This window comes from Aquila chrysaetos, chromosome 3 (genome assembly GCF_900496995.4).
Source record: "Aquila chrysaetos chrysaetos chromosome 3, bAquChr1.4, whole genome shotgun sequence".
Lineage (NCBI taxonomy): Eukaryota > Metazoa > Chordata > Aves > Accipitriformes > Accipitridae > Aquila > Aquila chrysaetos.
The window spans coordinates 44,599,496-44,671,584 of NC_044006.1; the positions used below are offsets into that span (position 1 = coordinate 44,599,496).

At 39.3% G+C, this 72,089-nt stretch overlaps 1 protein-coding gene across 2 annotated transcripts; it reads left to right on the forward strand.

Annotated features, from left to right (window-relative positions):
- Positions 1-7,722: 7,722 nt before the first annotated feature.
- MACC1 (MET transcriptional regulator MACC1) lies at positions 7,723-44,593 on the forward strand. 2 transcript variants are annotated; one of them, XM_030010431.1, is made up of 5 exons: positions 7,723-7,843; positions 28,239-28,353; positions 30,695-32,733; positions 35,052-35,240; positions 40,864-44,593. In XM_030010431.1, exons 1-5 carry the CDS (start codon positions 7,841-7,843, stop codon positions 41,077-41,079), a joined length of 2,562 nt encoding a protein of 853 aa, XP_029866291.1. In that variant the 5' UTR covers positions 7,723-7,840; the 3' UTR covers positions 41,080-44,593. The 2 variants fall into 2 exon arrangements, with proteins under 2 accessions (XP_029866291.1, XP_029866290.1); XM_030010430.1 differs by lacking the exon at positions 7,723-7,843 and adding an exon at positions 9,701-9,749.
- Positions 44,594-72,089: the final 27,496 nt, after the last annotated feature.

Sequence of the window (72,089 nt, forward strand, 5' to 3'; positions counted from 1 at the left end):
TGCATCTGAATTACATCAACAACAACAAGATTAACTGATGTTTTGCTGACTCACAAACCTAATTGAACACCTGAGTGATTACATAGCTGAATAGTTTATCAGTGCTGTGGGTTTTTTTCTTTGCATTGTTATAAGATTTTTCCCTTGCTTGATGTACCTGGCGGTGAGAAACAGAGTGCCTTTTTACAGGTAATGAGAACACAGGTCTGAGAGCTCAGATCCACAGTTTTGTATCTCAGATCTGTGACAAAGGCATCGTAGAACTTAACTGACTAGTGTTGCTATAAAAATAATTATGATCAAATTATCTAAGGAAAATAGATGAAAAATGCAACAAACCCCTGTACATTTTTAATCTGCAGAAATGATATGTAAGTAATTGATGGATAAAACCTGATCAGTCCAGGTCTCTTATACAATTGTATGATAGTTTTACAGATAGTTTTTCATGCTACAGACATTATTCAAACCCTGAGTCCTATTTCTAGTTGTACGCAACATTTGAAAGGAAATCTTTACACTTCTTTATCTGATATACCACACAGTAAATATGACTAATGAATACGTAAGGTATTAGACACGAAATACCAGGTATGATAGGTCAAAAATATAGTAGACCTAGACTATTGCTTCAGTTATCGCAGAAATATGCAGTCATCTGGCTTTTTGTAATAGACCACATTTCAAGGAAACGTCCCAGGGAGCAACAACATGCTGTGATTAAAGATGCCAGGTAATTGCAACAGGGGACTAGAAGTCAGCATTTAACTCCACACAGAGCTTCGCTGCTGACTTGCTATTTAGTTATTTTTCAGACCACAGTTCAGCAAATCAGTTACATTTGGGTTTATCATTAAATACAGGCTAATGCATTATTAAACTTAAAATAGGAGAAATGTTTTCTACTTCACTGAGGAACTGTTCTCAATTGGAGGAAAAAAAACCAAACCAACCCTCACTTTACAATGAAGAAAGCACTGAATTTGTGGCCCTAGGTTTTCAGGGCGTATTAGCTCCTGTATTAGTGGAGATACAATCTGTGTTAAAGGGAAGAATAGTTGGTTTATAAGTAAAAAGTTATAATTATGCTGCAATTGATAGTTATTTAGCAAATAATTATTCAAGTTGGCAAGAAGGTATAACACAAAAATTTTAATGTGTTTGAGCCTTTCCAAAATTTCGTTTTTATCAATCTGAAATAAAAGGAAGAAACCACAGCTAGTAAATACTTACTTTCAGCTTTAAATGGCATGAAGAACATGAAATCCCTATTATTTATGCCAGTGTTCAACCCCTATCTAACATGGAGACAATCAGTTTTAAGTTCGTAATGGTGCTAGAATATATTTTTCAGGTCTCACCCTGGCAGCTCAAATCTGATTTTCAGAAGCACCTTCTTTCCATATAGGCACCTAAACAAAGGCTTGACTTTCAAAAGCATCTGGTATCTCCTGGCTCCCAGTGAGGCACCCATGGCCAGATTTTCAAGTTCTTAATATACTCATTGCTGAAAAACTGGTCCATGTTGACAACCTATATGGTCAAAGCTAGCCACCTACTACTTAATTCAGCAGAGCTGCTTGGGATCTACAACGAGATCAGATTCTGAAAAAAAAAGTATTCCTATGAGCAAGAGGAGTTTTTGGAGCTCAATTTTCTCATGAATTTGTGTTTTTAACTGGTAAAAAAGGAAATCTTCTCTGGATTTTGTGCTTTGATAGCAGTACCTCTTTCATTTGTTGTTTTTTGTGTGATTCCCTGAGGTCTAATAATATAGTAACCTTTCCTCCACAGAGATCCTCAGCTTTCTTTTTTACATGGATGAGCCTTTTCATGAAACTTGCAGCATTCTACTAAATCTGAGATTTCTGTCCTTGCATTAAGCTGAACTGGCTAATGGATTCACAAAGCAGTGGTAAGGAGGATCAGCTGGAGTCTTAGACAGACACAGCATGATTGTATAGACCTTGTTTCCTGAGGAAATCAGGCTAAAAACAACAACAAAATCTTATTTGCTTCATCTCTAATCAGTTATTTTCTACCCAAGTGTGACTGAGTACAGTCTGCTAATCATTTCAAGAAACACAATATAAGAAAATCTTCTGAGATGGAACAGTATTTTTCTCGCCTTGCTGCTCATTACTCTTTAACACATGAACTTTTTGGCCTGGACCCCGTTCTTTTGCCTTGTTTCTCCTGCCTGCAGAATTTTTTTTACTGTCACATGGAACATTTTCCTTGGTGTCATGCAATGTAAGCGAAGCAATCCATCTTAACCAGTCCGCGGGGTTTAATGAGGAACTAGGACAAAAATAGGGTTTTCCTAACTTGAAAGATGTTATTTTTTTGCCCAATCTAATGCTACAGGAGTAAGTGATATGTGGCCCTGTCGTCTACTGCTGCTTCTGCCTCGGATCTGGAGGCCTCACTGCAAGCACTTCTCCAGGATGGGTCTCTACAAAACACTGCTCGGGCCATGGGGGTCTTTGCCTGTGTCCTATTGACCGAGGTGGTAGGCTTGCCAGGGTAGGCTCAAGCCAAATTTATTTTCCTTCTTTCGAGGTCACCTGGTGCCTTTTCTCTGTGGGAATGGGGTAAGTGAACCTTCCCTGCAGAGCGCAGCAGATTCGGCTGTGGGAGAGAGAGGTTTGCTAGCAACAGAATGAAAACAGTGTAAACACAAAAAGAAATTGTTTGTTTAATGAACACACTTTGCATAAAGTAATCTAGCAACTAACCAAGCTAAACAGCTTTAGTTACAGAGAGGAAACAAATGTTTTCATGGTATAAAAGACATCTTGTGAGTCCTTCCCTAGGGCACAAGTTCCAACCCACTTGCTACTTCAAGAAAGAAAGAGATCTTTCTCTACCACTTTCAGAGCCCTTCCTCTAATTCCAATTTTTGGTAACCATATGCTCACCATTCAGGAAAGTTCCTGCCCTGATATTCTTCAGCCCAATTTGCCATACCTGTTCATATTAATGTTTCGATTTATTGATCCTCTTTAAAGTCTTCTCTTAATTAGAAATAAATCTCTCTTTTAAATATAATTTAATGTTCAATCAGCATGAGGGCATGGTATACTTATTCCTTCACTAAGATAAATACCAGAGAAAACCAATCATTTTCCTTGAGTTGTTGATCTATGCAAATCAGAACAACTGTGTTTTCACTAGGACTTTCTGGGTGGTATTTTTTTCTCTTTTTCTTTTTTTTTTAAACAAATTTCAGTTCTTGGTCCAGCTCACCATGGAGAACTGATTCCAGGTTTTGGTTTTTTTTTTTTTTTTCAGAACGCAAGCAGATACAGTAAATACAGATATAACTTCTGCTGCTCAATATAACATCTTTCTTACTAACTTCCATGCTGCATAGTGTTGTTTCAGTTTGGTCTGTTGCCTTCAGCAGTTTCAGTAGATATTTCTGCTGCAGACTTTGGCTGTAGTTTCCCATGCTGTGGTAGTGTTGCCACAAGTTCTATGTGTTCATTAAAATGCGATGCCACAGTTTTTGTTTTAAACCAAGTCTTCACCTTGACTAAAGTCTAAGAGATAGCCCGCTGAGGATACAACATGCTTTGAGAGTTGTTTTTCTGATGTTTAACATTGCCCAGAGCTTTATCTTGCCCTTCAGAAACCAGGTAGAAGCTTTCTGTTGCTTTGGTTCACTTTTTATCAGGAAAGGTGGTTTTGCTTGCCTGGGTGGAGTACTCACTAGTGTTTGTAAAGCCTGCTTTGCATTAGAAACTTTCACCAGTGTAAGTGGTGTCCCTTAGAAGTGTGCTATTTGGCGACGTTTGATACTGGCAACAGCCCTAATGTGGACACAGAACTGGCAGAAGTGCTTTTGCTGGTACACATTATACTCAGGGTTCTGGAATCAGTAAAGCAGCCAAAACTGCTTTTGCCAGCATAACTATACTATTAAACATTTTCTAGCATAGACCTGGCAGAAACCCAATTTTCATCTCCACACCTCTCTTGGTTATTAAGCGTTATTTCATTGGGAGGTATACTTAAGCTGCTACCCCATGTATAAACATTTTGGGCCACAATATTCTCTGCCATGGAAGTTTTTCTTAAGTGGGGGGGGGGCGAATATATTTGACCATGTGTGAGTGGCTTTTTTATATCCAGAATGGCCTGACATTGTACCTTTGTTTCCTCTCACACATGCATGCATAAATTGTGGTGTAGTGGCCACAGCTAATTTTCGGTGGAAATAATTGTACAGGTAACTGTCACGTAGCCTAGGGCTTATGGTGCCTCTCTTTTAATGGTTTGATGGGCAGGGGGTTCATATTTGTTTTCTCATGAGCTTTAGGAACAACTGAAACAAACGGGATGAGAACAATATCTAATGTACACTGAAGCCTTGGTGTTTATCATTCTTCTGATGAGAACTGCAACAAAACTGAGATCAGGTCCAAAAAGATATGCTACTTTCTGCCCCAGCCATTCAATCTGTTGCAGGCAAATAAAATATGTTTACAGACAGAACCAAAGTGAGCCCTTTGGCCCTGCAATAATTGCTAGGTTTAGCTGACAAAATATGTAGTTACTTAAACAAACAAACAAAAAGGAAAAAATCAGTGAAGTGGAAAGCACATTCTGTAATCAAATGAAAAGTGAAGACATGGCTGCCACTTCCCATACAAGTTATGTTATGTCCAGCCAGAATGTCAAGCTCCCAAGCTTTCCAGGATCCTGCCACCACTACCAGTAAGGCTGCAAAAGCCAAAGGATGTGGCTTGGCAGCATTCACTCACTTCCAAAATGAGGTAAGTATCTCATGATGTTGCTTGTGCCCTGGAGTTGGCAGCCCTGGTTGCTGCAGACCAGCTCTTCTGCTACCACTACTCTAGTTGCTGCATTCACGTGGACTGCCCCATCATGTCCAGCGTTCATCCAAGGATTCCTACATACATGTGTTCCCAGCTTCCAAACTTTACATCTCAAAATTAACCTCGTAGCTCCTGCTTCTGTCCTAAAATATTCTTCTCCAAATTCCATTGATTTCAGTGGCAGAAATGTATCTGAGAAGTGGATTGAGCTTAGCAAACAAAAAATGTGAAAAATATATTGCCAAATGAGCCTGCGAGCATCTGCTATTGCTTTTGTCTGCATGTACACCATGTGGGTTTCCCCTGTACGCAAACAGTGCAGTTAATTAAACACATGAAATTGCTTATAACTGTCCACATACTACTTAGCATTCCTAAGGCCTAACAGTCTAAATTTGTTTTCTAGAAGACTTTGCTTTGAAAATGAGTCAACCTGCAGAAAACCACAGCGTCCCATCAAATGATGTGCAAAGAAAAGTTGTTGCAGAGTATGGGTTTCAGTGGAGTCTGGAAACGGAAGCTGACTGGTCAGATCTGGTTTTGGAGAGGTAGCAGAGTATGCAGTGCTGTCTTTTAAAGACCCATTTTAGATGCCTTCAAGGTTAACTCTGTTATGCAACAAGACAGAAGTGGCAGACTTTAATAAAAATGTGGGAACTAATAATTGATCACCCTTGTACAGAGAACCCAGATAGACTATGTCAATACTCAAGCCCTTTTCTGAGGCCCAGAGGTGAACTGAAATCCTGTAGATGCTTTATGTGGTTCAGCAGGGTCCCACCTGCAGGGTCCCACAAAGCTACGGGTACAAATATCCTCCATGGTGATTTTCTAGCTGAGAAAGAGTTGAGAAGCACATTAGATTGAGTTTTGATTCATCCCTACAAAAACAGATGTTAAACACCATCAGCCTAAACTTCAAGTCTTTCTGTTTAAGGTAAAAAACCACTAATATTTTTAAAATTATCTTTGAATCATAAGAGTGGTTTGTCAAAAACATCTGGCTCTGAAAAAACTTCTACTGGGAACCAACTTTTCTGCTATGAGCTAATGGTCTATTCAGAGAAATAAAGTAAGGGAAAAGTCTTATCTAAATGGAAATTTTAAGGAGTAGTCTGAGATGACAGAAAAGGGGTTGAAATTTAGAGTTTAAGAAACCAAGATCTTAATTTATTATTAAATTATATTAGTATAACAGTGAGTCTCGACTGGTTCGGGGTGTCATTGTCATTATTATTAGAGACACATAATAGACAGTACCTACCTCAAAAACCCCAGGAAATGAAATATATAACAAAAATTAAATATTTGCTTTCTTAATAGCTCTGAGTAAGCCACTTTCTAGAAATGTTTCCCTTCTCCTCCTGGTGTCTGACAGGGCTTTATCTGTCCCACATTTTCTATTTCCAGATCTTGAATTTCTAAACTACACCTTTAGAGAGGCAGTCGGCATAGAAATTACTTAATTTTTCTCTAACAGGTAGTTTCAGTACAAAGTGAATAATCCTGCTGTGTTATTCTAACCTCTTGCTTCTGATAGCAGGACAGAGCTCTCTTCAACAACATATCTAGTTGGTTAAAGCATTTGGAGATGGGGCATCTCTTTTTTCATCTTTGTCACAGTCAATGCCTCACTTTATTACACAAAATAGAAGAGATTCCCACCCCAAAATCCTATATGGTCAGGTTGGAAAGGCTGTTTTCTGGATCATGGGGAGGCAGGAATTGTTCAGTTCTCTGAAGGAACTGAATGGTGCTGCGATGGATTGACCACTTAGTTGAAATGGCATTGGCACTATTTCAACTTCATTTTTTTCCAGATTAAACTATTTGCTGAGTTTCACCCCACTTTGCTACCAGTCCTGGTCAAACAAAACCACTTATTTTGTCAGGTAGCTTATTTGGTGGAAACTGTGCACCAATATTGACACTATCTCCTCCATAAGCAACCTGGATTCTGTCTTTCTCCATTTTTTTATCCTATTTGATTTATACTTCAGCTTTTTGGAGGCAGGCTTAGAAAGCCTGTGAAGCCTATTTTCATCAAAGGGGAGTTTCAGCTGTGAGTCCTAAGTGCCACAAAAACACAGGTAGCAAATAACAACAGGACAGGCAAATCATCTCTTCTCCAACTCCCTGTGATGTTCCTGGCACAAAGACCATTTATCTTATCTCTCTGTGGCTATAATCTTTGTCCCTCTAATCTTTACCAACTTTATCCTACAAAATGCTGAAATCACTGAGAAAAACACCTGCAATGTAAAACCTGGGAAAACTTGCTATTTTCTCAAGCTCATGGGGCCAAAAAGGAACTCTTCCCCCCTGCTCCCTGCAAATGTCTCTGCTTTCCCTCCTCTGTAAATGTCTTCTTGGGCTGCTGCCACCCCTCCTTCACTTGCTTCCTCATACCCAGTTGTCTGATTCTCTCACATGCACAGAGATGCCCAAACCGGTTATACAGGTTCACGGGGCTTTTGACTGTATTCATTGCCTGTAAATCTAATTATTTCTAACCTTGACCTGTATCAGAAGGCCATCCTTTGTCCCCCTCCCAGCAATTCAATATATCTGCAACATGGCGTGTGAAAGTAGAAAACCCTAACTCTCTTCCAGCAGCACACAAGGAGCACACCCTTCTTTCCTTTCTCCTCTGCATGCCTGTCTCTCCTCCCTAAGGCAAAACTCCCACACCACCCCTCCTGGTTTCAGGTGTAATCATAAACCAGCTGAAGGCAATTATGGGTAATGTAGTTCCATCAGTCCCTCCTGTCTGCTTGAACAAGTGGTGCCAGGTACCTGCTAGACTGCACATTCCAGCAGGCATTGCTCAGCACCCCTAAGAGAGAGGTGCACCAGGTGTGCTCCGAGCACCTACCTGAACCCTGAGCACACTGGATTTTTTCAAAGCCAGAGCAAGAATAAGTGCTCCTTCAACAGTGCTGATGTCTTGAGCAACGACATAATTTGGATCTAGGAGAAAGCTCTTGGTCTCCAGAATGGTGAGTTTTCTTTTTTTCTTTCAAGTTTCTTTTGCTGTTTTTGTTTAAAATACTTTGGGAGGTCTGAAATATCAGAGTAGTTTTTTACCTAGTATTAATGCTGCAGTCTGATACTCTCTTTTTGGCCACAGCTAGTGCGAGGTGCTTCTGGAGAAGGTGGAGAACCCATGTACATTTTGAATTGCATGATATTGTACCCTAGGGTGGTTTCAGATGTGTAGAGAAAGGGACAGTGCTTGCTAAGTGCTGGTGATTGCCTTTCCTGAGAGCATAAACAATGGTGAACCTCTTACAATTTTAAATCAACCAATATTAGGCTGGCCTTCTCTTTTTTCTTTTGTGAAATGATGTAGTTGTGTGTGTGCATGAGTGGCTTTTTTTTTTTTTGGTTGGTTGGTTGGTTGGTTTGGTTTTATTGAAGCACTATATGAATTGAAATACTCCTCTCCATGCACACAGCAGTTGTACTGGCCCCTGGCTTTGTGAGTTGGCGATCAGGAGCATGCAATAGGATGCTGAACACCGCATAACAATCTTCCCTGCTAAGGTGGCGGCTATTAGAAATCAGAAAAAACAGAGTTTAAAGAGCATATATACTTCTGAAGCTTAAAAAAATTCACTTTCTATTAAAAGAATCCTTGAAAGGTAGTATCTCCCGGCTAAATGGAGGCTAGACCTCCATGGAGGCAAGACCTATCATGCTGACAAACCTTGAACCAACTCCCTTTATGGCTAAAAAATGATAAGCAGAGCTGGCTGGTCTGTTTGAAAATAGAAACATTTAAATGAAAAACAAGAAAGAAACAGTTCTTGTTCTCTTCCTACCTGTTATTACTACTCAGCTAATAACACTTCTTTGATATAGATTTTTTAATTTAAGGAGACAGCTCAAAATCTTAACAGCTTGGGAATAATTTTTGACTGGCTTTGCTAAGAAATGGCAATAGGCAACCTCCTGAGTAAGTGAGAGAGGGAGGAAAGAAGGGAGAGGATCATTTTTACTGGGTAAATCTTGGGAGGCACAAATTGCCACACTGGCAACACTTTCCCTAGCCCAAACCCATGCATTTGACAGTGGTTAATATGAAATGCTCCAACGCTGAACTTACACACTGAAACCGGTTGCATAGTGTCTGTGTTGGGTGGGAGATATACGATGGGATTTACAACACAAGTGCTAGCTGGTTATTGTCATGCTAGAAGCCACAGAATAGTGTTTACCTTGGGTACATTAAAAACAAGGAATACCTACAGTCGTATTCACTAAACTATATAGTACAACAATATCCTGTGGGAATGTGTTCAACAGGCTAATTATATGTTGCAATAGAAGGTTTATTGAGCATTTAAATGTTTGGTTTAAAATGTTGTGTTGTCTCTCTTCCCCCTTTTTCTCCCCTTACTATGAGAATGGCTAATTAGGTTCAATTGTCCACTTTATTCTTCAACTGCCTTTTAACTCTTTATCATAGTGATTTTCAGCCTGTGGCCCAGGAATATTGGTGTTTGGTAGACTGTCTCTGAGAGATTGTATGAAGGGCATCCAAGGGAAGACAAAACTTTGAAATTCACTATCTCTGAATTTCAATGCCTTTCCTCTCTATTTTCTACAACAGAGAAACTCAAGCTCCTTGAGTAACTACAAGTGTTTATGCTACTGTAAACTTTGGCATAAGTCCCTGCAGGGAAGTCCACTCTCGAAATATGAATACAAAAGAAGAAACACCAAAAGCACATACAATGCAGAAATATAAATCATGTTGCTGTAAAAGACTCGCTTTTTGGACAGAACAGCCAATTAGTCAACCTAATCTGATGGTCTCTAAAGGATGTCCTCCTGTCTGAAGAGCTGAGCTTTATGGCAGTGGCAGCTGCAGTACATCAAACTTCTGCACGACAGACTATGGTGTGTATTTGCAAAACAATTTGTAAAAGAATAAGCAAAGCTCTGTCTGGAACCATAGGCTTTCCCACCCCTCCTCCTACAAAATACCACATAGGATCATAAGTTACCCCACAGATCCCACGATGGGAAATAGAACATAACTGGAGAGGAGAAAAGGAGCTATTTCGGTAGCATCCCTTTCCTGATGTTCCCATACTCTGCTACTACCACAAAAAGTTTAACCTAATTTGACCTTTTATCTTTTTAACTTCTTCTGTGGAAGCCTTTTCCTCTCATTTCTTACCCTCTTTCTTGAATTCTTTTCAGTTCATCTCCTTCAACTCTGTAGTTTCAGGAGTAGATAGGTTTTTTCCAGAAACTGAATTCCGGAGTAAAGGTGAGGTCATATACTTATGGAAAACATATATATGTATTAGCTCTGTAATATTCTACCATATTTTCATCTGCTTTTCAGTACAGACCAGTATCTTATTTACATTTCTGCACATTGAGCAAACATCCTTGTTAAACCACTGAGGATCATGCTTAAACTTTTTCTGAGAAACTACAACTAGCTTAGAAATCAACGTGTATGAGTAATTTTAAATTGCTCCTCCGAAAACACCTCTTCATGTTCTTATCTACAGCAAACTTAATCTTATGCTGTCTAACCTATTAGGCTTTCCAGTAGTTCTTCAGAGTCTGCTCTGGTGTTAATGACCTCAGTAATTTCGGTTTGTGAGCAAACACTGTCATATCACTCTCCAGTGACCTTCCCTTCCCTTCCCACCCTCCAGAATTTATTCAAAGTGCCTATTGTATAATTCAGTAAGTGGAGGCACTGGAGCACTTCCCTATCAAGGAGCAGTGGTGAAGTTGAATCAGGGCTTTGAACCACTGAAAACTTCAGAAAACTGAAACGAAGTTTTATAGCTTGCAGCAACTGATGTTTTGGGCTCTGGTTTGGTGTCCTCGTGGTGGAGAGGAAAAGCTTGTAGGTTTGGATGTATCCAGACATCCTTTTCAAGGAATTTTATAGGAGGCATATACCGCTTAATTTCTGTAACAGTAGGAGTCCTTTCCTTGCGTAGCTGAACTTCACCTCGAAAGCCAGCCTAATCAGAAATAAGTTGGCTGATTATTTAGCTGAAAGCTGCATTATATATCCCCAAATGCTGTCTCCCCCTTGCTGTGCGGGTGACTCTGCAGGCTGTAATGCTCTGGAAACCCAGTGAGTATTCTGGCAGCCCGGAAGAGAGTCTTCTAGGTCTTCTGCTTTGGATATATATTCACAAAAGGCTTTGGATGACAATTATTTAAGTCCAACATGTAAATAGTTGAATCACTTTGCCATTTTCTTCAGCTTTCTCAATGGGGAAAGGATCTTTTTGAATTATTAGAGGAAGTCTGCCTTCACTGGAGTCTCAGAGTACTTAATAATCTTTGTGTTCCTCTTTACAACATACCTGTGAGATGGGGAGCTGCTGTTTTACTTTGGGTAAGTTCTTGCGCTACATTTAAGCTGCTGTAATGGCTACCTGCTGCTGAATGGGGTAGTCCCATTTCTCATACCTTGCCATTACTTCCCACAGGCCAGCACAGGTGAATGCTGACTCATTGTGCCTGGGCCAGCTCCCTGTGAGATGAGATAAGCACCAGTGTTGATGCAAAGGAGACGTAGGGACTGCTGCTTTCTGGAGCAGCCAGCCAGCCACCCAGTCAGGTGGCTTCCCCAAGAGCAGGCTTCGCCTCAAGCGCAATGCCAGATGATCTTGTCTCTTGTCTAATACCTTAAAAATTTGGGAGACTTGACTCTTGTTCTATGCCAGGCTTGCTCTGAATTAATTCTTTAATCTCTGTCTCTCTCCATGAAGGCATATAATACTTCCCTGCATTAAATGGGAGTTCACAAGTATTTAAATTGATTCGAAAATGTATTGGCTCATACTTTAGTCTGCACTGACCTCTAGTTAGATATAATGGTATTAATTCAGGTTGCATCTTTACTTACTACTATGAACTGCCAACAGCCTTGCTTGTCCGTTGTGCCAGTCGTCTTGCAATCATGCCAAAGCAAGCAGCTCCTTTCCCGCTGGCTGCAATAGGCTGTATCACCAAACATTTGTGCAACAACTTGACAAGGAGTTGTTTGAGTTCCCACCTGAGCCTGCATCTGTAAAAACCCCCAAAGTTTCACCAGTAGACTCGAAGCTTGTGACCCATCAGTAGCAAATCCTACAGCCTAATTTTTATCCTATAGTCTAATCGGGACTGAACTTTGGATATGTATTTACATGGAGAATAAGCAGTATTTCTGCATCTACTAAGCTGCGTAATTAAAAGGAAATGACTGTGTCTGAAATAACTGGGGGGAGGGGCAGCTGGCAAGACTTTTAGGTGGTTTGTTTTTATTCATACATGACCTCATGCAATACCAACTCTGAGCCCTGAAGAAAAGCCTATGATGTGATGATAACCTTTTTATGAGTTCACTCCCTCTGATCCACTAGCCTTAATTTAACAGGATCTCTGTGAAGGTGGGAGGGTGTGACGCAGCAGAGACACAAGAATTCTCAATTTATTCATAGTACTGCCCTAATTCCTGCAGCACAAATTGTCACCTGTTGCTCCGTGTGAAATTACAATGTTAGGAACATGAGTAATGCCAGTTTGTTCTTCTGCTCAGTGATTTTTAATTTTTTTTCTTTTCTTTCTTTCTTCTTCCTGTTTGAAATTTGATCTGTTCTTTAGTGTGGACAGTAGTTCTTCAGCTCTGGACTGAGACTGTTAACTTGCTTCCAATAAGTTGTCTACAACCATCAAGTGAAATGAATAACATCACAAATATATTTGTAAAATTTCTTTGGTTTTCCAAGGAAACATCTAAGAGTCCTCAGCAGAAGCAGCTTCTGATTGAAGTGTTTGTTCATAATATCTGTCTCAAGGGGTGAGAAGAGGAAAGCTAAATTCAAACCTGTCCCCTCACTTTCTGTATATAGGACAAACTGACAAGGAGCAAAGTTAACTAGTCCTACAGCTAGGTGGTACACAGGACATAGGTTACACTAATTGAACCAAGCTTAAAAACCTCCAAGCTAAACTACATATAGTTTTGAGGAGAGTATGGGAAGCTAGCATGGCTTCCCCAGTGAGATGACTGCTTTTTTTTTTTTTGGAGCACTCAGAAGCATTTGGATTCTGAGGTATGTGTGTGATTCTAGTTGTAAATGCTTAATGCATGCATCATCCTAACATAAATAACTTAATTTCTTTATCTCATCAGTGGAGAGCAAGAGGTGCATTTAATAGCGCTCAGAGTTACCTTTTAGTCTGCCAGAGCACAGGTACTTATGCTCTGCCAGCCAGATCCCACCCACGGTTACTTGCCTGGCTTGCACTGTCAGGTGGATACTAATATGGCTGGGCAGAAAAGTGTTACTAATCTGGAAAATATGTAAGAGAGCCCTTTGCACCTTGGAATTCCCTGGTGTATTTTTACTGGTAATGATTGTATTCTAGTCTCAAAACACACAGGCAGGAGGTACTGTATGCACTGCTGATGGGCTCCCCAGAAAAGTAAGAATTTCCCTAGACTTTTTCCTCATCTCATGTAGTATATGGTAGCAGAAACAGAAGGACAATTTGCTTGAAGTCTGAACTTAATGGAAGTTGCATACACCATCACTGTGACTTTATTTTTTTAAACTTATTTTTTTAAAAAATAATAAATGATCTCAGATTTCTAAGTTTGGCTCCTGGTCAGTTGTTTTGCCAGATAAATGAAAACATGGGAGAGAGGAAGCAGTGTGAGGGGGGTGTGTGTGTATATGTCAGTAATTTTCTGCTACCTGTTATATGTAGCTATAGTTTACTTGTATCTGATTTTGATATGTGATTTCTGCTCATAGCTGGAAAGGGAGGCCAAACCTAGCAATGCCAAAGGCTGTCAGGAGGTGTAATGAATATCTGCCTTGTTCTCCAGTTAATTGCCTTTTCAGGGTGTGAACACTTTGGGACAGAGAAGGGCTCTTGTGATATTTATGCAGTTACCTTCAAAGCCCGGGTCTTGATGGCAGTTTTCTTCCCATGGCACTCACACGTTCTGAGCTCTGTCACTGATTTCCTGAGTGGTCTGAGACAAGTTGTTTGGAGATGGATTTTTAAGGGGTTAGCACATGTTTAAGCTGTTCTTATGGTAGGAGTGGAAGACGCTGGAATGTGGCTATCAGTCTCTTTGTGTTTTAGTCTTTTCACCTGTAAATTTGTCTATCTCCTTTTTTTTCCCCCATCCCTGCCCTTCCTTGTGTTGTGCATTAAACAATCAGTTCCTTGTGACCAGGCTCAGCCTGCTATGTATTTGTAAAGAGCTTAGCAGAGGGATGCTATTCTAGCTATTTCTACCAGGATATAAATGAAAAAGTAAAAGAAAACCCTGGTTTTGGTCCCAACAGATTATAAACATCAGCTCTGGGACTCAAAATTGGATTTTTTTTTTTTAAATGGTTTCAGTTCAATAAAACATATTCACCTTGGCACAATAACAGCTAGGTAAAAGTCTGTGGCCTTGATTCTGCATAGGAAGAGTAAAGATGATTGCTTTGTTTCTTTTGGCTTTGAAATCTGTGAATAAATCAAATTTAGTGATTCTGAAACAGTCTGACAACTATAAGAGCTGCCAGGTTTTGAGCTTCTATGCCTGTGTTCCCAAAATCTGTGGGTCTCAAGCCCCGTTCCTCTTGGGACAGGTAGACATGAGAGGCTGAAAAACCTACACATTTCCTAGGTGGCAAACCACCCCTCTCCTAATATGGAGAAAGCGGAGTGAAAGCTCACTCTCTTTCCCTCCGGGCAAAAAGTTCACATATGGATTATGGGATAAGGATTAGGGTTTTTTAATGCTAATCTCTAAAGAACTTCAAAATGAAATTACTTGTGTGGACACTAGTGATTCAGCATACTGAGTGATGACAGCAGACATTGACTTACCATTGTAAAATCTTGCTAAAATCAGCAATGTGAGATGAATTTTACACGGTAAAATAAAATTATCTGAACTAACTTTCACAACGGAACAGTTTAGTTATGTTTGTCAAGACTGTCTGGGCATACAGTCATTTCTGCTTGGTGTGAAATTGAGTGAAATCTCCTGAAGTTCTGAAGGTTAGAACTTGTACCAAATTCGACAACTATCTTTACATGTTCTTACTGACGATCTGCTGACTGATAATTCTCACTTCTGGTGGCTGTGACATAGCATCGTGGTTTAAACCCAGCCAGCAACTAAGCACCACGCAGCTGCTCATTCACTCCTCTCCACCCAGTGGAATGGGGGAGAGAATTGGGGAAAAAACAAAAGTTCGTGGGTTGTGATAAGAACAGTTTAACAGAACAGGAAAGAAGAAACTAATAATGATAATAATAACAATAATAAAATGACAATAAGAATAATAATACAAGAAGTGCATCACTTGTTTTGTATATTCCACAATGCAATTGCTCACCACTTGCTGACCGATGCCCAGTTAGTTCCTGAGCAGTGATCCCCCCAGGCCAACTCCCCCCAGTTGATATACTGGACATGACGTCACATTGTATGGAATATCCTGTTGGCCAGTTTGGGTCAGCTGTGCTGACTGTGTCACCTCCCAACTCCTTGTGCCCCTCCAGCCTTCTTGTTGGCTGGGCATCAGAAGCTGAAAAATCCTTGACTTAGCAACAATTGAAAACATCAGTGTGTTATCAACATTCTTCTCATACTAAATCCAAAACACAACACTATACCAGCTACTAGAAAGAAAATTAACTCTACCTCAGCTGAAACCAGGACACATAGCTCTACAATAACTAACAGAAAAACACTACATTATAGAGGTTTTTTTAGATCATGATGATTCAAGTTCTGAGTAAAGTTGTACACATTTCTGCTTATTACAGACAAAGCAACCTATAAAAATATAACCCTGGACTGCAAACTGTTAGGAGCTGACTTAAACTAACTTCATGCTGGACAACATTTGGACCATGCACCTCCAAAAATACTTGCCAAATTAGATTAAACTTTGGAAGCTGAACATATTTAATTTGGGTTTTGATTTTCATACCTCATGCTTGTCTTTCCCTTTTTGTACTAGATAGCTCTTTGTTGGAGAATCCTATGTTCTGCAAATATCTGCTTGTCATCATCAATGACCTGAAACATAGAAGAATAATTGTCATAAAAGGGAGTCTGAAAATTTCATCCAATAAATTGCACAGCCAGGATTACATGTGTCTGTAGCAAAGAGATATAACAGGAGTCTCCTGTTTCGATATAGCCAAGGAAAAACGTCTTAAGCAAAGTAGCTTGCCATCACAAATCAAGGTGTGTGTTTGATTTGACATTTATAAGTTAAATGTTAAAATGATATCTACACATTATGACAGTTGTATACTTTAATCAAGGAACTCCTGACAGTGATAGCAAGGATACATATGTAATGGTAGGAGTGAGCTGCCTGATCTAAACACTCTTTCAAGTGCACTGTAAATGTGTTGTGTATGTTGGTCTCTATAGAAAACCCATAAAATAACAAATTTGGTTAGAAAAAACCTAAACAGTAAAATTTTGAATATGTGATTCTGCACTATTTCACATAATGCAACACACTTTTTGAACCCTTATTAGCTTGAGAGGTAGGAGCTAGTTAAAGGTGTAAAACTCGAGACTTGCTGCCAAGGAGGTGAGATGGGTAGGGAAACGCTTTGATCATCAAAGTCAGTGACCTTTTGGAAAAGCTGTGAATGCTTCCTCCCACGTTTCAGTACAAATGGAGCAAGGACAGTAAGCTCATGAAGATGAACCAGAAAAAGTGTTTCTTCAGGGTTGGCATTTGAAAGGTGTTGCTGAATAGGCGGAATTCTCTGAGCTACCACGTGGCAGGTGCCTTCAGGTTCCTAATTAGGAAAGTCAAAGTACTAAAAAGCTGTTACAAGTATGGTCTGGATTTCAGCTTATTTCACTTGTAACCTTGTACCTGGTTCCTTTCTGTCTGAAGCAAACATTACTCTGCTATTACTGATCAGACTGAAACTGGCCAGCAAGAGGAACTCCAGCTTCATGGAGGCATTGATGCCAAATGAAATGGCCTGCGCTGGTACCTGTAGGGACTTTGTGCCTTGGGCTGTTTAGTGATATCTGAGATGGTTGTCTGTTCCTTTCAATCTGCTATAGCCAATGTATGGGACACTGTTGGTAGTTCACTCCAACCAGGAGAGAATAACCTCCCCTTCTGCAAGACCGGCTGTCAGGAAAAACTCAACTCTAGGCAGTGCATGAAAATTTCCTTTCAAAGTAATAGTTGTGAAATTAATGTGGTTTTGCATGATGTTTAAATGTCCTAGTGGTCTCAAATCAATTTTCTGTAACTTACTTCTGTAGTCTGACAATAGCCTATATAGCAGTTTCACTTCATATACCAGGTGATTATTCTTTCTAGTGAATGGAGCATCATATGGCTGCAGAGGTGGTTTTGGATGATAAATGATGCCCAGGGTTTTTCTGTGTAGGGAGCCAGTGAGGTCAAAGAACAGCAGCCTTTTCGGAGGCTTAATAGTATGAAATACTGAACTTGTTCAGTCTATATGAAATTGGAAGGTGAGCATGCTCAGTGTCTGTGAAGGGTGAGACAAAGCAAAGGATTGACACCAGGATCTTCACAGGGCTGGACAGTGGCCAGGTCTTGCAGACACTGCCATATCAGTGAAAATGAATTTACTGCATGTAAAAATTCTTGAAGGAGTGCAGTACTGACTGGAGTTGTGGGGGCTTTTTTTTGGGGGTGGGAGAGGGGAGCGAGGGGAGGGACAGGGAGAGGAACAGACTGGGGGGAAATCTGTAGATAACATATTGAAATGCTGTGATTATACCTAAGAGTTACTGATCTGCAGCCCTCCACTTTTGCTAGAAAGGCAATAACTTCAGCTGTAGTGAAAAATAGTAAAGTTTGCTGATGCAGCATAAATGAAATAGAAAAACTGGGTGCACATTTTGAACTGATAGAGTATAATCCACAGCATTTCTGAATCATGTTCCTGAAGATTTTCTGCAGGGTTGTCTGAGAGGCACTGTTTGGGAATTTGATAAGTTTGGTTTTAGTCCAATGTTCTGAGCAATTTGTGACTGCATCACTCCAGCCATTATTTTTATTTGAGGGTATCAGCCAGATTTGTTGGGGCAGATGAAAATTTTTCTTCAACTAAACTGACTGGTTTTTGTGTATAAAAGGATGAAATTTATGATAATTTAGGGGTTGGTTTTGGTTTTTTTCCCCCTTTGATGTGTGACTTGCATGGAGAGTCTTCCTTATTATAGAGCTTGAGCCACTGACCCCCTCACTTTCTGTCCTATGCTAATTCCCTCCACATCTCTAACACAGTGTCATAGCCAGTAGACCTGTGTGGTGTTAGGGAAGGAAATAAGAAAGAAGGAAGCAACAGCTTTATGCATTCTTTCTCTTCTCACCACTGCCATATTAAATGCAAAGAAGAAATAACATCAAGTGCTTTCTTCATAGCAAATGGCATGGAAAGATGTTATAGAGCTGAGTGGGGAAGATTTCTTGAATGGGTAGTCACCCATCTGTGTATAGTGCCTGCTCATGCTACTCCTGAGCAATTGCAGCTCTCTCAGTGGTTTCATTAAATTTTTCCCTCAAAAGTCAGTAATGTTGGCTCAGAAGGAAGAGCTGGAACCAGCGGGGAGGTAGGGTGCCTGTAGCAGCCTGAGAGGTAAGGCTGTTAGGAAGAGCAAGCTGGAGCTGCGCTGTTGCTTTTGGGGGTGAACAGAGACAATGGGAGGTTAAAGTCTGCATAGAAATGCCTGGACTAGCATGGGAGACTTCTGTGATTTGTTGTACGAGTTCATTGATGGATTTTGAAGGTCAGCTAACTGGCTGGTGAGAACCTCAGGAACGTTTTCTGCCTCTGAGCCCTCCAGCGAGGCAGGGCAAGGGAATACACAGCCTTAAAGTGCTTTCAGTGGGTAATACTATACATCGCAATATAATAGTGTGCTTTTCCTAGATGGGAAAACTAGCTTTTCACTGAGGTATTGCATCCAGGCTAATGGTATGCATCACACGAGGGAGAACTGCTGCTGGAAAGACAGTTGGACACTGTGATGAAATGGAGAGAATGAAGATGGCCAAAGAATATCGGGACTGGAGGAAGAGGAGACCTGGAACAACTTTCTCACACAATTCTTACTTTCACTTCTGAAAAAGAAAAGAAGAGAAAATCTTCAAAGTGTGACTTTGTCAATGCTGCATAAAAATGGATGAGATTGGACACATCATTCTTCTTATCGTACCAAACAGTAAGGAACAAAAGTATAGATGCCCTCTTCTCAACAGGTAGGAATAGACGGCTCAATCAATGAGCCTGTAAGGCAGCTAGATTTAAGAACTAAATTTAGACACATAAGGGCATGCGATTTGTTAGAAACTTGTTGCCTCAAATCTTCTTGAACTTGACCGTTCCTTTAGAAGAAGATCTACAGTGATACTGTAGGCTGATGGATTTTATTTTTTTTTTTAAAAGATAGAACCACTCCTGTTTCGGTTATAAAACTACCAGCAATACTGGAAGCAGCTCTCCCTTGTTTTTGTAAGTAGCACTTCTTACTTCTTCCTCTGAAATATGTAGTCTTCTGTGATCAGAGATGGATTATTAAAGAGGATCTGATATTGCATGTCAGTTTATCTTCCTTTGACTTCATTTTTGTTGCTGGATCATTACCATGTTAGAGTCGATCTGGCAGTCATATTATTTCAGTAAAAGTATTCTGTTAACAATACTATTAATAACAAGTAGTTAAGAGTACAATTCAGAGATTCAAATGTCCCTCATAAGTAGAGAAACTATCCATTTAAACATGAATCCCATTTGATAGAAATAAGAGGGTTTTTTGCTTGTCAAGAGCATGTACAATTGTTATGTAAAGGGAGGGTCTGCAGTATAATGAGAGGTACTGGGTTTGACTTTTAGAGAACAAAATAGTTTTTATGAATTCCCCTCTTTTCTTCCCTTCAAAATTACAGAGTCAAAAATAACTTTAAAATATTGGCAGGTGTAGCTTAATGGACAGCTCAGGCTATTATTAACAACACAGGCACAAATATTTTAAATGTGATGATATCTTGCTGCTGGAGAAGAGTTCTGACGAAACTTGGGGGACTATAATTGCCATAAAATGCAACAAAGTGCACTTTCTGCCGTATACCTTGGAAAGTGTGCCTGTGATTAATACTCCTTCTCTGATGCTCTCTTCACTATGTTCCTAAAGTGCCACGGACTATTAAACAAGTTTTTCAGTCAAAACAGATCAATACACAAAAAATAGGTATCAGTCTTTCATTGTAAATGTTATCACAATCTATCAAACGTACTATTTACGCTGTTACATATGCCCTGTGTCTGTTATGTGGTTAGTCAAGTACAGCAAAATGTAATTTGTGAATGCACTGAAGAATGATTAGGTTTACAGTTATTAAGTCTCTAAACTAACCTCTAATGACAACCAGAGGAGTCCTTGCCAAATGGATTTACTTTCTTCTACCATATTTAATGGAGTTATTTTCCCAGCGCAGGTGGCTGCTTGTTTTATTCATTTTTTTTCCATGTTGAGCTGGTCACATATCGCCCATCTTCCATTGTTTCTGCCCTCTCAGTATCAATCTCCCTTTACATTCCTTAGAAGAGATGGAACAAGTGGTTGACTTGAGTCCTGTCCTGTCCCCCTCTCCTGCCACCCATTCATGCCCTACACCACTGGGATTTCTTCTTGGCTATTTTATATGTTTTTGAAAGCTTGCCTGACATAGTTTAAACATTGCAAAACAAAGTCTCTGTGTGTATTGCCATGTTAACTTATTTTTTTGTGGGGGTGTGTGTTTTGTGGTTTGGTTGGGGTTTTTTTGTCCCCTCCAAGTTAACCAACACCAAACCAAAGTGGTTCCATATAAAAAGGTTCACCTGACTGCAGGCTTTCTGACTTGTTTTTCCTTTCCCCTGGAGCAAAAGTCTGTCATGCTTATGGAAAGAGACCTTTCTAGTCCCCTGTCTCATCAAAAGCACAGCACGCTGCAGGGTCCCCTGATATCTTTCTCCAGATGCTCACCTCAGTTTGCTGAAAACAGAACACCAGAAGAATAAAGGCACCTCGCATGTGTCTGGGTATCAGGTTCAATTTACTTCAAGGTTCACATTACATGTTTTGCCCATACATCTTCAATCTACACCTGTCCAAAATAAAGTGTCAGTATCCAGGCAGCATACTGACAGGCAATTTAGTCCTACAGTTGGATGTTCAAGACTGGGTCCTGGCACAGTGTTAGCCACATCACTTTGTTATATCATTTTTAGCATGGTATAGCAAAAAACCCATCCTATATGTTTGCAACATATCCAGATGATACAGGTGCTTAAAATCTGTTGTTAATGTTAATTACAATGGTAATTTTAAGAACTTTAAGAGCCACGAGCAAGTAAAACACTGGCCCTTCTCTGCAGGTGGTTTCCTTGGTGCATTCTGCTTTGCCCTGGTGCTGTGAAGGGAGCGTAGCTCTTGTAGGATTTCTGTTATCACGTCACTGGACCAGATGAGAGATTTAAATGTTGAAAGTCAAGAGGGATTTTCTCGTGCCTGTGCTTAGCCCATAAATATAGAAGTAATTATTTCTATGAAACGTGTAAAGCATAAGTGCCTGATTCAGTTCCTAATGAAGAACTACTTCACTACCTGACCTGGGTTTGATTATCTGAAAACTGTATCCTTTGCTTGCTTTCTGGGTGGATAGTAGATATGCTATTTTCTATATATAACTAGAAGAGTGTTAAACAGTAAGATGTTGTCAAAATCAAGTTTTTGTGACAGAGGAAGCTTTTTTTAAATGCCCCTGTGACTCTGAGGCATACAAAGGCTTTTCTGTTTTTTAAAAAAAGAGATTTCCTTTATTATCCTTGAAGTTAGCTCTGAAACTGTAAATCATTCACTACTGTTAATGCTACTGTTACTTCTGTCCCCCACTACTGCTTCCTGCTCTCAAGACCACAGCTCATATCTGTCCCTCTGCAAAGCTGATTTTTGGCATTAACAGGCAGAGACATGAGCCTTTCCTGGGGAAGAGTATAATAAATACTATGCAGAGCTGGGAGTGCTCGCTAAGCCAAGCTGGTGTGCAGGTGTCTAAGGGTTTATCTCCACTTACCACTAGCAGGTAAGCTGCTCAGTTAAAGACCCAGCATAACTTCTGCATGCAGCTTGGATGTGAGTAAAAGTCTAATTTAATAGAAAGAGAAGAAGAAATCAGGGTAACAAAATAATATATTGAGTACTTTGGAGGTATCCTGTACTTACAAACCTGTGATCACAGCTGTAGTTCACAAGAATATAAACAGCTAGCAGAGATTTTGAGATTCCCAGTCACTCCCACTTCTCCAGGTTGTTAAAAAATGTTGATAGTTGAGGCTGTTGTTTCATCCTAGCAAACATCAGAAGTACCCAAGGATGAGCAGCAGGGCCCTAGTTTACATGCAGAACATGGTACAGAGAGGCTTTGCCTTTGCTCTGCAATGTAGCATGTATTATGGTGGCATTGAAACACTTGCAGCACCTGGAAATAGAAACTTTTACTGTTTAAGGAAACTGCTAAATAAAAGGTGTTCCTTACAGAGTGCTTTCAACACCTGTTTTGAAGGAAAAACTCTGTTGGCATCGCAGTCAGTAATAACTTGTAGTATTGTAATCTCTGTGAAGGAGCCAGAAGTGTTTTCATAAGACCTCCAAAAGTCAAGAAACTAGCTCTGCTTCCAAAGTATGTATGGTTACATACAATAAGTGAGAATCTTAACTATTATTGTTTTTAGAGGCTTTTGAGAGGTGGCAAGGAAATGAGTTCATAGAAGAATTAAGCTAATAAACTTGGAAAGTTTTCTTTGTTCAGCAAAAAAGAAGAAATACTACAATTTAATAGTACAAAGTTGGATCCTTTAACTCATTTGTTAGTGACATCTTTCCTTTCCATTTCCTGTTCTTTAAAAAGTTACTTAGTAATGTAAGTAGAAGGCAACATATTTCTTTTTTTCCTGAGGCCAAAGTGAAACCATGGAGTATTTCAGAGTGGTAGCTGAAAACCAAAAGACAGCATCAAATCTTAACTACACATTCTTGAGACTTCTGGAAAGCAATATTCCCAAATCTAAAGTTTATAATTGAAAAAAAATGCTCTAGCCCTTATGCTTACAACAAGCAATTTTAGAAGCGTAGATGTGTGGAATGGAAGGAAGGATACTTGCATTGTAGAGGGAGTGTTTATGGTATAGTCATTTTTGCTTGCATAGTGTTCCCCAACCAGGCTGTAAAGCAGTCAGTTCTGGGTCGTGCAGAGCTGAGCAGAGGCTGTAAAAACCCACTTGTGAACTTGTGGAAATCGACTGAGAGGATGACCCACTTGAAGTCCCGTTTTTGTTGTGCTGAGACTACTAGCTCTACCCTTTAATGCTAGCTCAGATGAAGTATTACGAGCAGTGATTCCGTCAGTTACAAGCAGCAGTGTAGACATATGTGGGGTCTGCAGAAAGCTTAAACCCTGGGTTCAGGAAGGAGTGTGAATGGCTCTGCAGTTCCCACAGAGTGATAAATTTTCAGAACATTGAAAAAGCAGTTACCAAACTTGGCAAATATTTAACAACAGAGTAAACTAGTAGCTGTATCAATTGAAAATGCTTTTCTATCACTATAGGCAAAGTGACAAGTAATAGGGTCATACTAAAGCATTAAGGTTGCTGCCAAGTATTAGTAAGGTAAGGGTTGAGATCTCTCAAGGTTGAACATTAAAAGCCATTTCTGTCTCTGTTCAAAATTAGATACAGCTGCATTTTTGTGACTGCTGAACTTGCACCAGGCTAAGAGAATAAGTCAGAGACTTTATTGCTTCAACTGAAGGTTTCATTTGCTATCCTGTACTACCAATTAGCTACAGTACCACAGTTCAGCCCTGTAATCAAAGATTGTTAAACTCGGGTCCAACTGCCTCTCACCAAACTCTGAGCTGTGTAAAGCTGTTCCAGGCCACAAGTACCAAGGGACTGTTAAAATATGACCTGTTACTGTAACTAATGTTTAGTTAGAACCATGTTAATCTGCTGAGAACAGGCAGTGGTTTAGATATGGTGGTGATGTGTGATGCCTTCTGAAACCATCTCTCTTCTGTGTATTGCTTTCTCTTTGGAATTTCTTTTCTTCTCTCTGTTTAATAGAATTTAAATAATTCCGTATACTCGGTATTTGGTCAGATCAGGAACACTGTATTTAACATTTTGGTGAATATACGTTGCTCCTTTTTCAGAAATAAAGTTGTAAAGTAAGTCTAACAACCTAACCTATGTAACTAGCAAGTCATTTTTTCCCATGACAGATAAAAGTGAGCCTGAGGGATGAGGCACATCTCCATCACCTGCTTGTGTTGCTTGTTCTGTCTTTGCAAATGCATAAGTTTCATCCTCTGGATACAAAGGCCATGAGTCGCTGTGAATAATGGTATGGCTGAAGTAGCACTATCTGTGTCAGGTGCATGTAGGAGTCCATGGGGAAACATTGACACAGGAGAGCTCTGCTCTTAATACAACCTGCTTTTGAAGAAAGGTTAAGGTTGAAGGAAAGGCAAATTGCTAGTGTTTTGCTCTGGGATGTTGATACTTTAAAACACAAAGGAATGCGTTCTCTCTCATTTTTGAGGGCAAAGGCAGTGGGGAAGTATTTGGTTTTGGACTTTTTTTATTTTCTTCCTTAGCACTATTTTAAGCACAGCAGGACATGTTTTCTTTGGTAGAGAGACTGGAAAGAAAAAAAAAAAAAAAAAGTAGTGCCTTGAATTTTAAAAGACCTGGAAGAGATTTCTGGAGGCATCACATGCAGCAAAAATGCCATTTGCAGCAAATCTGTCTCCTGACTTCTGTGAAACTGAACTTTCTACCTGAGACTTTCTTCTTCCTCTAATGTGTTTTTCTTCCTCTGTAACAGTGCTACAATGTGTGTGCCAGCAGCACCCTGGGTCCTGAGTGCCCTGCTCTTATGGGTCAGCAATGCACTCGAGGCTGGAAGAGCAGAATGCACCTGGCAAACTGTTTCTTCCCCTCATACAGAAAAATGTCACATCTCTCAGCAGTCATTCAGGTTCACTCGCTGGTCACCTCCATAGCTGATCTCTTTCCAACCTCTTCACTTCTTCTTTCCCTGCTCACTTCACACTGTGAGCTGACATACCATCAGTCAAATAATTCTTTGCACCATTAAGCACTTGTCAGTTTACATCTTTCTTACTCAGTAGCTACAGCAAATGAAAAGCTTGGCTTCTGATTCTTCCTATACATAACTCGCCCTTTTTGCAGCAAAAGGGTTTTATACCTTTCCCCTTTGCCACTGATCAGCATGGCTTTATATCCCACACACATTGATCTCCCTTCTCTTGTGGATGATTGTTCTTCTGGATTTGTCCAGGTAAGTTTCTAATTAATAGGGATGTCCTACCAAAAGTTTCATTTGGGTTGCTATTATACCACAGGATGTACCCATGGAAAAGGGGGAGCATTGGGTTTTCTTATTTTCCTCATCTCTCACAAAGACACTGGGGATTTATGCATTCCCAGCACTAAGGCTGGAACACAGGAGAGATGGGAGACAAACCTGGTGTCAGATCATGTAACTCTGTTCAGGAAGCACGTTGCCCGGTACCCGATGGCATGTGTACAGCTTGTTCCCAGCATTTCCCAGATCTCTTGACATGCTGACCAAACGTGGTCATCTTTTGCCCAGGAATGTTTATATCTCCCCCCTTCTCTCATCCTCTTCTTGGCTGACCTGAAGACATGCCTAAATCACAAGGGCTCCCTCATCATGCTCTTATACCAAGGAATGCTTTTGGGGGAGGGTGGCACGACTTATTTTTGAAAGTGGCTTTCCTTTTCAGTATCTGCCTTTTCTGTCTTTGTGCCAGGCTAGTGGTGAAGGTTTTAAGGAGTTCCCAGAGGGAACTTTTAGGAAATGGCTTGTTCTATTTGCAGAAATTCTTAGCGTTTATAAAACTTCTATGCAATCTTGTTGTCATGTCTCTGTCAATATACTCCCACTGTGTAAAGAGATTGTTTTTCTTTCTTCCTCTCTTTCTCTCTCCCTTCTCCCAGGGTTTCCTATTTTAGTCCCTGTGCATCTACTTGCACTCTTGTGCTCTTTCCTTATCCTTACTTAGTGCCTCCCACTTCATACAGCTACCAAAATAATTGTGAGGTGATTAACTATTTAAAGAACCATTCTTAGATTAATATGTCAATTGATTAATAAGTCATCAGAGATTAGTGCTGGCAACAAATACACTGGTATTGTAAAAAGTAGACTTTCTTTTTGTACACTTATTGGAATTTTAGACTATGGACACATTACACTGGTGATTAAACCTCCCCGATCCCTGAAGTAGAAGCCCAAGATAAAAATTTTGCATGTTTATAGAGTGCATTCATTTTTTCAACATTTTGAGATGCAGCAGGAAAGCAAAACTTGTTTCCTTTGAAGGAATTGGTACACATTATCAAACATACTGTCTCTTATGAGAGATGGGAGGAATGGTGATGTTTTTATACAGGTGTGGGAAGACAGATCTTGGAACTACAATGTTGGGATTAAGGACATATTTTAGTTTCCAGTTTGATTCTGGTGGGGCATTAATAGCAGAAGCCACAAAGTATTGGTCTTGGAGGCTAGCTTTCACTACCATCTGAAATCAGGACTTCTAAGGCCAACACCTGAGATTTCTGGTAAGAGAGGAACCTGAAAGTCCGCACAGTCCTGTGACAGCCATGCAGCTGGGTGACTGTCAGGCTCAGCCTGACCTCAGCCTTGCATCCTGCCTAAGTGCAAATCAGCAGCTGAACAGATTGCCATTAGCTGAAGGTAGCTCTTGTGGGAAGAACAAAAAGTACCAATTTACATTTACAGTGGGAAAAAAAAAAAAAAGATGTCTTAAACCATGGCATTGTGCAATGGAAACAGACAGCCGACTTCCAGTTTCTGTTCAGTAATGCTTTGATATAAGGTATGCTTTCTTTTTCCCATAACTCACCTACTAGAACTGTAACTGAAAATTCCTTTTTCTTACAGCCACAGTAAAACCAGGCCCAATGCATCTTTTTTTTTTTTTTCATTTTAAACATGATAAAATTAGATCTGCTTAGGCTGTAAGAAGTAGCAGACTGCAATATTTCAGGCTCCTGAGCAAAGCTGAATATTGTATCCTGTGGATGGACCCAGAAAAACTTCTGGCTTTTTTAGCTTTTCTCTCCCCCCCCCCCCCCCCCCCCCCCCCGCCCCTTGTTTTTGTTTGCTTGCTTGCTTGTTTTCTTTTCTTTTTAACCATATGTCTTAATGTATCTATTGCCCATCAGCCTTTACACCACACTATGTATAGGATCAGTGAGAGGATTCTGGGAAAGTCACTAAATTATCTCTTGGTTTATAGCACTAGTTTAGTGATCTCTCCTGCACAAAAAAGATTTAGAATATTTTATTTCCTCCAGCTTCTCTTTCTAGGACACAATAACCTCAGCATGTAGGATACCCAATGCCCCTCTGAAGACCTGCAGCTCCTCTTTCTGGGCAGCTGAAAACAGTATTAGGCAATGATACCTTGAGAGGTTCATCCTCCTGTTGCCTGCTTCAGAGGGATGCCCCTCCTGATCTGCCTTTGCAATAGGTTTGCTGTTGACTCTCTCTCTTTCAACCACAGCATCTGGTTGTCAGCTCGTGTGGCCCAGTCCCTGTGCAAACTGTGTCAAAACCAAACAGAACTTGTAGCCAGAACAAGGAAGAGGAAAGACCTGAATGTCCTCTCTTGGGCTGTTGCTGTGCTGGTGTGGGCCCTAAGGAAGAATACTTTAAGTCATTCTTGTACAGATTAAAAGGAAAATCTGACCTGATGTTCACTCAGGGAAGAGCATAGGAAGAATAATAAACCAGAAAAGGTTGGAAATATTTTATATTAATTGGCAAAGGAAGGAACAGCTCTAGCTCTTCCCCTTCAACTTTTCTAGTCAAACTTACCTGAAAACAGGAATTAGGATGTTTATTTTTTAAAAAAAAGTTTTTTATTCAAGACTTTCTGGATGGAAGTTATTGTACAATTGGCTCGGTTACAATTGCAAGAGACTTAATTAAGTGAGTTATTGGACTTCACTATGGACTGGGGCACAGTATTGTACTGCAGCTGTAGCATCTGGTAGTTTTGCTGCAAATTAGATTGTAAGACTCACTCAGGGTTGTGACGCTCTTGGGCAGACTCCATAAATTTACTCATAAACTGTAACTTCACTTTTTTTTCTTCATTTGTGTCACATCACAGGAGCAAAGCTCAATTATTCTTCAACAGTTTCCCCTTTTTCAAATTGCATGCTTGCTGATGTTTTATATATTTAACTGTTTCCTAGGAGGAAAACACCTCCAGTAGTGGAACAGCTTCCCTAACCAGTGGAGAGATTCCACGGAGCAGGTCAGAGGGGACTTTGATTGACGTGGATGACCGGCCACCTGCAGCCAGCTACAGTATGTCTCTTCTGCTATTTTCTATATTAAGGCTCTCCAACTAAAGTCTGTATTTCTGCAAAACTCTCAATAGTGTCAAGAGCTATAGCTACTCTGTAAACTCCTGTACACCAGGTTGGTTGTTTTGTTTTGGTTTGTTTGTTTGTTTTTATTGCTTGTATTTTGCACTACCCAGGCCATCATAGATGGCCCTGGAGTCAGAACACAAGGTGTTGTCACAAGGTCCCCTAGGAGAAACTTGCTGGCTTGTAAGAGAAGTCCTCTGTCCCCCATAGCAAACACGGGTCAGGCAGGTTGAGAGGAAGAGCTAGAACCTTTAACCTTACATGAATAAATGATATTTAGGCTATGTTTATTGGGGGTTGAGACAAGGATGAGAAAAGGGAGTTACTAGCCAAACTACATTAATTTAGGGTTTTAAGAACCAGCAAGGCAAGCTGATTTTGGAGTTAGCCCAGTTTAAAAACTTGAGGTTTTGCCAGTAGAAAACCGTGGGTTGGACTTCAACTGTTAACCTGAGTTAAAACCAAAGTTGCTTTTATCTCATTGTTATTTTAACCTGAAAGTTAAGAAAACATTCCCCTCCACAAGGTAGGCATTCTCTTAGCATTTTGTCCAGTAGCAGATGTGAGCAACGGTGGGCCTGGCACTGGCCAGGAATTATTTCCTCACTAACCTCCTGCACTCCAATAATTGGTGCTGTTACCTTGGCATGAGAGAGTCCAGCCTAATGACTCAGGCTCTGCCAGAGTTTTCTGCTTAGACTTTTCCTGTAGGAACATGCCCTTTAGGGCTGGGAAACAGACAGACAAACCCCCTAACATTTCTTTGGGGACTAATTAATTTATTTTTTTAATAGATAATAATGATCTGACCGTAATAGCATCATAGTGTGGGGAAAGCTTCTGGCCTGTGGGCAGAAACAAAATGCCTTTTTAGCTGGTGCTTGAGCAGCCTAGCCTCATCTGGTGGCCCTGGCCAAGGCTGGGTGCTGCAGGGACAGGAGGCTGCCCCTGGGCTTGCTCCCCCCAGCAGCTTGCCTGGAAGGCTCTAGTCAATACCGTGCTAAAGCCTTCCAGATGGGCCCCTGGGAAGCAGGCAAATTCCACTTTGGTTCTTCCAAATTGGGATTTTTTTTGAACGGTGGAAAAAAATCACAGTTCTGGCTTTTTTGTTGCAATTCATGACAAAGGAAACAAGAAGAAAAGTACTGACGTTTCAATTTTATTTTTTTTCTTTTTGTGGCTGAACGCACTGTCATTCTTGCAACTGAGCAATAATTAGTAACCTTGGAGATGGAAGGTGCTATGGAAAGTGTAATAATGAAGGATATAGATATGCTGAAAGAAAAGAAATGCTGAATTTTCCCTCTAAAATTAAAATCCTTTACAAGTATGTAGAAAGAAGGGGTGGTATAACCTCTGTATATAGAAAAATAATGGCGAACTGAAGTGATAGAAACCCTTACCACAAAAGGTTGCAGGCACTCTGTTCGTTGCAGGAAGTGTGAGTCGTAATCAACCTACAAACCAGCTTCTGTGAACAGTTATTAATATAAAATACAAGGGCATCTTGTCTTCAGAGCAAATAGACATTACTGTTAATAATGAGTGTTCTTATTAGCAAGCATATTTAAATATCATGTATACAACCCTATTTGTCTATTTAAGTGCAATCTCAGAAAAATTAGTAGCTGCAAAAACATTTCTCTCCAAATTTCAAATTGTACAAGAACTCATAAACTGTACCAAAAAATGTTTTAATGGAAAGCTAGTAGAACAAATTCCACTCACACTGAGATAAATTGTAAGAGTGCTGTTATCAATTAAAGGCATGTGCATTAGCATGAAAAGGAATCTTGAATAATACATTTTTCTGTACTGTCTACAGTGTTTGAAAAATGAAAAAGTAGTTGGTTAATCTTTGCAGAGAGGTAGACACAAAAGAAAATAATCTATGGCATTTTGTAAGAGGCCAAAGATTGCTGGAATTTAAGGGTTTAAAACTTATGGGACCTTAGCATGCTCTATGCCAATTGATAGTCATAGGAGTTGATAATGATCAGCACCTTGCAGAAGATGCTTTACAACCTTCAGCGCTAATGTGTTAGCACTCTTTCTATTAAAAAAGATTCTTAATGCTACTTGGAAATCAATATTTACACTTTTTAAAATCCTGAAGGAGAAATATATAAATGTGTTCCTTAACAACTTGATCTATATGTATTTTAGGAGGATAAATTTAGACACCTGTTAACTTAATAGACTATCAGTTGGGAACGAATGGGAATTTCTCAAATCTCTGTGCTTTAGGAAATGCTTCTGTTTTCTCTTTTAAACAGATGTCAATGAAAGTAAACTGGATTTGGATATTAACTGGTCTGATGTATTCAAACATGCCCATGCTGTTTCCAAGACTAACCCTTTCTGGAATGAACTGTCAGCCTCCAACCCTTTCATACATGACATAGCTGCTTCAATTAGAAATGAAAATAATAGATACCTTTCAATCTTAAAAGAAAACCCCCATTTGTTCTCTAAAGTCTCTAGCAACGGGGATTCTTTGGCTTCCTCGGGTGATGAGCTAGATATTGATTGTCTTCTAAGAAAGACTTCAGCGAGAAGATCTGGACGATCCAAGAGTGTCTCTGACTTCCTGGATATTGTTGATAACCGAAGATTGAATCCTCGCAAGACAACACCTCAAAAAACTATAGCTTCAGACATGACATGGCTTCAAAATGACCGTGAAGCCTACAAGATGGCTTGGTTGAGTCACCGACAACTCACCCGATCTTGCCTAGATTTAGAAGCTATGAGCCATAGTCCGGGATGGGCACAAACACAAGCTACAGACATTCATGTAGTTTGTAAACTGAATCATGAAGGGGGTTCAGTACAGCTACCTGACTCGGATATTAACATTCATGTCCCTGTGGGTCATGTATTACCTGGGGAATTCCAAGAAGTTGGTTTAAAGGCTATCCTTAACCCTCCATCATCATTTAACAATGAGCTGTCTAGCACTGTAAGTCCTCTGATAGAACTTACACTGAGCAACCTCAACACAAGGGAAGCCATTTTCTTAGAGGTGAAAGTTGCAGCTAAAGTGAAGAACGATCCACTCAGCCAAGTTATGAGTGATATTGTGTGTTTTTATAGTCTCAATAAAGAAGGGCCTTTTAAGAAGCTAGAAAATTGCTACACTTATCAAGATACCATACAAGTGAAGCTAACTGACCTAGCTCACGTGATGTATGCAGTGATTGCCATACAAGCGAACAAAATCCAGCCTCCAGCAACTAACGTCTGGGACTATGTTCATAGAACAGTCTCAGTTGGAATTTATGGTCCCAAATATATTCATCCATCTTTTACAGCAGTTTTTACAGTCTTTGGTCATAACTACATTCCAGGAAAACTCACAATTTGTGATATAAAAAAGGGGAGTAAAAATATGCCTCCCGTTGTGTTTCAGCTGTGGGGAAAACATACATTTCTGCTTGAAAAGCCACAAGATCTAAACATTTCTTTGGTATCCTGTGATCCAGATTTTGAAGTGAAGATGGAAGACCAAAGCAAAAATATTAAAGAGGAGGAGCTGAAAACTGGTGAAATGGTCCGCCAACAATTCCTGTTTTCCATGCTTGGATGTAGGGAGATGCATTTCTTTGTTTTCCTCGTTCAGATTAAAGTCTTAAAAAGTAGCCAAGTAACACAGTTCCATGTTACAACCCCTGATCCAGCTCCAAAATTAAGTGGAATTACCAATAGGCCAAAGCGCTTACAAAACCGTAAAGAAATCAAGTCTGCGCCTTTGCTTTTAATACCAACAGTTAAATATCCAAAGTTTCAAGATAAGATTTTGAGCATTAATACTTACGGAGTGGCTTTGAAAAGTGTGTTACGTCAAAATAAGATTGACTATTTGCTAGAGTATTTCAAAGGGGACACAATAGCACTTCTCGGTGAAGATAAAGTAAAAGCCATTGGACAAACTAAAATAAAAGAATGGTATGTAGGAGTTCTCAGAAGAAAGATTGGTCTTGTACATTGCAAAAACATAAAAGTGATTTCCAAAGAACAAGCTATGGACACTGCTGATAGTGAGATAACAACCAGGAATATTGTTGAACAAATTGCATTGCCATTCAAAAAACTGACTTATATCTACTCAGTAGTTCTGTCTACAGTATCAGAGAATGTTTATGACTGGAGAGCTTTGGCTGAGGTGCTAGGATATTCACATATGTCTTTGGATTACTTTAATGAGGCACATGCTGATAAAGAATCAGAGAGAGTTGCGCATGTTGTGAAGAGGATGAAGGAAGACTGCCATGCTAACAAAAAAAAAAGACTGTTTCTTTATGAGCTCATTGTTGTAAGTATTGCATGAACTAACTTGATTATTGGGAATGCATTGCCAAGAAACTACTCAATAGCAATGTGTGAACAAGAAAACATGGTCCTCCACCCTTGTGGGAATCTTTACAAATCTGAACATATTACTAAAATTTGTAGACATCTATAGATGGAAAGTACATCCAGACTCTCATGAAGAATAATACTTTGATGAATTAATTCTAAACAGTGTTCTGTAAATGTTCCAGGAGCCTCGCTCATTTAGTAGGTTTACTGAGTTGACTTTTTTTTGTTTTTAAATGGCCATGATTGAAATAGTTTTGTCTTTTGTCATGGAAGTTATCACGGTAAATTGCTTCCCTGAGCAATTCACATTCCCATTGCGAAGTATTAGTAGCCTTATAGTGTGGAAACTCCATGGTTTATATATCCTGCGTACCCTAAGAGGCATGTCTAAATTTGCTTCATATTTTTAAAGCAAGGAAATCCTGACCCACATGTTAAAGACAAGATTTTTAATCCACACATGACAACTTCATAGTCAATGTTGTAGTGACCTAAGGACGATATTACAAGTATTTCAGTACATATTTTCTTGGGCCTCATTTGTAAGCCACTGGACAACTTTTATGTGTAGGTTGATTCTAAATGCTTCCAGGTAATGGGTTGCACTGTTAACCATCTTAATTTACTTATGGATCTGTGTGCAGATTAATTTGGAATTAATGATTACTCAGTTCTGTCCTTGGCTCTGACTGAAAAGTCTACCAGAAGTAGACTACAGAAGAGAATTAAATTTCTCATATGAAAATAAAGTATTATAAAAATGGGTGTTTAAAAATTCACATTGTAGCCTTTCATCTAAAGCCTTTTGACTATCCTGAATTGCAAACCTTAACAGGGTTTACTTCTCATAACTAGTCTATCCCCTTTGAAGTGCTGACAGCAATTTCAGCAAGATTCAGAAAACTTTGGTAGCAGTGGCCACTTACAACTCTCAAGACTGCATTAAACTGTGTGGAATAAAACTGAGCAAGTATGAAGTACAGTTTAGTATGCCACATCTCTGTCCAAAAAGGGGAGGGGGGAGTTAAAGGTGAAAATGATCCAAGCTTTTAACTGAATACAGTGAAACAGAGTTCATTACAGAACAGGCAAAAGGTGGGGCACAATTAGATTAACAAGATGTCCCATTTTTTGAGATGTATATGATTTTGAGCTATGAAATGCCAATGCAGGTCCCTGTCTTTGTAAAGCTAGACTTAAAGCTAGATATCATCCATGTCGCTTTGGGGTAGAATTTACTAGTTATTTCTTTTAATTAATTTCCTATTATTTCCTATATTCCTATTCCTATGTTTAATAGGGTTCTTGATTATCAGAGCAAAGTTCAAACTGAACAACTTTGCTCCACTTTGCTAAAGTATAAGGGGATTTGGTACTGTACGCTTTAGTCTGCTTCTCACTACTGTGCCTACCAAAAGTTCTACTGTTTGCAATGAGGATTTTCATGGAAAAGTGTTTCACAATTAAATCGCACAAATGTCTGATTTCTGCAGAAATGCTTGATATTTTATTAAAAATCAGTATCTAAAACCCAAGGAAAACTTCTGGATTTTGTTCTTGATCTTTCACTGAAAAAGTCAACATTTTCAGTGGAACATTTTGCTATTAATTTGAGGAGAAGAAAAAAACACCACCTATTTTTCTCATTAGCTCTTACCCAAACAAATAAAGAAAGTAGAATACAATATATCTGCATTTCAGTGTTTCACTCCTGGAACCATTTAAATTTGTTATTAAAAGCTCATTCGGCATGGGGGAGGGAAGAGTTTTATGCTTGCATTTCTGCTTAATGCTCAGCAAATTGTGAGATCTGTGGGAGGAGTAAATCAAAACGTGCTGGCCAACGTAATCAATTATTTTCCAGAAAAGCGGTAGACAAAGGACCACACCTTAGTATAATAGTGCTCTAACTTCATTTTTAAGTTTCATGTCACACTTTGAAGAAGCTAAATTTGATGTCCCAAATATTTTTGTTGGAGAAGCATATTTTTCCTTTAGGATCGGTAAACTTGGCAGGATCCATTTGACACTGGAATGCTGTAGCAGCTGAATGCCAGCTTAATTTTTTCTTAAGCTTGTGGGCAGTTTTCCTATGAAACTGCTGGCAACACTTTTTTGTAGAAAAAAAGTTACATATTTGTAAGAACACAAAATTTAAAAAAAAAAGCCTTTCTGTCTGCTTAGAAATGCAGAATAGTGCTATAAAAATGAATTATAATGTTCTGTTTGTAGTTATTAGTGAAGGTACACTAATGAAAATGATTGTTGCAGGCACTTTTGAAAATAGATTGCCAGGGATTAGTGGCACGTCTTACCCAGGACACCATCATTTTGACTTCAGCTGTCAAGCTTGGCAAATACTGGCGGGAGCTTGCGGAGAGGCTAGCCCGACTCACAAAGCAGCAAATTGAGGCTTACGAAGTACCCCACCAAGGCAAAAATGGAGTAGTGGCTCTGGAGGTAAGGCTCTGGTGTAATGGTGTGTGCACACTTGCTTCTCTGCACAAACACAGCCAGGGACCTTTTTCCTTCCTTGCTTTGTGCACTTCTTTCCTCTTGCATTTCGGCCTCCTTATTTAATTTGCAAGTTCTTCAATGCGAAGAGTTGTCGCCAACTTTTGCTTACAGTATCTAGATATTCCTTTGAAGCCATTTTTCCGGTGTTACTGTGCCAAATTAATTTGCTGTGGAGTTCCTGGTCTCCGTTTTGAGCTTCAGCTGTTTACTCCCACTTCAAGGGCCAATTTCCGTCCCTTCTTATTGTCCTGCCCACTTGTTAATCTTACTCACTCCTCTGCTGGCATTTCAGACATGGTGAGGAAGACCATCCAGTTCTTGCAGGAGCCACTTCAAATCACCCTCAGTACAGCTTTTTCTCTTCCCACTGAAAGGAAGCTTACCTCCACCATTAACACTTTTTTCTTCTGCACCTGTATAATATTTGCCATCATTTAGCCTAAGTAGCATGACAAGAGTTTGGAAGCTCTAACACCAATTCCACTTCTGTCCTATTATATGAACATGGCAAATCATGTTTTAATTTCATAGTTTGTCAGGTAGGTCATGCTATTTATTCTTCTCTGGTTATACAGAAGTACAAGTTCTAAATAAAAGTCAAGTTGACCTCTCAGATGTATTTCAGTGCATACACATCTAAAGAGCAATTTAGGTGCCTAATTATATCTCAAGTGCCATTTGAGGTGCCCAGAGGTACCTATGGCATCTGTGCAATGTCAGATATGTCACAAAACTTAGGGTGGGCCCTCATCCATGCCTCTGAGCTGAGGGCCAGCCTGTGCTCCTGTCACACCTTTGCCTGGGCAGCCAAGTTGCTTCCCACATTCCTCCACTTCAACACTGAAGCATGCAGTAGATCCACGGTTTCCCACAGAGTTATGTTCCAATGATTTCTAGGTCCCAGACTGGGTTTTACCCTGAGCATCCTCTTTTATAAGCATTGCTAAATGATGCTCAAGCTGACCTTTCTGCCTTGAGAGTTTACGTTCAGGCTCGACTCTCCCTCTGCCTGTACTATCAACCGCTGATTATTGCAGGTAATGCACATGATCCAGCCTGAATTCCTTCTCTCTCACCTCTCAGTACCAAAGGAATCACTATTTCCCATTCACAGGTTCACAACTACTCAAGCCATTTTTTTTCTTCCTTTTTCTTTCCCTGTAGCTGATTCTTCTTCCCTGTGAAACATATCCTCCTTTCCATAGTCTGAATCCAGTGAGTCTTTCATCTCAGTTTTATCTGCCTGGTGATAGCTATCAAGAGATTGCTGCTCTAATCGTGAACTGCCACCTCATTCCCTTTGAATGCTCTGCCCTCCCTCCCCAATCAATATTTGACCAAAATTCCACACATCTACTTACAAGGTTCTGCACTTTTCTACAAAAATATCTCTATCATTGCTGTTTGCAGGCACTGCCTCCTCCTCTGATCTTGCTTTTCTCTTTCAGCTATTTTGTGTATTTTATTTTTTTTTTAGTTGTTCTGGGTACATTACTTGTGCCTGGATGCACCTTCCTCCTTAATTTTTTTTCTCATAAAACTCTCAGCGCTGCCAATCCCTAGTCTACTGTTCTCTTTTAGTGAAAAAAATCACCCTGTTATTGTCTCTGGTTTTGCACTAGCTTATTCTAAAATACTAAAATCAAATAGAATGTGAATGCTTGTCGTTTCCATTAATTTTTTTTTTTTTTTTTTACTGTTATGCCGTGCCTTGTCTAACTTCCTAGACTTTTGTTTTACTTACTAAGCTTTCTGTGACTGTCTGACAAAACCCCAGCTTTCTACAGAAGGAATTATAGACCTGAACAATGTGCAACTCTACTGTTCTTAATGGGATTCGGAAATGTTTTCTCCTTTGCTAACAGACAGCAGAACTAAAACAATCTTAAAACTCTTTTTCCAGCACCATACCTATTTATTTATATATATAAAAAATATATATATTAAAAAAATTTACTTTGTTTTAAATGGGTGTCTATTTCCATGAAGCCCATCTTTTGCCTCATACACTCTATTCTTTTATTTTCAAGAGTTTTTTTACATTATTTTTATGACAAACCACCTACAAAATTCTCTGTCTTTCAGTGACAGTGTCTGCTGCCGGAAGATAGTACAGTGAAATTCATCATAAAAAAAGCCAATAATAGAGTATGTTCTATTTTTTAAGAGAACATTCAACAAGCTATCAAAGATCAGAATTTTGCTTTATTTTTATGTCATTTCTTAAGGCTTAAGATGGGCCCATGGCGAATTTATTGGGTTCATGTGAGCTTTGTAATAGTGCTTGTCCACACAGGTGTGAGTTCAAAGCACACCAGGTTTCTAGCACTTGTATCTCATGTGAACACTCAGCATCCTCACTGTCCTGTGAATCTAACCTTGAATTTCAGTACTTTCTACTGAATTTCAGTGCTTTCTTCAGATCTCTGAACTTCTCAATGCTCTAGTGCATTGACCCTCTACATGCAGAAAGCAATACTCTGTTATGAAGTTTTGTGTACGTATGTTGTTCATCACGGATGCAAAATGAATGTAGCTAATGTAGTCTAACTTCATACCTGTATGGAGATGCCCCCAGCATTGTTACAAGGTTAGCATTAGTCTGACTAAATCCAGAATGATTGCTGATCATCACATTTACTTAACAGGTATAAAAGAACCCTGATTAAAAGCATCTTATCCCAGCCTGGAGTTTTCTAATGGAAAAACTTTCTCATTGATAGTATTTGTTGGCATGAAAACATGAAACCAAGCAAAAATGGGGGAGTAATAAGTTTTGAGTAATTATTGAGGACTATCTGAAAACATTAACCAATTCGTTACCCATCAAGGACTGTTCTACCATCAAGAGGATTGATTGGTTGAAAAATGTTTCTGCTTTTAAACTTAATATTTTTCTTAGTGGGACAAATCTTCTCCCAGATGATCACAGAGGCCACTTGAGGTACATACAATTGGTGCCTAGATTTTGAAGTGCTTTTCATCAGTAAATTCCAAATCACTTTACAGAGGATGTAGGTATCATTATTACCTACTCAGCAGAGGCAGTGAGAGCAGAGGGAAAACTCATGAACGCAGCTGAATGAGACTTGCCCAGGATGCTGCAGTGATTTAATATTTTGCCTGAAAATCTGCTTTAATATAATTCAGGCATGTCAAATGCAATTCAGTTCACCCATTCCATAAAAGTATGTGGATGTGGAGAAGGACCTGCCTTAGAAGCCTGGTTTGCAGCATTAGTTCAGTGTGGTGAGCATGTAGATTATTGCTAAGTTAATTATGCATCAGCAATGACCAGTTTATAAAGCTTTTGATCCCCCCCTTTTTATTATTATTTTTTTTTTAATTTTTATTTTGTCCTAGGAGAAAGAAAAATCAGTTGTAACAGAGTAGAGGAAACCAGCATTTGTATTTTAGACATATTTCAGCCAATTCTCTGATTGCACAGTGTCAGACTGACCTTCAGCATCAGTCAAAGCATAGCATCTTTTCATACTCACTGTCTTGTCACATTCTAGTGAAGACAGAAGGCTGTACCCCAATTCTCCAAATATCCTGGTCTAACAGGAATAGAAAGGAAAGAAAGCAGGAGCCAGAGAAAAGACATAGCCAGCGGCAGAATATCAGGAAATCCAGCTTCTCTTGTTGGCTACTTTGGTTATCAAGCTAAATTGGGAATACAGAAACTTTGTGGTCTCAGAATAAATACAACAGTGGTGAGCTGCTTTAGTTCACTAAAATACGTTGTAATACCTAGTATTTGCAGTAGTACATTAAAAACTTCTTTTTCAACATAGCCTGTCTAATAAAAAGAAAGAATTCATCACTCTCCTTCTTCCCACCTACCACCAAGTTACTTTTCTTTCCTCCTTTTATAAACTTGTGGTTATGACTTAAGATAGACTTGCTTAAAGAGAGAAGTAGGCACCATTCATTTTGGGTAAATGATGATGCCCTTCCCTCTTGTAGACCTAAAATGAGAAATTTCACTGAAAGCATAGGCACTTTTTTATGGCTTAAACTGAAGGCAGGAGCCAGACTAATCACACTGTGAGACACGCTACTGGGGATATGAGTTTGATGGGTTTTTCCATTTGGGGATGGGTGAGAAAGGCAGCAGAAGTTGAGGAAGATGTTTACAGAAACTACAATAGACTCAGTCTTGGGGTAAATTGAGAGTTCTTAGCCCAAATGTAGAGAAAACTCAGAACTACAAGCAAAGAAATTCTGCTACTCAGTTCCTCGAGGGATCAAGTAAATAAATCTTAAATCAAGGAAGCAGAGCTTCATATTGTGTATTATTTGTAAATTAATAGGATTATATTGAGGAAATAACCAATTTCCTCTTGGATTATCCTTCAGAACCATGAAAACTGCTTTTCCATTAGAAGAGAAAAAGATGTTAAAAAAATCTGGGCTTCCTGATCACTTCTGTGGATATATGTATAAATGTGCACACATCAGTCCATATGCTTTTATTACTATGTATAAGTGTGTTTCTGTTAAAACAGCAAATGCCAGAACCTTTTAGGAAAGTGATAGGTTTCTTTATAGCTTTGTGTATCACCCCTGCAACTCCTAACTCAATTGCTGTTTGCAAAACCTTTATTGCCAATGAGGAGTGGGAAACTAGAAAGTGGATAGCCCAAGTTAAATTTGGAAAAGCAGCATCTGGGAAAACAATCTTTTTGTTTGTAAACTGAGCAAACTTACTCTGGACATCAGCACTTTGAACAATATAAGTCCAGCTCGTATCTGAATCATGCTGTCATAGCTTAATTAGTGTCACTAGATCAATGACACATTACACCTGCTAAGGATCTGCTCCATATTTGTTTGGCATAAAATAAACAAATTGTAGTTTGAAATAAGGAGCACTGGTAACCTATCTTTTCATCATTTCCTTTGTTTCTTGCAGGACATTTTTTAAATTTCATGTCCTGATTTTAAAAATGTAATTATAAAAGCTTTTGACTCTCCTGCTTTTGGGGTGTTTGGGGTTTTTTTTCTTTCTTTGTTTTAAACAGAGGTTTTATAGGTAGATTGTCTTCCTGCTGCTGTTACCAGAAAACATTTTTGTAAAGATAAGAAGCATGTTTAAAAGTTGCAGGCTAAGTAGAGGGATGGTAAGATGTTGATTAATGAGACAGGGAGGCATTAACCATCAAAACCACAGCCAAACTCTAAATAGGGAAACTGCTGCTATGCATTTCAAAAATGACCAAGGGGAAAAGTGTTTTCCTTCCACCCCTGTTCTTTGAATTACACTTTCAGACAAGGATATATTTCAACTTGGTGATAATCATCTGAATGAAGAATTTATCTTTCCATTATTTACCTCGTTAATAATTTGAGTTTCATAGAAATGAAGGACATAAGGTTACTGGAGTTTTTATATCAACATGCCTTTTATGATAAAGCATTTCAGCATGGCTAGGGATCAAACACTTATTTTCTTTTTTCTTTTTGATGACTTTTCTACCATTGGAAATATTTAGCTATTTTTTTTCTCAAAAATTCAATTTCTGCAATTAAAACTTTTTTTTTTTTCCCCCTTTATTTTCAGATGATGTGGAAACCTGCATATGACTTTCTCTACACGTGGGCTGCCCATTACGGAGACAGTTACAGGGATGTCTTACAAGATCTGCAATCAGCCTTGGATAAAATGAAAAACCCAGTAACAAAACATTGGCGAGAGTTAACTGGAGCATTGATTCTTGTGAACTGCATGGAGGTCTTAAGGGCAAGTGCTTTCTCCAAAATGGAGGAAGAAGAATAGACTACCAAGATATGTTTTTGGAAAATCTCTTGGGAAACTGTAGTGCTGATATCTGTGTTTCAGTGATGCTTGCAGAGCAGGACGGAATGCAGTTTGTTTTACCTGAGTTGATGGGTCTAGCCCCACGGTTCTCAGTTACAGATCCCCAGAGCTTGCTAATGGCTACTGAGTAAGTAAGAAAAGAGTGGGGGATTAAACTAGGGAGGTCAACAAAAATGACTTGAATTCTATAGGGTAGTTTCTAAAAGGAGCTATTTCTGATTGCACTGACTTCTAGGTGGGGATCAGTTTTAAAAACAGAACTATGCGTGGATGAGTTCAGCCTGTGGGGCCTAGGTTTACGTTGTTTTAAGTGAGGTATTAAAATCTAAATATTTAATACAATATTTTGATGGGTGCCCAAACCCCTCAACTCTAAGTCAATGGGTGCAGGTTGGCCTAGAAAAAAGCTTTAGGATTCTTTCATCCTCACCTGGGACAAAATTAATCTCATCTTCTCACAAAACAGGAATTCAACAGTTATTTGCACCTGGAAAAATAGGTGTGTGCTGCTCAGTCCTTCCAAAACAGCTTCTGTTGTCTTTTTTGAAGACTAGAAGAGAGGCAGGCAATTTAATGGTCAAAGGTGATTGGTTTTGATTGGTTTGCTGATGTAACTCAACAGGGTTTCTCTCTCTCTCTCTCTCTCTCTCTCTCTCTCTCTCTCTCTCTCTCTCTCATTCCAGCAAATTTGTCTAGATTCTCCTGAGTGGAAACTCAGGAAGCCTTCTTGGTGTACACTGTCCATCCCTCTGATCATTTGCTTATTCCTACTCTGTTGTTATTAAATAGATAAATAGGAAGAGTGGTTTTGTAGGTACAAGGGCTGTAGACAGCTCATACCCGCTTCTGTTGATCATTTTCTTCTACCTTACTGTATGAAGAGTATGGGTGATGGCTATTATTTTCTCAAAAAAAGTTAACAGTGGGGTGCTTTTCAGATTAATTTATTTATGGAGCAATTAATTATCATTAGTCACATGTTCTAAAAAGAACCCTGCTTAGATGTTATCAGTAAAAATCTTTCAATTACTGAGTACCTTATTATTAATACAGAAGATATAGGCTGAATAATAGCTACAGGCTAACCAACTTTATTTAATTTTTTTAACATAAGATGTTAAAAATATTCTTAGTTAAGTGGTAGATGTAAAAGTTTAAACCCATTTTGAGCACCTTTGATCAACAGTCATTCAGAAACAGCAGCAAATACTCATGACAACAAGTTGAAAAGAAAATTGGGCTTCTGCCATCACTTGCAGTTGACAAGGCAAAGCCAAATTCTTTCAGGAGTACCACAAAGTAGTAGCATCTCAGTCCAGAACCTGTGCTTCCACTGTTGTCTTAGTTGGTGTCTCCTAAGAAAGGAAGTTTTGTGATTCTAAAACAAAACAGCACATTTAAACATTTTTCTTCTTCCCCTCTCCTTTCCTCTAACCTGCTTTCTTTTCTACTTTCATTTAGCTTTCCCAAAACATGCATAGCTCAGGAAGGAGAGTGAGGAAAGAGCACTTGCTCCAGTACTAGGAAAGCTCACTCACCAAAAGACACCTTAGCATCAGGGCATGACTGAACGAGCATTGATGCGAGTTATCTGGCTTCTGTGGACTTACTCCTGATTTGCAATGGAAATTACTGCAAACAGGAATTGGTGGAGAAAAAGGAGTCAGATTATCAGAGCTCCCTGTTGTTTCAGGTGCTAGCACCTATTTTATATCTTACCCCATGCAGTTTTAAAAACAGCTGCAGAGGAAATATAAAATAACATTCTCTTGTTATCTGTACTTCAGTACAGAGACCAGTTGTTCCTTCCTTCTTGTAGGTAGTGAAGCCCTGAAAGAGGAGACAGTATCTGTTGTCTTTCTCTTTTGTGCTGCTGGGTAAGGAAAAGGTGTGTACTGGTTCCTTTTAAAATAGGCTTCCTTAAAGGTAAAATGATAAATTCAGATATTAAAATTATAAATACTAAAAATAGACATTAAATGAAAATAAATTCTTTACAATAATACTTACAATGTACCCCTGCATACTCCCAGGGAAATTTTTTTGTAGGTTTCCCAGACTGCTGCTGCTTTCACCTTTGAGCCTGCTCATAGCAGAGACTGTGAAACCTGAACAGTATTTTGCAGGGGTGCAACAGGTCACACACCGTCTCCCTGCTTAAAACTGCAGGGAAATATTTTTTTTTGCTCCCTAAGAGCTGAAATACCAGAAGAGATTACCAAGCAAATCTTTCAGCTTCACCATGTTCTCTCACCAGCTGATCTTCATGCATCCCAGCAGGCCATGGTCCCTTACTTAAAGCCCTGTTAAGCCACCCCCCCCCCCCCCCCCCTTTTTTTTTTTAAATTTCTTTCTTTTTTTTTTCCTCTTTTGTTAACCTGGCTGCAACAGCTAAGCAACTCATCTTACCTCTGTTTCTGAAGACAGGTCTCTGCTTCCATCCTTTTTTTGCACATCTTAATTTCTTACCTTTAGTAAATGTGTGTTTACTACATGCCCTATTGAATTTCTTAGTTCAGTCCTGTATTTTCCTGTTATCGCTCCTAGTCAAAAGAGGGGGAAAAAGCTACCAGAAGCACCCATTCCTAGTTATGTGATGCTACCAAATACGAAGGACAAGCTGCGCAAAACCTTCAAGGCTGAAGGACAATCCATCCTGAGAAGGTGGTCAGTGATCAGGAATTCAGGAAGAGAAGTGCTCAGGGAGCAGAGGCTGCTGCCTGTTATTCTCGTGGCCAGGCCCTTTCATTGCAGTGAAACAATAGCAAAATTGTTTCTGTCTTGAACGAGAGTTGAATTTGGCCCAGTAGATTTAGCAAATATTGACTTAGTGAGTCAGTGTTCTCCTTAGCTTGCAGAATTATGCAACTGGTCCTCCAAGCATATTTCTTTAAAAGGGAATTTATGTCTCTCTCTGTAGTTGTGCCGTACACTAGGGTCTTTGACTGTGGGCTTTGGTTGCTAATTGCACTCCCCGTTTTTGCTTTAAGCTTCTGCTCATATGAATGAAATGTGCACTCGTACAATATTCTGTTTACTTTAGCAGCCCACACTGGATATATTAAAAAAAAAAAAAAGGTATTAAATCCCCGTATTTTATTTAGTGCTCTAGTATTCAAAACCACAAAATGCCAGCTGGGAGTGGAAGCAGCTGCACTCAGCGGCAACGCACAGCTAGGAAGGAGCACATGGCTTTGGTAAACACACTCTGTTCTTGACCTTTTCTCCTTTCCTCCCACCCTGTCAAGAGAGAACAGCTTTCCCATGAGCCTGCACACATACCTTCTTGGGTTTCTGTGAAGTGGGATGAGATTAACAACTCCTCACTCCTTGGGTTGAGACAAGGAAAAATACCAGCCCCTGGTCCTTGCCTTAAATGACCCTCTGTTTCCAGGTTTCCAAATTTCTTTGTGCAGCCTGGGGAAAAGAGCTGTGTCAGCCAGTTCCATTTCCCTTTGTATGTATAGGCAGACCCCCCCCCCCCCCCCCCCCAAACATTCACCATCCTTCTAACCTCTGAATAGGTACGTTTCTTAAGCAAACAAGCAAATGAAAAACTTGTGAGCGCATGGATTGATTTACGATACCACCTACCCATGAAAGTCGGAAAAATGGTTCCCTTGGGTGTGGCTGCACCTGAATGGGGCAGACACCTTCCACAGTGGGCAGTGGCGAGGAAAATCTAGCTGTAACTCATGCTAGAAATGCTGGTTTTTTTCAATGAAGTTGGAAGCTATTCCTGGTGTTACAGTGGGGCAGTGAGAGGCATCTCAGCTCCGTGCCATTTAATGGTACAGTGTGGTGATGTATTTCTGAATTAATAACACCCAAGACAAGAGAGAAAAGGCAAATTATTCCCCCATATAAGTTTCAGTCCTCCAGCTGGGTTTGGGGAAGGATTCAGTTCCTTAGTTTTTATTTGCTTTTTTTGGAAAGCAGAGATTTAGGGAAGGAGAAGGAAGTTTCTTTTAAAATATAAGTAAAGGGCTACTCCCCAACCCAGTCTCCAGGCAGCAGGTTGGATGCCAAGAGCAAGCTGCAGGTTGAGGGGTGTTCTTCATGGAATTGTCCAGAGAAGAAAAGGGAAGGAGGCATCAGCCATCCTTCTTCCTACTGAGGCCAGGAAAATGGGGAGAAGTGGGCAGGTGTCTTTTAAATCTTTTTGTGTGAAAATGACTGATTTTCACAAATTCTTCCTGTAAACCTGAGCTGTGTGAAAAGCAAACGCTAAGCAGCTCCAAAGGAGCAACTCTATTTTGTTGTGTTGCGTTGATTCTAAAGACTTATTCCTAAAGTACTTCTAGGCTCAGTAAGTGATCCAGCCAACAATGACCTACTAAATAATAAAGACTATTGTTTGCAACTGCAGATGGCAATACCATGTTCCCAGCTAAACCCAGTGATCCTGCTTTTTCATCAGTTAATAGCTTGTTCAGCTATGGACAGCTGAACCAAATAGGAATATAAAGCTTTGCTGTTTTGTTCTGTTTGTGTCACAGCTATGAAAATTGCCCATGAAAGGACAATAAAAGGAGAGTAAGGGAGTTGAATTTGGTTTACCCCCACTGGGAAGAGAATGTAGCAAATGGTATTCTGCACATTAGTGTGAGACACCAGCCAGTCTATTAAATTCTCTGGAGAGTTCCTAGAACAATTGTAGGTATGTAAATAAGATGTTAGTCCAGCGTGGGTGATAACCATTGTTCTTGATAGTTCTGCTGCCAATAAATGTCTACAGACAGTATGAGATATAGTTATTCAAATAACCTGTCATTATTCTTACTACAGAAAGTTCCATTTTCTATTTGTTGCCAGTGTGTATATATATATATTATCTATTTTTTTTAACTTACAGTATATATTTTTAAACAAAATAAACAAAGAAAACCAATATTGTCCACTGGAATCTTGCATGGATTTTATTTTGTTTTTGTAAGACAAAGAAGAGAAGAGGAAGATGGCCACGGGGTGAAAGATCGTGGTTCTCTTAATACCAGGGAAATGAGCGATGCCTTTATGCACATTTTTCTTCATTCAAAAATTCTGCATGTTAAAAAGATGAATGTACACTCCTTTTAGCATGTTCATAAGCAAAAGTAATTTGCTTATATTGCTTCCAGAAAGAGAATGAAATCACTCTTGAGAAGACGGCTGTCTGTGGAGCTTGCTGGGGAAGCCAGGCCTTCTCACAAGAATATGCTCTCAAATTTTCTCTTTTTTTTTGGTGGAGAATCATGAAAGTAAGTTTAAAAGTTGAATCTTTGTTTGAAAAGGTCAGTCAAAACTAACACGAGCTTCTGAACCTTCACTAGAAAGAAATAATACTGCTATTGGGTTTTAATTGAACATTTATTTCAGTTTTCTCAAATCAAATTGTTACTTACGATCCTTTCAGTACAAATTGGTCAGGAATACCAGTTATATCTTAAATCCTAAAATTATGATTAGGATTTTAATTTAAAACTAAGTAGCAGGAGTTACTATACTGACTGGAAGGTCAATTTACATACCCATTCTAAATTCCAGGTTTTAAAATGTAAATGAACTGGCCTGCCAGGAATAGGGATGGCAGCACAATAGTCCCAAGAGAGCAGACAAAGACAAAGTGCATTCAGCTCCACTCCACAACTTCAGAGCTTTAAACATTACATTTGTGATAAATGCAGAACAAGATCTAAAATACAGCCTTGTCAAATACAATACCCTGAGAACAAAGGGAATCAGGAGTGACAGGGAGGAAGTGAATAAGCAATGACTGCTCAGTATGTCTCATAACAATGAAGTTATCAGGCAATGGGTTTAAAAATAAGTGTAAGTACCTTTCCACACAGCAAGGAATTGAGGAATGAGTTGTTATGGGCTGTTGCCGAAGACAAAAGCATAAATGGGTGCAAAAAGGCAATTAGTCAAATTTATGGGAAAAAGTGCCTTGTGGATGTGGTCGTTTGTGTACAGCCACCAGCTTCCTATAACACAGAGTCGGATACTGAAAATGCAGCAGGGAGAAATACTATCCAGCGATCGCTCCGTTTCTCACACTCTCCCCTGGAGATTGCAGGGCTGGAGCGGGCAGGCGCCTGCTCTCTCCCTGACTTTCCCAGCGCTCTTATAAACACGACACTTGTACAGTCCTCACACATCCCAGTAGGCTCCTTTCTAGCACCCCGCCTCCCTTCTGCCCCAGCCGAGGCGACAGCTCGTCAATTTATTCGGCAACAACCATGGTCCTTCTCCTGGTCTGCAGCCTCAAGTGTCAAGAGCAGCTGGTTGGACTGAGCCATGATCCTCTGACTCGCTGCCTCTGGCAATGGGCGGTCGGTCGCTGATGAGGGAGCACAATCCTAAACTCTAGGCAGGGAGATGGCAACCAGGCCAGATTCCTCAGGGCTGGCCCTGCCCCATGACCTTGCTTCTTCCTCAGGATCCAGCATAGCCCTATTTCATGCATCTGATGGAAAAACATGGGGGGGGGGGGGGGGGGGGGGGGGGAAGGAGTGGTAGATTTTAAACAAAATCTCAGACGAGAAAGCTCATTTCTTAATTCTACTCACAAGTAGGAAAAGTTATTATTAGAGTCTGAAACCATTTCATATACTGTCACCCTCTATTATTCATACAAAAGCCTCTATTGCTATTAATAAAGGAGTTTAAAAAAAAAAAAAAACAGCTAATGGATGGTTTAATAATGCTGCTTATAAAACTAATTGTGTGTAACTGAAAAGCTCTCCCTGGGGTCTCATTTGCAGGAGGGTTAAATAGGATTATCAAATCTAAAAAAAGACTAAAAAAAAAAATCCCAAAGCCCTGAAGCCCCGGCAAGAAGACGTCACAAAGCAAGAAGGAGTTGGGACATTTTGCCGAATAAATTACAGACCTTAGTCATTAGTGCCAGGGGATTATTTTACAGAAATGAAAATCTGAATTGGCTCCATACGCCTGCAAGCTTCGTTAAAGATTTTAGGTCAGAAGTTCCATTTTCATACATACAAACAAGTCTTTTTACCTGGAGGTCTCCAGCCAGCAAGATGACTTCAGTGGCAGTCCATATGCCCTGTATGTCAGGGTATCAAACTACTGTAGAAAAACTAAATGGACCTTGCCTTTTCCTCATTTTTTATTTGCCTATAAAAGGCCTATATTGCTCCATAAAGCAATAGTGATGGTGCAGCTGAGATGGGAAGAATGAGAGTGAGCTGTGCAGACTCCTGCAGGAGCCATCTTGTGCCTATCTCCCACCACAGGTGCTGGTTAGAAGAGTTCACATCGGCACCTCAGTTGCACAGACCCTTTTGCGACCCATGATGCCTGCCTTCCCAATCTTGCTCATCCCTTCAAAACCTCTCGCACCTCTCCCCAGAGGTGTCCTCTCCTTCACCTGGCTGGCAGCCATTCAGTGTGGATGCCCACCCCACCTCACATCTCAGCCACCCTCCCTCGCACACTGCTCTGGGTCCTGGTATTTTCTGAGACCTCTGACCCCCCAACCCTCTGCACTTTCTCCTTCCCCCAAAGCTTCCTAAGCTGGACCCTCACCTCCAACATCCTCAGCTCCCCAGGCTTTCTACCACCTGCAAAGTACCTCCATGAGCTTCTCTCCAGCTCTCAACTGCCCCATGCCCACCACCTCAGAGCCCTGTGGGTCCTTGCTGGATTTTTACAAACACTGCAGTTACCTACTGCTAGTCCCCTGGTCAGCCGTGTGCGGTGCTCTCCCGTCAGTGCCACAGTGGCTGAGCCCAGCCCTTCATTTGGCTCTTTGCTCAGGAATAGATTCCAGGATCCAACCCTGATGAGGTTGAAAACAACCTGGACACAGACTGCCCCAGCCAAAAAAAATCTGCCCACACATAACTTTGAAGGCAGGAGAGAAGAATATATCCAGACAAAAATAAAAAGAAAACACAGAAACGTGATAGTGCTGTCTGAAGACAGAAGCCAAAGATGAAGCAGGATTTTTGATCCTAGACAAAAGACACCTTCTCGCAGGCTTCTGGTTTCTTGCTTTTTTATACTTTTTGTAATGAATTAAGCCAAGAAATTTAGCAGCAGCATGGTAGTTAAGGCCAGTCTCCTGTTTTAAACAGTGCCTTTAACCTCACATGGCTTTTGTCCTTTTGAAAGACTTTTTACAAGCAGGATTTTACTTTGGAGATTGGATTCCATAAAGGTAAGTGCTGCTGGCACAGAAACTTGGTGTGTTAGAGTCTAGGAACAATGTTGATGGAGCTTATGTGGGACTCTTGCACTCCTACTGAAATTCGTGTCACGTTACTTCACCAGAGAAGGAAAATATAACAAAATACAGGACATGGAAGACACAGTAATTAAAACCACTACAAGATATTAACAGCCAATCAACACATTTCAAGCCCTCTTCACAGTTTATTTTTGTCTACTCTAAAGTATGTCTGGAGAGGAGGGGAAGGTAAAATAACAGAGGGGGGGAAAAAGAGAGGTTATTATTACTTGGATGATTATTATTGTTATCTATTTCTACTACATCAATGGCTTGTTTGATGCTGAAGATCTATTGTGCAGTGATCTCCAATAATGGAAAGTGAGAAAAAGCACAAGAAGCAAAGCGAAGCTAGAAAAACTTTTTTCAAGGTCATTCAAATGATGTCTAGGGTTTTTCCAAGTTCTAGTTCAGGCCTTATCCATCAGGTGTTGCTGCCTTTATAGTTATCTGGCTTATCATGAAGCAGTATGTTAAGAAATACTGGTGTCCTTTGGCTGCAGCGAGGTTCACAGGTTCTCCACAGGAAGCATTTGCAGGCTGTATACAGTGAGCACTTTTTCTGTCATGTAACCAGACATCACCTAACCAAACTGTACGCATCCCCTGCACATGGGGGGATCTATGCATCTCACTGGACATGGAGAAAGTACACCCCACCTGAGTGGCGGTGCACCCGTGTGAGGGGCCGGTGATACCGTCACACCATGTGCAGGTGTGGGATGGACCGTTAGGAGAGAGGAGCTAGCCTGGATTGCAACTGTAGGCCATAAAGTGTGATGAGCTATAAGATTAGCTATGTAAGAGATGTTTTTATTCACTTACCAGTGGACCTCTGAGACAGGATGTTTTTGTAGAAATCCTGACTGCTGTAATTCTTTTATTTCGGTCTTGGCAATGTACATAGGGCCAATAAAAATAAAAACTTGGAAATGTCTTTAACAGACAAAGACATTGATAGAGGAGTCACTCTGTCTCTCTCTGTAATACCCAACTGCAAGTAACACCTGCGACTGTGTAACACCCAATCAGCAAGTTTGTCTTGAGAAAAGACAACGTTTAAATAATCCAAGAGTCTTTTCTAGGTAATGTCAGGTGCATCTCCAGAATGGGCAGCAATGAGAATTTTGACCACTTTTTATTAATTGACATATTATTTCATATTGCACTATATAATTGGATCATTCCCAAAGTGAACAGCTTTCTTGTAACTGTGTAATTTCAGATGAGCTCTCTCTAGAAGACTGTTTTTTTCAAAATGGGTATCAATGAGTATAGGAAAGTAGCATCCCAGGCTAGTTAATCTAAATGAGAAATCTTGAACCTGGGCCCACCTACAAGCCTCCAAATAAGGTACTGGCTTTGCATACATTTTTTCCCTCAAGTCCAATTATTTTTGTCCTCAGGGATACCCATTAACTTAGAATAGTGCTGCTAGCTCTCTCTTTTTCTCATTAAGGCAGAAGGGACTCATTAAAAGATGGGTATAAGCTAAGGATGCTCTGGCCCTTCATTATGCGCAGAAATAATAGTTTTCACTGTACCTCTTAAAATATCTTAGTTATATAGTCACATTCACCTGTATTCTGCTGGTTTTATGTCACCAAGTGTTACACTTTTAGGACTGTAGTCTTGCAAATGCTGACAAAATCTGCCCCCCCCCCCCCCCCCCAAGCCACACTATTTCACTATACTTACCTATACTACATGGCCTATACCACAAATCATCAATTTTTTTCCCCTTTTTTAAAAAAGGAACTTAAAATTCCATATTTCCTCTCCTCCCATCCCCCCTCCTTTTCTGTGCACCAGAAGGATGCAGCATTTGGTATACAGTACACAAGAACATTTTTGTGGGAGGTACTTCTTGGAATACTGGCAGCACATGACAAAGATTATAATGAGCACAAAAGTGCTTACACAAATGCAAAGAGGAAGCCAGCATAGTACAGAACAACAGGCAGAGAAATAATTGCTGAGGTTAGTTATAGAGGTCCTGTATGTTGTTATTAGTTATGGCCCACCAAAACTTTGCAAAACAACTTGACTTAAAAGGAAATAAACACTAATGTCAGCCATTGTCTCAAGTAAAAGACTAATAAGAAACAGAGTGACTCTTCATCATTCTGGAGTTATTTCTTTTTTCTGTGTTTCATTTAGTGGAAGATGCCTCAGAGTTTCCATGCATGAATGCAATAATAAAGGCTTTTTCTAGCCTTGTTTGGTTCATATACAATTCTCAAAAATATTCCTCTGTGGTTAGTATGACCCTTAAGAAAATCAATAATTTCTGAGCATAGTACAGTAATCAAAGTCTAACTTGCATACTTTTGCCTGTGCTTCTATTTGTAATTAACTTAATTAATGAAGGAGACGATCATAAGAAAGTTAAAAAGTGTAAGTACCTCCAAAGTACCTACAGACATTAAAGCGATGGCATCCAAAGTCTCACTCTTCAAAATTCTCCCCTTTTTATCTATTCCAATCATTGGCGTTTTGGTTTTTTTGGGCGTTTTTTTTTTTTTGTTTTCAGACTGGTTTACCGTTCCCCCTTTCACTGTCACATTAACATCAAGACTCATTAAGATTACTTTAACGGCAACACATAATACTATAACCCTGTCTTTTTATTTCATTACTCTTATATTACATCTGCACCTCCCTCTGCCTCTTTGCACATCTTGGATATTGATGTAAACAGTGAAAAAGCTGTATTGTGGAGATTTGTAGTGTGATGCTGATAGGAGGCAGCTGAAGGTCAGGAGATAATTTAGACCAATATATTTAAAGGGATTTATTACTGTGCTGTTTGTAGTAACTGATCCAGAAACAGGCAGCATCAGTACTGTTATGCTAGGCATTGCGTAAAGTCAGAACAAAAAGCAGTTTTCAAGATCTCCTTGAAGCAACTACAGAATTCAACTGTAAAGGGCAGAGAGATGCTTTTCATCTATGCAGAAATGTCATAGACGTCCACTAGTTTACAATTGTCATAGTCCCTTTGATCATGACTGTTATTTTAATACCATTAGCCATCTGATTTTGCAACAGCAGTTTGAGTACCAGGGACCTAGTTCTCCCTCAGACAAGGACTGTACACACATGAATATTCATGATCCACTGCACAGGACAAGTCAAGGTGATTAGCATGAAGTAAGGAACAGAAACTCATGCGTTCTAGCCCCAGTCATTGTCCCAGCCATTTCTTACATTGCCTCCTCCTGTGATGTTGAACTCACGACGGTCAATATTTTCCTAAGCTGAGGATTCAGACTGACCCAACTACCTTGTTTTGAGAACTATCAGTTTGTCTGCTCCCATTACTCACTTGTCAGAGCTCACATAACTGTCAGTATAAATTATCAGGAACAACAAATGCAAGCTCTTTCCAGAACTGTCTGCTTCACTAAGTGCTGTGAGCTACTTCTGGAGGAGACCTGGAGTCCGAACATGCATCTCACTGTCTTGCTACAAGTTGAGTTGTTTTCATGGTCACCACCTTCTGTTGGAAGAAACTTCTTTCAGACTACTGTGGTACCAGCTCTCTAACTGGCCCATGCAGCTGGAATAGCTCTCTCACTTTAAAGATGCTCTGCAGGGACCCAAGGTGCTCCAGCACAGAGATCTGCCACGCTTATATAAGGAATGCCCTCCTGCTATTTACTTACCATGACGTTGCACTTCATTCAGGGCAAGTCAAGGTAGAATTCAAATGAAAGCACATGTTCGTGTAACTCCAAAGTAGGCAACACAGTTGCACTTATTTATACAAGACAGCTGCAAATTTGAAAAAAAACCCCAACAACAGTGTGCTTAACAGACTTAATAAATCAGAAATGTCTCTCTTTCTATACCCCTTATAAAACTGGTCTGCTGTCATATCCTACCAAGGTGATGTATCCCCCAACTTCCTACTGTTAGGGAGTGGATCATTAGAGAGAACTCATCAGAAAGCACACCTGTGTCAGTGGGGCATGTTGACTTTTATAGCCAGTCTCCTCTTCAATGCCTTTCAAGGGATTTGGATAGATATAACTTTACTCTTTAAAACTCAAGGAGGAGATCTCTGGCTGACCAGCTAAATGAGTCATTGCTCCTTAAAAGGTCAGTGCTCACAGGTGTATGGCCCTTCTCTCTCCTTTGCAATTGTCTGACAAATATCTGAAATTTACCAACCTCTTTCAGGTTACCAAGAAACCAATGTCTTGTTTTCCTAAATTAGTTTTCTCCTGATTCAGTGAGTTGAACTGGCTGCCTTCAGTGTCACAGCACAGCTCAGCTCTCTTGTGAAATCCCACCTTGAATCTGTTTCTTGGCTAGGAAATGTCTGGCCATTCTGAATTAAAATAAGCATGGCATCATTTTCTTGGAGAAAATGACAAGGGAAAAGAGAAAAAGAAAAGGGACTAGGGTGATCAACAGTCTCTTTCTTTTAAGGATGGCACGAGACATGCTAGTACAGGTATTGTGGCATGTAATCATGAGCACTCAACTGGAAAACCTTGGCTTGGCTGTCTATAGCTGAGCACCCGGCCACTGTTGCAGGGTTTGAAGCATCAGCTGCCCAGACAACACAGGAGAAGCGATGCTAGACCAGGCATCTCAGCATCGCAGGACACAAAATGAGCATGCTGAATTGGAAAGGTTAAGGAAGGAGCTGCAGCCCTCCTAGGAGAGCACCATAAATCTATGGCTGATTCATTCAATACCAGAGGCTACCTTCAAAATTTTCCACTTCTTAAACTTTCTGCCTATAAAACAGATATAAAAGTTTGCTTATCAAACTCATGTGACTAGTAATTATAGGTCAGATGCACAGCATCTGTGTATATCAGCCCAGCATCACTGATTTCAACATACACTAAATGAGGCTTGGATCCAAAGTTTTTAAAGTGGTAATAAATAGATACAAATGATATAAAACCCCCCCTGCTTTTAAAACAATTTTTGAAGTCTTGTTGCAAGTGTGCTTCAATTTTACATCAGTGACAAAAAAGAGCTAGCCACCCCCTTCGCCATCCAAACCAGAAGCAGGCTCTGCAGCACTCTGGATGCTGTGGCGATTGCCGTTGGAATTTTATTGCAAAAGCCAGCAGGTATTTGGAGACACATTATAAATGGCTTGCTGGTTTTGCTAAGCTGCTTTTATATGGTTCACTTCTTCTGGGACACATAAATCTATGACACAGCCTAGGTAACTAACTGCAAACTGTCCATTTGATGTCAGCAGCAGAATGCCAAGAGCAGGGTAAACTGGATAAGATTTAAAAGCAATGCCCCTGAGGGCAAAGCACACTAATTATTTTTCAGTAACACTCTATTTGTTCAACCATGAGCTCTTTTCTTTCCAAAATATTCACTGATCATAAACTTAAAGTGCTGGGATTTTTTCACTCCTCTTTTATATCGTAAAATTATCTGAAAATATGTTTAAAATAGTAATGAAAAAATATTGGTGTTTACTCAACTGCCTGAAGTGTATAGAGTACAGTTCTCATGAAGGATAAAACAAAGTCCAGTACGGAGTGTGAGCAGGAAATACTGGCACCACTTGTTGCACTCTTGACACCTGGGCCTCAGACCGAGCCTTTTGCACACAGCTGGATTATACTTTGGATATTCACCACCTTTAGATGTTTGATTCACTCTTTGTGATGGCATTTGCCAGGCACTGAATAAAAGGAAGAAATGCTTCTTTCTCTCTTCAAACAGGTGCCTTTGCAGAGAGAAAAAAACCCTTAGAAATACAGAACAATTTTCAGAGATGGTCTGTTTAGCATAATTTTAACATCCTGGTTTAGGAAGGGGTATCACCTACCTCTTTATGGACTTTGAATGATAGTTTAGTTTTACACCATAACAGTAACAGTTGTTCATTCTCAAGTCAATGAGGGATGCCTAACTGTGCACACGCCATATGGGCCCGGTAAGACTTTCCAACCTAATTAAAATGGAAAGCAAGAGAGAACATATTGTTTGTATATTCTTTATGCTAAATAGGGATGTAAAATTGTTTCGACACAGATCAGAAATTTTCTAAGCACTGAAGGCTATGTTATTTTATGTTGTAGTTAAGCCAAATGACCTCGCTAGAGTTTTCACTGTTCATATCTGCAATGAATTTGACTCTCTTGGGCAAGCATCTTCTTCCTTCTTTTAATGAAAACCACAAGTAACCTAAGTCAAATGACCGAGCCAGATTCCACCTCTTAGAGTGCTGACCTACCATTTACTAGTGTAATTGAGCAACACAGATATAAAATGCTACAGGCTCATAATATTAGTATTTTATGCTCAGAGACTACCATGCAAGTTTTAAGACACCTAAAACTACACCTGCATCACTTGTGGTGGTTAAACCTTCCAGCTGCCTCCTATTAAGTTCTCAGTAGCAGCTCAGCCCAACCTCAGCCCTTTAGTTTTGCCATGTTAAATATGTCTCCATCATTCCTCTGTTTCTAAAAAGAATTCTGCTTTGCTCTATAAGTAAAGCAGGGCAGGAAACCTTTCCTGTAGAATGAAGGTCCTCAGACCCACCTTCAAAACACACGATGAGAAATGCATAATTAAGAACATGAATACCACAGCAGGAAGCAAAATCATGGCAGGAGATCCAGATTCAGTTAAAATGATTCAGAATTCCCGTAACAGCTACTCAGTTCAGGATGAAGTTGACATTTTCCAAAAGGAACAATGGGCCATATATTTTCTTATGGACAAGTTTCTTCTTCTTTTCTGTCTGTCTGTCTTTCATGCAAAGAAGGTGGTCATCCTGACTAAATCATTGTGAACTTGTTTGGGGCGGTGGGGAAGTAAAAAATTATCTAACACTTGAAAATAGCCACAGATCTTTAGAATACTGGTGTTAACTCTCTTAAGCTTTTTATTTTAGACTGCTTAGGTCGAATACTCATCTCCTTGTCATGTTACTGTTTGCCCATGTATTTCTTCACATAAAGATCCATTTACTCCATTTTAACATTTTTTTTTAATAACTTTTACAATTTTTCTTAATTTTAACAAGGATTTTAATTATATTATATTTCATATATATTCATGCATTTATTACACAAACCAAAGTGTTAAATACCTTTTTATTTACACGATTAAGTGTAAAGGATACTTTGGAACAAACAGTATTTGAAAAAAATTGCTGACCTGGTTGAATGTGCATTATTTGTAAGAAATACATAGAGTTTTAGTTATGACCACTACACTCTTTAAGATCAACTTTTACACATTACTTATGGGGAAGAAAGTAAAGAAACTGAAGTTCAAGGTAATTAAGGGATGATGGAAAATTTTCTGTCATGTATTCTCTGTTAGTCTAGTTCAATAAGATAACTACAAGCATCTTTATCAACAATAATATACAGCTGGCTATTTTTCATTACTCTAGCGAATGAAACATCACATCAAATGAAATAATGTGAAAGGTGTCAATACAATGTTACTAGCTAAGAGTCATTGCAGCTACAGTGTAACTAAAATAAAGGGTTAATCGTTCCTTTATTTATTTTTGCTGTTTTAGTCAGATAGATAGCTTTTAAATCTAACTTGTAGTCATTAAACATAGATAGAAAGGTAAGTCTCTTTCTGCACTTTCTCATTTGAAGAATGCTGTAGCAGAACTGAGAAACATCACAAAACTTGAACCAAACTTAGTCTTAGCAGAATGACTAAAAGTGCCTGAATACGTGTATAATGGTTTTAAAATATGGCTGGTAGTCTCTGGAGAGATTAAATGAGAGCAGCAGAGGTGATTGAAATGCATTTCAGAACTGATGGACTTGAATATCATGTTTTTCAATGATGGTTCATTCGGTAACTTGCTTATTCTTTTAAGATCTTTGCATTGTGTTGTCATGGAGTTTTTATCTGGCTGATGAGCTGCAAGTACAGGTTACAAGCTACACATGATTTGTAGTTGTATGGCAATTTGTCAGACTCACTGAACTGAACAGTCAGTATTAGGATGTTAAGTAATAACACAAATTTGGTACTAGCCATGATATTTTGCTGCATCTGAAAGTAAAGCCTAGCTTATTACTGTGTGGTCAGCTCCCCAAGTGCAAGGAGCCTTGCCTTCTTTTTGTGGCGTAAAATACATTCAAACTACAATCATAATCTCCTAAGTGCACTGAGCCACAGATGTTTTATGGGACCTCTCAAAAAGGAGGCAACGGAGAATATCTTTTGTCTATTCATGTTGAAATGAAAGCATACGCTTCTGGCACCATCAAAGACAAAAAGCTAAGACCCGCTGCTCAGTGTGTCCACTTTGTGCTGCTCTCCTCATCAGCTTCTTATTTCAGAGGAAATAAATTAGAAAGTAATAAATGCAGCTTCTGCAATGAATTAGATATATTGAACACTTTATTTCTTATATACAATTTTACATGATTAAATTCACTCCAGAATGTTTTGCTTTTGATAAGAAAAATTTATAATTTCAAATAAGACAGTACTTCAAAGGAAACTACTTCGAAAGCTTTCTATGTATCTATTTCAATATAGCTTGCAGCATTTGTTAGGATAGAGAAGTCTGGATGACACGTGATATTTAGAGGACTAATCAATGCCTCATATTCAATGTACATATATATGTGTATGTGTGCATATATAAGTTGAATGTTACTGAATAAAGTACCCCAAAACAGGTATTGAAAAAGTGCTTATAGTTTGGATTAGACTCATTGGAACCAACACCAGAAAAACATTTTATATGTTTCTGCAACAACAATCTGCTTCTTAAAGTATGGAGAAGTACTTCCTATAACAAAAGCAAATGAAAAAGAGACATTCCCAGTGTATAAGACACAGGTGGCCCAAGTGCTTAGCAAAAGCCAGAATTTAAGGTAGTTATAATGTTGCTATAAACTATGGATCAACCCTTCTGATTTCAAAGAATCTATGTTGACTCTCAATAAGCAAGGAGCAAATCTCATAGGATTTTTTTCTTTTCTTCTTTAAGAAACCCCAAAGATTTTTTAATAATTCTCAACAAGGGAGCCATGGCTTTGGAGCATCCTCACCCCCAGGCTACTATAGAAACATAAAGCCAGAAGGTCTTGCTTTGTTTTACACTGCAAGTAAGTTCAGACCAACAGCAGCTCTTGAACACACTAACCAATGTGATGAATTTGCTGCCTTCTCCATCAGCTTTGGTGTCATCTCTGAACAGAGACACTGGGAGAGTGAGAGTTACATCCCAAGAAGAGGCAGGAGGAGAGGGACACAGGTGACCCCCCCCTGTACTGTACGTGATTTGCCTGATACCACATGCATGTGTGACAGGGATTACAGTGGCCACGTGCCAGCAAGCAACCACAGTCATTAATCTTTATTTTCACAACTGTATGGTGCTGTCGTGGTTTAACCCCAGATGGCAACTAAGCACCACACAGCCACTTGTTCACTTCCCCCGCCCTGGTGGGATGGGGGAGAGAACGGGAAGAGTAAAAGTGAGAAAACTCGTGGGCTGAGATAAAGATGGTTTAATAGGTAAAGCAAAAGCCCCACACACAAGCAAAGCAAAACAAGGAATTCATTCACCACTTCCCATCGGCAGGCAGGTGTCCAGCCATCTCCAGGAAAGCAGGGCTCCATCATGTATAATGATTACTTGGGGAGACAAACGCCATCACTCCGAACATGTTCCCTCCTCTTCCTTCTTTTTCCCCCAGCTTTATATGCTGAGTGTGACCTCATATGGTCTGGGATATCCCTTTGGTCAGTTGGGGTCAGCTGTCCTGGCTGTGTTCCCTCCCAGCTTCTTGTGCCCCCCCAGCCTCCTCGCTGGTGGGGTGGGGTGAGAAGCACAAAAGGCCTTGGCTCTGTGTAAGCACTGCTCAGCAGTAACAAAAACATCCCTGTGTTATCACACTGTTTCCAGCACAAATCCAAAACATAGCCCCATACCAGCTACTGTGAAGAAAATTATCTCTACCCCAGCCAAAACCAGCACCAGGTGAAAACATGACTTTTTTTTGTCCCACACCGACTTTTAGCGGCATCATTCTTCTTTGGCTAACAGTTGGCAAAGGGCAGACACTCAAACAAGACATTGCACACAGGTAACACCGTCTTCATGTCATCTGCTGGAGAATAGCACTAAGTTTGTGACAGTGCTACCATCTGAGTACCCTCACTCTCAAATCTGCTTTTTGTGCTGCAGGAAAACAAACAGATGACTAATGAGACTCATTGCACTGTGTGTTGAATAATGTAATAATATTACTGTGAGCCAAAGATACCGCTGGAGCAGTAGGTCACACAATCACCTAAGGCATCTGATGGGAACCAGAAGGACCATGCAAACTATTCAATGGCAAAGATACTGTGTGAGCCCAAAAACATATTATTCAGTTGCTCTAGTATACAAACTGTAAGTGCTTAAGATAAGGCACTGCATGTGCTTCATTAGAGTTATATGTGGGAGTCAAGGCTAAAGTAGAATTACAATGTCTAGAGAGCAGAACAGGTCAATTAAGTCTAACCAGCATGAACAGCATAATTGAGAGGTAGCTTTGGGATGCGAGGCCACTTGTACCTGAGTAATTGCATCAGTAATACCAGAACAGGCTGAGTTTGCCTAAGTAAAGGTGTTGGAAACATTGTATTTAGGTGTGCATGCAGCAGAACTGGGACCAATGAGGAAAACACAGGAGCAGGATGGTAGGTAGGGTGGTGAAGGAAGATAATAAAAAGGAGTAAGTTGTAGACTTGAGTAGAGAGTAGAGAGGGGTGGTATCTTCTGACAGCGGGACAGCAGATGACTGGTGGTGGTGAAGATGACCTGCACACCCAAGTCCCATGCGATGCTGAGGAGAACCCCCCAGACAACCCACTGGGCTCCCCATCCAGCATATGCCCCAAAGATTTAGCATGACAGGGCGGAGTAAGCAGGAGCAGACTTGCACCCTAATACTATATGGGGAGGGGAAAAGAAAAGTGCTTGTGCGTGACTTGCAAAGGTTCTCCATAGCAGTGCAATTGTGACTTAATACTCCTAGTTAACATAGATGTGTTTTTGAGATAATTAAGGAATTAGTAGTTTCTTAGTGGTGTGTTAATGAATAAGCATCATAACCATCTAAATCAGTTACTTCTCAAGTCTCCAATCTAAAGGGTAATAGTCAGATCTTGGCAGTAACAGTTGCTTTCCATATTAACTTGGGAGACCCTAAGGCACAATTATCAACTCTTACATTCTTATCTTTAAGCCTCCAGTTTCTAAAAGTTTATGATTAAGAAATCTCAGTTTACATTTTCTTTTAGGAATTTCTGTTCAAGTGGTTGCAAAGGAAAGGGTACAAAATATATCTGAAGTGCATATCTAAAAGCTCAGAAGCCAGAGGGTAAATATAAAGTATTTAAAATGTATTTTACAACCTGTTTTTTTTCCAGATAATCTCATTTTTTTTCTGAGGTTTGTCTTATAATTATGAAACTCTTGTGATAGACAAGTGTTAGTATAGACAACACTTGACACTTCTGATATCCTCTTAAATATCTTATGTTTCTGCTGCATGCTGAGAAAAGATAATGAAAAAGCCACATAAGTGTTAAATAGTTTTGGTCAACTTTCAGACACATTTTTAGAATGGGTGAAGCAACATGGGCGACACTTGCCTAGAAGACATTGAAAATAACTTCTCAAGTGGAGACTATTAATCACCACAAGAACTTAAAAAAAAGTTTTGAGACACAAGAATGCTGTCTGATAAATCAGAATATAATTGCAAATGGGAGATTTTTATCTAATAAAAACAGCCACTTTGGCAGCTATGTAGAAAGATAGATTTGAATTCAACATTGAATTACTGGGGTGTATCAGTTCAAGCAGCAGAAGGGAATGTATAAGCAGAGAGATGAAGAGTTTTAATAAACTAATCCGTATAATAACAGGAAAATTTTCTTTAATAAGATTAAAGACAGAAGAGAGAATGATGCATCTGAGCAAACATAGAAACTTAATTTTAGAATCCTAAACCCATATTAAAGGTGCCCATGGGAGGAATTCTCAGAAGTGACAATAAAATTTTTAAAAAATTGCAAGATCTACTGAAGTTAATTATTTTTGCTTTCTTCTATGGTTACAGTGATTTAAAATATGTTGTCTTAATTTTTATTGATATTGTTTTATTAGACCAATACTATTTCCTTAATAATATTTTAAAATATTTGATTACATTATATTAAGCTTTTAGTTACTTTTAGAAAAATAATTCTGAGTAAAGTGGAAATCAGTATAATGATTTCCATAGTTCTCAGAATTTTGATTCAAATATTTAAAATCATGGATCATCTTGTTATAGTTTCATTGTGACAATTAAAATCAACATGCAATACATTTCTATGTTTTAATGAAATGAAATGGAAAATAACACAGTAGGCTCATGTGACAAAAGAAAAAGCTCTTCTTTAGCACCCTTCATCCTCCACAGTCTCCTTCTGATGAGCCAAGCTTTACAGATGAGAATTGAGCCCATTCCAGATGCCAAATTAGCCCCACAGTCCATTCAGTCTTTGAGCTGCTCGGCAAGACTACCAATAATGGAATCAGTTTTGACAGTGATTTTTTTGCTTAACAGTGATGTTAAGCTGATTATAATGCTAAAGACTGGAGTAAGAACACACATGCATTTTAAATAGACCATTGAATAGAGCTAGGCACAGCTTTAAGATTGATGATTTATTTAATAAAAACCCTTTTACAGAGAAATCTTCCCCTCTCCCAATTATTCAAAATTTTAGGACAAAACTAGGCAAAAATTAGGACAAATTTAGGAAAAAACCAATGCTGGTTAAGATAAAACCTCCTGAAGTAGTGGAATATTTTTTGACATTTTCTAAACAGAAACAGAGTGGCTAATTTAGACATTCATTACAGAAACATGACTTTCAAAAGTGAAAAATAAGTGAAAATGAAATGCAGGTTTTGTCTGGTTTGTTTTTTTTTTTTTTTTTTTTAAAGTGATTAGTTTTAGCTAGAAAAAAAATTTTTGAGTTTACCTGATGATTCTATTTGATCAGTCACTGAACCACAATAAACCAATCACAGAATGATTTGTACAACTTCGCTGGAAAAATTCTGGGATCCCAGAGCCAGAAGGCAGTCTATTGCATTCTGCATCAAGTATGTGGGTCTGGTCTTACTCTGGGGCTTTTAAACTTGCCAGGAGATTGCAAAAATGAGAGGTTTACCAGTGCAGTGTCAGAATACAGCTTGTATAGCTAATGCAAGATCTCTCTCTCACCCAATGCATTTAGAAGGAAAAGATAAGATTTTTCTCTAATGTCTGTAACATCCTCCCTTTCCAAAAGCCAACGCCAAGGTAACCACTGCACCTCGTTTCTATTTTTAAATCCTTTCCTGTAATGGTAAGCGTTTACACAATGCACTGCAGCATGCAGTAAGTGGGGGTGATCAGGAAGGGTGATGCTGTCTCAGCTCGAGGGTCTGTATTACAGTATTGATTTAACTGCACAAGGTTAATACTGAGCCAGCCCTTCTGTTCTGTACTCATTTTTCAGATCTTTAACTGTACCAGAATTTCTAAGCTGAAACCTATCCCCATGACTTATGCTGTAGAAATTGCTCACATTAACTACCACATCCCACACTTTTGAAGGAGAGTTTATATAGAACCCTTTGAATGCAATGGATTCATCAAAATATGGTGATCCATTCTAAACTGAAGACCGAGATTTTCAAGATGGACTAATGACTTGAACTAGCTCGTTTTGAATCACCAATTTGAGACAAATTTAAAGGATTGTGTTTCAGAAAATGTTCTTTTAAAAGTGGGCAATTTAAGTCTGTAGTCTGTTAAAAAGCTTGATCAGGATTGGTGGTTTGGGCCACTGATAACATTATATTGGTGACATGAAGTCATTTACTGGTCTTCAGTGGCTTAAGCTACAATGAAAATCTAACTACTGTTCTTTGAAGTTTTAACATATTCCTTCCCTTAAACATCTAACCAATAAAGAGTTTTAAGAATGTTTTCAGATAGGTTAAATTATCACCCAGTATTAAGTTTCTAGAAGGCATCATACTGACCATCTTTTTGAAAACTTTTAGATGACTAGTATCCTTGTTCTGGAGCGTCTGATACAATAATACATCTTTTCACAACACTTCAAGGAATGGGGAGTTAGATTTATTCTTATTTTACAGCTGGAAAACTGATTTAGCTGAGGCCAAATAGGAAGCCTGGAGCAAAGGAGTGCACTGAAGTTGTTTCTCCCATTTCCCTGTCAGCCTAAGCCAGGGAGAGCCTCCATTTCCTTATTCTGCTCTTACAGTACTGGAAAGAGAAGGGCACTGTCTGTTTCATTATTTCAACAGTTACTAGACATACAGACTGAATACCTAGTGTTTGATAGTTAGGATGTAGTGGATTTTTTTCCCCTTTGGCAGCTTTTTCTTTTATTCTAGAGAAGTACCGTAGTAATGGTAGAAAGATGGAGGAGACAAACTATTACCTTTGCTCTTGACAAACTCTGTGAGTTAGGCTAAATGGCAGGTTTTATTTTCCTCACTGCAAAATGGGTGTTAACCAAATTACAAGTGTGTTAAGAAGATTCAGAGTGAAATTCATCTTAACTTCCACTGAAATCAAACATTTTATGCTCATCCGTAAGATGCTTTGCTAAATTGTCCCTTTACCATCACATCTGTAGTATTCACTGCGACGGTGAAGTATTTATATAGTACTGTATATCAACCTTAAATTGTCATGTTTCTAAACATTTTATTTAATACAAAATTAATTCTTAACACTAAAATGAACATGTAAATAACCGATTCTTGCAGATGCATTTATACTGGGTTCAGAAAAAGAATCACAAATAAAATATCTAGGCATTATATAAAAGCCATTTTATCTGATAAAAATCACTAGTTGTCAAACTAGTATGTTCCATTAAGCTTTTCAGCCTTCACTCTACACAAAATTTTGTAGAGCAGTTGTCAAAAAAATATGAAAAAATGATTCTGTCTAGTTTGATTTGATATGATTCTAATTGGATAAGTAGATATTGAAGGTACTGTTTTTAGGGAAGAAATGACTATTGCCAATAACACTTATTTTGGAAAACTTTACTTCTGCTTGATTGCTTAAAAAGCATGCAATTAGAGTACTGCAATTATCCTAAGCATCACAGTAGCAGCAGAAACCATTAAGTACTACATTTTCTTTTTCCCTGATCTATTTTTCAGTTGCACCTCAGTTAAAAAAATAAGTTAATTTAAAGGATACTGTCAGTCTCCTCACTTTCTACTTACATCAGTGTTCTACCAGCAAAATATTCAACTGTGTTAAAGGGGAACATAATTGAAAAGTTGATGCATCTCCTACTGATAATTGCTCAGTTATATTGTAATACAGTGTGTTGGAATATATTACCATGGCAGGAGCAGTCAGAACACCTGGGCAAACTTGACTTGCAGGAGAAAATGTGCGAGTTTGTTATCAGGAGAAACCTACCAATAAGCATGAACCCACTGCTGAGGAGGCTGTGCAATCTCCATTTTTAAAATGCCACAAACCTGGCTGGTCCCACCCTGAAGCAGATGAATGGGGCAGATGACCTCTTCAGATCTCTTCTAATTCTGTTTTTCCAACAATCCTATGATTTCTTGACATGTGAATCTGTAAAATGTAGTGACTGGCCTTTTAGATTTTAAGATGAGCAAAGACACTCTGGACTGAACAGCCACTTGCCTCTAATCCAAGAACTAAATTTTTGTTTTCCAAAACTATCCCATCTGTATTCATTACGTGAGCACGCAACTGAGTCGTTTGGAAAAGGCTGAGATCCAAAGCACTTTCCCAGTTAACTGAAAAGAGAAGCAGTAGTTTAGACGGGGGAGTGGAAAAATTATTTCTGTAACATCATTTCAAAAGAACTTTATAGCAGTTTGTTCTTCTGGTTTTCCAGATCAAATATTAAGAAAAAGGAATCAGGTGTCATAATATGCTCTTTTTGCTAGCACATTGGCTGGTATTTTTGAAGAGTGAAAGGTTACATCTAACTGTTCCCTTGGACTACCCTCTCTATACCCATACGTCTGCCGTCTCTTAGATGTCTAACTACTACACTGCTAGCTCCTCTGAAACAAGAATATCCTTCTGTTATAAACATGAAATATCTAGTACAGTATTTGATTGCCTGTATTTCCTAGATGCTACAGCAACACAAAGAACAGCAATGATAAGATATAAGGAAGTCTAGTTCTTCAGTAATGCAGATGATAATTAAGTGAAGTTTGCACATTTTAAGTTTCCTAATCTGTGCCTAATTTTCATATTTAGACTCTTCTTTGATCATTTTATTACCTATCTTTCTTCATCTTACTATAGAACAGATAATCTTTATGCAGTGAATCTCCTTTAACAGTGCTATCACGTCATGGTACAGTTATGGGGTGGGTTGTGACTAGAACTGGCATGGACAGACAAGCATTTTAAACTTTAAAAGCTCTATTGCATTCTTTGACATTTTGCTCTCATGTAATATTTATCATATATGTAGCTTCCTACCATTTCTGATTAATTAGTTGGCTTCTTGTCACTGGAAGATGGTGAGCTAGTCTCAATTATACATGCACAAGTTAGTTCTTGGCAGTCCCATGTAGACATGAAATGAGTACTGAAAGTTGCATTCCCCAGGAGCCCAAGTTCCTGAAGACACATTATGCTTATTCTCCATACTGGTCTGAACAGACTACCAGTGCACTCTGGAGGACAGACCAAAGCTGAGGTCTGAGGACCACAGTAAACAGCTTGTTTCTCCAACATAATGGACATCTTCCATTGTTGTCAATGGAAGAGTCTATCTGTGCAAAAGACACAGATTTATGGGATAGTTCTACCTTTTCCAGAGTGCCTATGTGTAATAAGACCAAAAATAAGATAATATAAAACCTGAACCTAAAAAACCCCCAACCACACTCCCCCAATCCCCCTAAAATAAATACAGAAAAAAACCCCTGTCAAAACCTATTGTTTTGACAATGTGTCCTAGTTTCAGCTGGGATAGAGTTAACTGTCTTCCTAGTAGCTGGTACGGTGCTATGTTTTGAGTTCAGTATGTGAAGAATGTTGATAACACTGATGTTTTCAGTTGTTGCTAAGTAGTGTTTAGACTAATGTCAAGGATTTTTTAGCTTCTCATGCCCAGCCAGCGAGAAAGCTGGAGGGGCACAAGAAGTTGGCACAGGACACAGCCAGGGCAGCTGACCCAAACTGGCCAACAGGGTATTCCATACCATGGGACGTCCCATCCAGTATAGGAACGGGGAGGTGGGGGCGGGGAATCGCCGCTCGGGGGACTAGCTGGGTGCCGGTTGGCGGGTGGTGAGCAATTGCACTGCGCATCATTTGTACATTCCAATCCTTTCATTATTGCTGTTGTCATTTTATTAGTGTTATCATTATCATTATTCGTTTCTTCTTTTCTGTTCTATTAAACTGTTCTTACCTCAACCCGTGGATTTGCTTCTTTTCCCGATTTGCTCCCCCATCCTACTGGGTGGGGGGGGAGTGAGTGAGCGGCTGCGTGGTGCTTATTTGCTGGCTGGGGTTAAACCACGACACAATGTTTTTGAATGTCTATAGCATTCAAGTCTTCCCATGCAGAGACAATGAAACAGAAGAACAAGCTGCAGTTATGTTAATATTAAGACTTCATGTACCAACCTCAGTAATCTTTCCTTAGGAAAGTTTTCTTTAAGCTGCAGAAAACTTTTTTGGTCAAAACAACTGAACTATGACAGAAAGATACTATTTGTCTTGTAGTTTGGACATTCAGGTGAGAAGCAAGAAACCTTGAGTTCAAAGCCAGAGGCATCATAATTCAGACTAGGAAATCTGAGTTATATTGGCTGTTCCATGCCATCATGACCCATGTGTAACCTGAGTTTCCTTACAACCAAAGTCTTTGGTACTCTGGGCTAGATCTCATAATCCAGTATTTCAGAAGTGGGAGAGAAACCTTAGGAAGGTTTTGGGTTCATCCTGTTGCTGATCAGTACATTTTTTAGAACCATCATGCAATTCTATAAGGCAGAAGCAGCATTTTATCAGTAGCAGGAGAAAAAGCAAGGATGGGAACACGAACAACTTGGCAGTGCAAGATTCAGATCTGGATGATGTACCTACTCACTGCTGCATGATACTGAAGAGCCCGGACAAGAGTTTTTAATGAAAACCCTAACTGCAGCATTTGCAGTATGCTGCAGAGCAATTGATGGCCTCTGGCATACTACATAATAGCAACAATTCTCCTGCGTTTTTGTGCAAAATGCCAAATTCATCTGTGTTCTTCAGGTTTGCTGGCTATGGTAGATATTCTTTCCAGTTAGATTACCAAAGACACTGCATAAAGCAATATATGATTATAACAGGTCCTGCAACACATTAATGATAGCTCTTCAACTACATATAGAGGTTGTTCTCTGCCCATGCTGTACTTTATTAAATTTGTCATTTCATAATCACAGTAAACCACAAAGGCATACTTCAAATTATTTTCTTCCTTTGAGGTGCTTGATGTACAATTTACTATGTTACCTGGACTAAATTGCTTCCAGTGTAGTGTTTCTGCAGTGCTGAAATTAAAGCCTTCATTGTTTTTAGCATGTAGCTTGGTTTTTGAGAGCACTAGCCATGAATGCAGACTTTAGATGAAAGACTTCACTAGTTCGAAGTCCTGTTACTATGTTGCATCTCATGCTCAGAAATAAGCTGAACGCTTTGAAGCCAACATTTTGCCCCTGAAATCACACCAACACAGCTTATCTCAAATTTTCATGGCTCCTTAGACATTACAGCAAAAAAAATTGATACAGAGAAAATAATTTCCCCTTTTCCATGTACATTCAAATGTTAGAACGTAAGCCCATAATCATAGGTCACTTAGCAGCTAAAATCAATACAGTGCTAACTAAGCAAAATTTGAACATCTAAACTCTGAAAAACAAATCAGAATAAACTACAATTTTCCCAGATATGCTAACATCATTGAATCTGTGGGAAATCAGGAACATCTTTGTACTTAAAAAATCTATGATGTGGTACTTTAGCTTGAACAATAGCATATAATCATCTTGAAAGGAATGTCAGTAATATGAAAAGGCAGTTATTAATTATTTCTACCACTCAGGTGGAAAAATCCTAACAAACTCCTGTGGTGGAGTATGCAGCAACATATATTGCCATGATAAAAGACAGCAGACTGATCTCAAGTGTCTGTAAGTGTGCAAAGTGAAGAAACAGGTAATTTTATTTCCTCATTTTGCTTCCTTGGCTTTTTCAGCAAAGTTGGAAAAGTCTATCTCTTCAGGAATGATGAGAAACCAGATAAACAAGGTGACCCTGTATGAACACTCCTTTCATCTGCTTAGTGCTACAATGAAAGACAGCCTTTAACACAGTGGAGTCTTTCTGTCAATACCCAGGACCTGACTCAAAGAATAACAAACACTTCTCAGAATTCTAAATACAAGGCTATATTGTACTCCTAGATAAAGAAATTATTATCTTGCATAATTAAATGGATCATTTTGGTACTGATTTAAAGAAAAAAACCAAACACAAACAAATCAATAAAACAACAGTTCTCCCAAAACAGTGGAAACTTTTCTATAGGGAATGATGTTCTCTACAAACCCTAAACTTTTCTCTAGATTCAGGTATTTTGAATCCTGTGATTTGATAAAGTAGCAACAGCAAAAATAAGCTTTACCAAAGAAAAGTAGATGAAAAAATCTCACCAAAAAACCCATCCATGCAACTCTTTTAGAAAGACTGTAAGGAAATTTGTAAATGAAGCCTTACAATAAGAACTTGGCAGAGTTGGGGTTATTATGTATTTTATATAGCTATTAGCAATAACCTCTAAAACCAAGTCTAAAACCTTAAATGCAACTTGAGTTGATAATATGATTTTTTTCTATAGCTAGTGAACCATACAGTAACTGTTTAGTTTAGCCATAAGCTGGATCTGTTAAATGTGTTTCATTGCTCCTAATGTTGAACAGCATATCTTGCACTGCATCTCAAAAAGTCACCATTGTAGATGAAAAGAAAGTTTATAATTTTATCATTTCCATTAGAAATAGTTTTAAAGGGACAGCTGCTTTGTACCTGCCATTCTGTGTGAGTTACTACATATTTATCCACACAACTCTGCTCATTAGTGCATCATGAACACAAAAGCGAGTTACCCTTTTTTAGTGTGGAACATAAACAATGTTGAATCTCCATTTTCTTTTGCTGCTCTTTCATTTCCCTCTCTTTTATTACTATTTCATTATTTTATCATGGCAATGAAATGTAATAAAATCTCCACAAAGCACTCCTTATGACTTGTTTTCATCACCACCAGCTTGTTAATGGCATGTGAGGAAAAGAAACTAAACTTTCTCCTCCTCAATGCTACATAGTGACTCCAAATACTATAATGAAACCCCCAAATGATTAACAGCCGGTGTCTATCACTGCTCTTAGAGTTTCAGTTAAAGACAGTTAATTCTGTTCATAGAAGTCCTTGAGACTTAAAGAAGGGACTGTACTCAGAAGCTTGTTTTCCCCCCATCAAATGCATGGCTGAAAATATCTAGGCATTTTGCAGCTGGTAAAACAATTAATTCCTAGATTAATCTCAATTTATTTTGACCATTGTATTTCTTGCTGTGTGTTCTGAGAGTCAGCCAGTTAACTGAATATAACAATTTCCCTATTTGCAAAATAAGCCTGATACAACCTGCCTGATGGGGGTCTCCCAAAGTTACTACAGTGGCCACAAGTTACAAGGTACTGTAGAAGCACTACAGGTCTGTGCTTTGCAGGAGACCAAAATCATGATTTCTCTTGGCTTAAAAGCAATTCCATGAATCAAAGTGCTTTGTGCAATCCTGAAATGAAAAATGCTATATAAAAAAGTTATTATTATGAGTTTCGCCTCAAAGCTCTTAAAAGCTCATATTTCTTTTGGCTAGAGGTAGTTATGAGATTTTAGCTGTAATGCAAAAGAAAGTGCTTGCACTCTGTTGAACTTAATATCTGTTGGTTGGAATTGGCATAGCTTCCTCATAAACCACAGTTACCTCCAGAAAAATGACTTGGTCATTGAAAAGTTTCAAAGATATGTGCAATGACATAAGTGGACCCATATATACCACACTGGGACTTCAGCCACATACACCGACATTTTCCATAGAAAACAAGATGGGATAGGGGCTGTCCTAGTTTCAGCTGGAACAGAGTTAACTGTTTTCCTAGTAGCTGGTACGGTGCTATGTTTTGAGTTCAGTATGAGAAGAATGTTGATAACACCGATGTTTTCAGTTGCTGCTAGTAGTGTTTAGACTAATGTCAAGGATTTTTCAGCTTCTCATGCCCAGCCAGCGAGAAAGCTGGAGGGGCACAAGAAGTTGGCACAGGACACAGCCAGGGCACCTGACCCAAACTGGCCAACAGGGTATTCCATACCATGTGACGTCCCATCCAGTATAGGAACTGGGAGGTGGGGGCGGGGAATCGCCGCTCGGGGACTAGCTGGGTGCCGGTCGGTGGGTGGTGAGCAATTACACTGCGCATCATTTGTACATTCCAATCCTTTCATTATTGCTGTTGTCATTTTATTAGTGTTATCATTATCATTATTCGTTTCTTCTTTTCTGTTCTATTAAACTGTTCTTATCTCAACCCGTGGATTTGCTTCTTTTCCCGATTTGCTCCCCCATCCCACTGGGTGGGGGGGGAGTGAGTGAGCGGCTGCGTGGTGCTTAGTTGCTGGCTGGGGTTAAACCACGACAGGGGCATATAAGAATTTGATGTTTACCAATACTTCTGAAGTATTATTTCAACTACCTGTCATTAATCACATGTATTTTTATATTACTGAGTTTATCTATAGGCTCCAAAACTGTGGAACTTCACAAGGACTCCACAACCTATAAATGTTTGCCAGGGTATAGACCCAAAGGAAAACAAGTGAACATCACAATGATATTAAGCATGCATTGATTTTGACATGTTATTTTAGTGTCATTAATTTTGGCCACAAAATTTATTGGAACAGACTTTTTTTTGTTTAGACAAAACAATAATGTTCACATTTTCCTTCTGGGCCAATTGATATATGAAGGCTCTGAAGTGCTGCTGAGCAAAGTAAAGGTAAATTTTCTAGGAGCCTATAAAATTGTCACTTCTGGCTGAGATGTTTCTGAAACAGTCTCACTACCTGATGTTAACCTTTCACATACCGTCACTGTATTCTGTAAGATCTGACTTGCTTTAATTATTTCACTCTCCAAACAGTGTTTTGGTTAAGTATTACCAATCAAGGAAGTCTAAATAGTCAATTCTTTGCTTTTTAATGCAATGCCTGCACAAATGTCAATACTTCACCTAGAAAATTTCTGTGAACCTTTATGAAATATATAACTTCAGTAGCTGCAGGTTTGAACGCAGAGTTACAGAAATAAATTTAATCCCACGCCCTGACTCTGAAGGATTAGTGTGAGACTCCCAGGTGCCTGGGCATAAGCTGGGGCCCAGGCACCCATTGAGCTGGGGCAGGGAGCCCTTGCTTTGCCATCCCACCGGCCTCCCAGCCCAGCTGCTGTGGGGCCACAGGGCTTGCGACCCACACCGTTAGCCAGCTTCTGTCAGGGTAAACATAAACCCTCTTTTTTAAAAAAAGTGAAAATGCA

Excerpts from the sequence above, each read along its gene's own strand:
- MACC1 (XM_030010430.1), top strand. The coding sequence starts at position 9,702 with ATGGCAGTGGCAGCTGCAGTACATCAAACTTCTGCACGACAGACTATG. Across the intron at positions 28,354-30,694 it reads GCCACCTGCAGCCAGCTACA|ATGTCAATGAAAGTAAACTG; the intron begins GTATGTCTCTTC and ends TCTTTTAAACAG. Across the intron at positions 32,734-35,051 it reads TTCTTTATGAGCTCATTGTT|GCACTTTTGAAAATAGATTG; the intron begins GTAAGTATTGCA and ends TGATTGTTGCAG.